This window comes from Dipodomys merriami, unplaced genomic scaffold (genome assembly GCF_024711535.1).
Source record: "Dipodomys merriami isolate MVZ:Mamm:240054 unplaced genomic scaffold, mDipMer1.0.p SCAF_33, whole genome shotgun sequence".
Classification (NCBI taxonomy): Eukaryota; Metazoa; Chordata; class Mammalia; order Rodentia; family Heteromyidae; genus Dipodomys; species Dipodomys merriami.
Window position 1 is genome coordinate 715,746 of NW_027204826.1, and position 71,269 is coordinate 787,014.

General features: G+C 48.2%; 1 protein-coding gene across 1 annotated transcript; it reads left to right on the top strand.

Annotated features, from left to right (window-relative positions):
• The first annotated feature begins 7,082 nt into the window (after nt 1-7,082).
• Minar1 (membrane integral NOTCH2 associated receptor 1) lies at nt 7,083-29,817 on the top strand. Its single transcript, XM_070042684.1, has 4 exons — nt 7,083-7,160; nt 20,315-22,590; nt 24,013-24,267; nt 29,006-29,817. Exons 2-4 carry the CDS (start codon nt 20,341-20,343, stop codon nt 29,201-29,203), a joined length of 2,703 nt encoding a protein of 900 aa, XP_069898785.1. The 5' UTR covers nt 7,083-7,160; nt 20,315-20,340; the 3' UTR covers nt 29,204-29,817.
• Nucleotides 29,818-71,269: the final 41,452 nt, after the last annotated feature.

Sequence of the window (71,269 nt, forward strand, 5' to 3'; positions counted from 1 at the left end):
GTGTGTGTGTGTGTGTGTGTGTGTGTGTGTGTGTGTGTGTGTGTGTGTGTTGGGGAGGAAACTTTAAGAGATTCATTGTGCAAATAAAAGGAAAACAAAATGGAATCCAAAAGGTGAGAGAATCTAATATCACATAAAAGCCACAACCAACCAACCAACCTACAACAAAAAATAAATAAAAATAAAATAAGATGTTTAGATTTAAGCTGTCTTTGTTTGTTTGTTTTTTCTTTTCTTTTTTTATTGTGAAAATACTGTACAGAGGGGTTACAATTACATGGGCAAGATAATGAGTACATTTCTTATCAAGCATTGTAGCCTCCTCCTTTGTTTCCCCTTCCTATCCCTTCCCATCCTCCCCCCCCGCCCCCCCCACCCAATCCTCCCTGCTTCCCCCCCCCCCCCCCGTTTGTTTGTTTTTATACCAGTTCTGGGATTGAACTCAGGACCACACAGCTCTCACTCAGCTTTTCAGTCCAAGGCTGGTGCTCTACCACTCAAGCCACACCTCCACTTCTGATTTTTCAATCATTTTTTGGAGATAAGCTTCATAGACTTTTCTTCCTGGGGTTGGCTTTGAACCGCCATGCTCAGCTCCTAGCCTCTTGAATAGCCAGGCTTACAGGAATGAGCCACCAGCCCCTGCTGAGCCAAGAGATGCTTCTAGGCCTCAAGGTGTCCTGTGGTTCCACTTCCCCCAATACCATCAGAGCAATGGCTATTTCAGTAGCAACCTGGAGGCATGCCCACTTGTGCTAGTCCTAAATATGTGTTTGTTGTTGTATTGTTCATCTCAGGGATCTAGAGAACTTATGAGGTAAGGGGAGAATGCCCAGAGGAGGCTTGAATTCCAGACGTTCCAGGGACATTATGAGCTGGCCAAAGGGCAGCATGGGGGGCACCGAAATCCATCAAGAGCAAAGACAGCCTTTCCATAAGTACCTTTCTCCACCAGAGTTTCCTTTCATTGAATTTTTCTTCTCTCTCCCTCCCTCCCCCCGCCCTGGGCAATATTTAAAATGCTGAATCGCAATGAAGTTCCCTATTGTAGGAAGAGTCAGCTGAGCATTTGAGAACCCTACCTCTCAAAATTACCTTGGGAAGATCATGCTCCTTTGAGGGCCAAGGCAAGACTGGTTTGGGAACTGCCCAGATTTAAACACCAAAAGCCAAGACAAAGACATTCCTGAGTCTCCCAGGCTGGGGTGAACAGTGGTTTTTGTGTTGGGCTTTATAGTTATTTCTGGGAACTTAAGAAGAGATGAGATTCTGGTGAGGCTCCCTCTTCCCCTGACTACTGAGGCTTGAATGAGGTCTCAGGCTCTTGCTTGGGTTTTTATTTTGTTTTGTTTTGTGCTCATGGCTGGTTCTCTACCACTTGAGACAAACTCCCAGCTTGACTTTTTGCTGGTTAATTGGAGATGAGTCTCTGGGATTTTTTTAATTCCTGGGATGGCTCCAGGCTGTGATTCTCTGACCTCAGCCTCCTCAGTCACTAGGATTTTAGGCGTGAGCCACTGGTGGCCGGCTGGGAGCAGTAATGCTTCCAAGGACACCTCTGTGTGGCAGCCCCTGTCCCCATGTGTTTTTGTTTGGGATCTATCCATGGTCAAACCCCACAAAACTTCATCCTTTATGCTTTCCGGGTTGCTTGGATATTCTTGGGATGCCTATTGAGGATAAAGAGATGTTTCTCAAAAAGACACAAATTTCTACTTTCGTCTTTCCACTAAAGTGATTCCATCTGTTATAGTGTCTAAAAGGAGGAGTCATGGTTTATCCTTCACGACGTGTATGGCCTTTTAACCCAACCACAACGCTGAAACCTCTTCTCATGCCGTGGTAGCAAACCCCTCACCAGATGAAACAAAACAGTGTAAGACATGGACAAGCTGCCTCTCCCCTTCCTGCTGCCTTCTTCTCTCCCTCATGGGTTCACTGCGAAGCTCCATTCATTCAGAGGTAAAAGCCAGCAGCCAGAGTCAGGTGCTGGTACTCATGCCTGTAATCCTAGCTTCTTAGGAGGCTGAGATTTGAGGATCATGGGTTCAAGGCAAGCCCAGGAGGAAAAGTCTGGGAGACTCTTATTTCCAAGAAAAGCTGGAAGTGGAGCTGTGGCTCAAGTAGTAGAGCGCTGGTCTTGAGCAAAAGAAACTCAGGGACAGCACCCAGGCCCCGAGTTCAAGCCCCAAGACTGGAAAAAACAAAAAAAAACTCCTCCCAAAACCCAAATATACCAATGACAACAAAAATACCTAGCAGCCAGGATATTAAGGGATGTTTCCTCCATACACCACACATTCTGGCATCCTTCCCCCCTCCAATTATATTATATTATTTATGCTTTCCTAGTGTTTATTACCATATATTAGTTGCACGAGGGGAGATGTACCTGTGAAACTTCCATAATGTATTCCATTTACTCTCATCTCCTCGGTCACCCTCCCTTCCCCTCTTCCATTCCACTGGGTCTCACCTCCTCTATCAACCATTCTCCTTTCTCCTCTTCCAGAAAACAGTTTCCCCAGGCTTTATTGTTTTATTGTCCTCTGTGCCAGTGGTCGCCACTCACCCGCTTTGTTAGCCCAGCCCCTCCCTGCACAGGCCCACCAACTCCAGCTTTATTCTGAGCTGTGTGTGGACACCTGCTTCTCCTTCCATCTGACCACCTTTTATTTTATTTTATTTTTTTGTGCCAGTCCTAGAGCTTTAAACTCAGGGCCCGGGCACTGTCCCTGAGCTTCTTTTAGCCCAAGGCGAGCACTGGACCACTTGAGCCACAGCTCCACTTCCAGCTTTTTATTTTTATTTTTTTGTTAGTTTAGTGGAGATAAGAGTCTCATGGGCTTTCCTGCCTTGGCTGACTTCAAACCTGGGTCCTCAGATTGGTTCCTTCTGAGTAGCTGAGATGATCGGCACCCAGTTGGAGTCATTATATTTAAAGTAGCTTTCTTTTAGACAGCAGAGAATTTGGGTTTGGCTGTTTGTTGTTTGTTTCTAATCTGAAAAGCTTTTGTTGTTGTTGTTGTTGGTCATGGGGCTTCAACTCTGGGCCTGATGGCCATCCCTCAGCTCTTGAGCTCAAGGCTAGTGCTCTACCACGTGAGCTACAACACCACTTCCAGTTTCCTGGTGGTTTATTGGAGATAAGAGTCTTATGGACTTTCCTGCCTGGGCTGGCTTTGAATCGCAATCCTCAGAGCTCAACCTTCTGAGTAGCTAGGATTACAGGCGTGAGCCACTAGTGCCCAGCAAACTTGGCTTTTTCTATACTAACTTTTTAGATCATTATATTATGCAATTAGCATGGTTTTATCTATCTGTCTATCATCTATATTGTCTGAATATCTTTCTGCTTGCCTGCATATGTATGTATGTATGTATGTATGTATGTATGTATGTATCTATCTATCTATCTATCTATCTGCCTATTTATCTATCATCTGTCTACCTATCATCTATATTTGTCTTTTTAAATGTCTTTCTACCTGCTTGCATCCATTCTACATCTATCTGTCCATCTGTCATCTCTTTACTCTCTTATTGCATATATGTGCATGCAACTGCATTTATACGTCTGTACCTATGAAGTAGTTGGTTTGAATTCAGGGCTCTGACACTCTAGACATGCACTCTACTGCTCCAGTCACCAAGCCCTCAGCTCTTTTCACTTTTGTTGTTTTTTTCAGAGAAGGTCTTGTGTTTGCCAGAGTTCTCAAGTGTGAGAGTTGCTGAGGTCTCGAGGCAGGACCCGATATGGCCGCCCCATGCAGCAGATGAGGAAACATGAGTCCAGACTGCACAACCTCTTGCCCAAATAGCAGAAGCAGACACAAAGAGCTGGGCACAGACCCCAAGCCTCCTTCCCCCTTGCTCAGTGCCTTACCCTCATGCACTGCCTAGCATGTCCTATCCACCGAGGAAGGAGCAGCAGCACAACCTTGTGGGGTGCAGAGCTCAGCTACAACATGTCTCTGAGATCCATCTCAGCCTTCCTCTCTTGTCTGAAATTCCCAGACTTTCCCAGGGTTTCCAGCCTCCAGCAGCCAACATCTGACACTGGTCCTCTCTGCTTGAGTAGGAAGTGGATTGATTTGAAGAATATCAGAGGTGGACTGAGTCAGCAGTAAAGTGAGAAAACCAGGCTGGGGAATGGATACTTGTTTAACTACACTGGAAGGCAGCTTGAAGAGTCTTCCAGTCTCCAGTGACAGCTGCAGCATTCCTAGGCATTTATCCAAAAGATTACAAATCAGGACACAGTAAAGCCACCAGCACATCCATGTTCATTGCTGCACTAGTCACCATAGCCAAGTCATAGAGTCAGCCCAGACACCCCTCCCTGGATGAATGGGTCAAGAAGATGTGATCAATATACATATATGTATATATAATATATATATATATATATATATGTGTGTGCAATGGAATTTCACTCACCCATTAGAAAGAATGATATTAAATTATCTGCAAAGAGATGGAGGGATCTGGAAAAATTCTGTTAAGTAAGTCAGGCCCAGAGAGAGAAAGATTCATGTTTTCTCTCATATGTGGAAGCTAGAACTAATTTATCAATGTGCAAGCAAACACATATGAGGTTGTATGCAAGCACACACAAATGCATTAATGCAAATATGGCATCTTCAGGGCAGAATTCAAATAGTGTCATTCCTTAATAGCAAAAACAAACCCATAATCCAACATAATACGTGCCAGGAAGCTGGTACTTATTGGGGGGGGGAGGGAGGAGAGGGGAAAGGGGTAGATGTATGAAGAGAGGAAAAGTAGAGTCATAATATTTAATTAATGTTCTATAAAATTAAGAAAATTGAAGGGAAGGGTTGGGTTGGGATGGGGGAGAATCATGGAAGAGGTGACATTGATTGAGATACATTGTACTCATAAACAGATTTGTTAAAGTGACCCTTTTGTAAAAATGCAATTAAAAATTTGTGTCCAGGCTCCGGTGACTCATGCCTGTCATCCTAGCAACTCAGGAGGCTGAAATCTGAGGATCAAAGTTCACACCCAGCCTGGAAAGGCAAGTCTATAAGACTTTTATCTACAATGAACCACTACAAAGCTGGAAGTGGAGGCGTGGCTCAAGTGGTAGAGCGCTAGCCTCAAGCAAAAACAAAACTGGAGGGACAAAAACAAAACCAAAGTCCTGGGTTCAAACCCCGGGATTGGTGTATGCACTCACACACACACACACACACACACACACACACACACACACACACACACAATGACCTTTAACTGTGACCATACAGGCTTACCTGGGCATTCATCACTCCTTCAGTAAGAAACATTTATACCATGTACACATTGTGAATCCAGTAAGGAACCCGAAGCAAACTTCATCCCTATTTTCCTGGTTTCTGATAGTCCTCTCCCTAAGGCTGGTTTTGAACAGGTGTTGCTGCAAGGTAATAAACGCAGCCAATTGTAAAAGTTGGGTGGGGAGGAGCTCTGGCAGAATATCGTTGTCAGCAAGGCCCAAAGGAAGCATTATTTAAAGTATCCATGAATTAGCAGGTTCACTTTTAGAGTAGGTTGCCAGCCACAGCCTGCCACAGCCAGGAAATGCCATGGAGATCCGAGTCCCTTAGGCTGGCCTCTCAGACCACAGCTTGGAGCTGGCATTTTGGTTTTATGGTAGAAGAAAAGCCAAGTTTTGGAGCCTGAAGGAGAGGGCTCTGCCCCCAAAGAAGGTAGGCTGTCCTGGGATTTTGCCCTCCTTTAGAAACAAGACTGTGAATCTGAAGAGTATGAGAGGGTGTGTGTGTGTGTGTGTGTGTGTGTGTGTGTGTGTGTGTGTGTGTGTGTGTGTGTGTGTGTGTGTGTGTGTGTGTGTGTGTGTGTGTGTGTGTGTGTGTGTGTGTGCCGCTGTGAGTGTGACTTCCCCAGCCTGGTCACTGGCTGGATGTGTAACTGTACTGCCCCTGCCTGGGTGGCTTGGTGGCCTTATGGTTGGCATAGATCCATTCCATTGGACTTTGGGAAAACCCAGCCCCAGTAGGGTTGGGTTTGGAGGGTTGAGGGGCGGATGGTGGGGTGACAGATCATCTCTCCAATTTTGGTGACCAATGAGGTGAACACCAGCCTTGCCGGGCTCTGCGGAGTCCAAGGCTGGGGAAGGACGTCTGGGCTGTGTCCCTGGGGCGCGGCGGCCGTGGGGACAGTCACCTTCCCGCGTGGAGAAATGAGGGGGGAAGTGGGGGGGGGGAAGCGGACCCCGGGGGCGGCTCCTCCCCAGCCTCCCTCCCGCACGGAATCTCAGCTCACCCCGGCCCCCGCGCAGCCCGGAGCAGCGACGCAAAGACCGGGGGACACGGCCCTCCTTCCCGGGGGCTCTGGCGGCGCCTGCATCCGCACCCGCTGTTCCCCCAGTGCGGGCATCCCAATGCGGGTATCCCGGGGCGGGCACCCTACTGCGGGCATCCCCAGGATGGGCTCCCCGCACCCGTCTCCGTCCCCGGGGCGCGCGCCGCCGCCTCCCGCGCCCCCCCTCCCCGCGCGCCCCGGGTGGAAGGCGATGGCGAAGCCGCGCCTGGCTCCCCGCCGCCGGGTCCCCGGCCCGCGCCGCCCGCAGCCTCCCAGCCGGTGACGCGGTGGCGTCGCCGAGACACAAAGACCTCACGGGTCCGGCCAAGCGGGGCGCCCCCCGCGCCCCCCGTCCCGGCTTCCATCTCCTCCTCGGCGGGGAGGGCGGGCGTCCCCACCCCATTCCGCCCGGGAGCAGAGCCCACAGCCCGCACCCCGAGCCTCCCAGGCGGAGGCTCAGCCCCGGAGCCCCGCGAGGCGGCCCGGGAGGCAACTCCGGCGGCTCCCGGAGGCCCGCGAGGGGGCCGGGGCAGCGCGTGTGCCGCGTGCGTGTGCAAAGTGAGTGTGTACGCGCGCGCGTGCAGTGTGCGCCCGCCGCGCGCGCGCCGTGTCCAGCCCGGGGCTGCGGGGCCCTGCGGCCGCGGGGAGGCGGGAGGCGGGAGGCGGGGAGCCGCGGGCCGAGCCGGCCCCGCGGCGCTGCGGGGCGCGCGCGTGCGCGTGCGCGGGCCGGGCCGGGTGGGCCGGTGCCGAGGGGTTGGCGGACCACAGCTGATGGAGAGATGAGGCGCTGGGAGGAGAGAAGCGATCGGGAGCGATCATGCACGCAGTTTGGGGTAAGTTTTCCTGTTTGAGTTTCACTATTATTATTATTTATTAATCTTCAGAAAACGGGCGTTCTGGGGGTTAACCCCGGCGATCTCTGGGTGCAAAAACATCCGGCCCATCAGAGGCTCAAAGTACAGCTGGGAAGCTGGACAGAGCCCGCAAAGGCGGCCCTCAGGGTACCTGGTTGTTCCATTGAGACTTCCAGTCATTGAAATGGGAGCCACTCCAAGGAGGAGAAGGAGGAGAGAGGAGGAGGAGGAGGAGAGAGGAAGTTCAACTTCGCCTGCCAAACAACCCCAAACAACCCCACCGCAGCCAGGCCGGGCTGGGCAGGAACCCTGTGCAGTCACTCACAAACCACAGCTCCTGTCTGCAGCCTCAGCCGCCAGCTCTCCAAAAAGCCAGCACTCTTGGAGGGCTACCTCACCACCAAAGAATTAATTTGTCCCTCTGTGGGGGACAAGTGTAGGGGGGGGGGTGGGCGCAGGCCGCGCCCGTGGAGGCATTTACATAGCAAAACTCTTTGGCAGCCTCCAGCTCAGCATTGTTTTGGGGAGGTGCTGGCAACATCAACAGCACTGTGCCCACAGCCCATTGCTGATCTTCGAGCACTTTCAGGGAATTAAATCATCTTTGGCAAAGAACTAGGGTCTATTCAGACTGTACCCCAGTTTCTCTTGGGGTTGGGGGATTTCATTGGGAGGTGGCAGGACCTTGTAGCTTGTCCTTGTCCCCGGGATTCGGGGGCCTTCATTGCTGGCTTTCTGTGTGGCATAAAGAATTTCCAGAAGGAGTTAGGTACAGTGTATGAGACCAGCTATGCATATTCTCTTCCACCAAAACAAACTACCACTGTCAGTAATTCCTTGTGGAATGTCCATGGCCAATGTAGGTGACCATTAGCTTTCCTGGAGCCTTATGGAAAGACAGAAGCCCGCAGGGCCTGCTTTGGCACTAAGATGTGTTTTCCAGTGAGCTGCTGGCTGGCCAGAGGCTGGTGGAGATGTTGGACGTGATATTTCAGGGACTGTTGATAAGGAGAGGTAGGTTGGGGAGTACTGAGTGTCGGGGATTTGTACAAAACCTAATGAGTTTTTCTTCTTGCCTAGAATGGGGGAGGGGGAGAAAAGGGTGTGGAGGTTAAATCTATAGGAAGCAAATTTAAAGATTCTTTTAGGTACCTGAAGCCTGGAGGGAGACTTCTAAATGTCTAGGAAATAAAATCTGGTTTTTATTGTGTGTGTGAGAGAGACTGGTGTAAATCTGGGGCTCTGTGTGTGTGTGTGTGTGTGTGTGTGTGAGTGTGTGTGTGTGCAAAGAAATGGCAGTTGCCACGGGAAAGGGGAGATCAAACAGTTCATTAGCATTTCTGATGAATGTGAGGAAGGGTTTGTGGTTAGCCCTTAATCCTTGGGGAAGAGACGAAGGCCTTTTTCTGTCGTTGGAGTTAGGTTCCTTTTGAATTTTACTTGTACTGTAGCATTGTTTTCTGGCCAATTCTAGAGGCAAATGAATGTACTTTTTCTAGCATGTAAAAGCTGTTGTACTTACTGCTTTGCCCGTATTCACTCTTAAACACTTCTGCTTTGGAAAAAGCCTGGCTCCTCCGTCTCTCTCCATGGCAAGCAGCACTGGGCTGGGGGGCGGGGGAGGGGGCGGTTCTCACTCCCAAATGAGCTCTTTCTCAAACCTCCACACACATAAAGCAGAAGGCAGAAGGTGAGATTACAGCAGAGCTGGGCTTTGATGAGCAGGAGAAAGCAGGGGGGAAGGCCCTGTCGGCGGTTCCTGCCAAAGGCGAATGTGTTGTTCTCACACCGACTGGCAAAGGTTCCAGATTCCTCTGTGACTCTGGGGCTCATCCCCATAGACTAGCTTTTCCCATGGACACACCAATATTTACTTGGAGGTGGTGTGTGCGCTTATCCTGTAGGTTTAGTATACATTGGTAGAAAGAAAAGAAGAGACAAGGAAAGAAAGACCTGCTGAGTTGAAGACCAACAGATATAGTCAGCTTTGCATCTCAGACAGGCTTTTAATTCACTGTTTGACCTTGGTAAATTACTTATTTTTACATGTCTGTTTTTTTCTTTCTTCCTCTTCTTCTTCTTCTTTCTCATTGTCCTCCTCCTCCTCCTCCTCCTCCTCCTCCTCCTCCTCCTCCTCCTCCTCCTCCTCCTTTTCCTCCTCCTCCTCCTTTTCCTCCTCCTCTTCTTCCTTCTGTTCCTCCTTCTCCTCCTGCTCTTCTTCTCCTTCCTTTTCCTCTTCCTTCTGCTCTTTTTCTTCTCCTTCCTCTTCCTCCTCCTCTTCTTCCTTCTCCTGCTCCTCCTCCATTTCCTCTTTTCCTCTTCCTCCTTTTCTTCTCCTCCTCCTTTTCTTCTCCTCTTCCTTTTCTTCTTTCTTCCTTCCTTCCTTCCTTCCTTCCTTTCTTCCTTCCTTCCTTCCTTCCTTTCTTTCTTTCTTTCTTTCTTTCTTTCTTTCTTTCTTTCTTTCTTTCTTTCTTTCTTTCTTTCTTTCTTTCTTTCTTTCTTTCTTTCTTTCTTTCTTTCTTTCTTGATGCCAGTCCTGGAGCTTGAACTCAGGGCCTGAGTGCTGTCCCTAAGTTATGTTTTATATTATTATTTGCTCAAGGATAGCACTCTTGAGCCACAACTTGAGCCACCACTTGAGCCACAACTCCACTTCTGGCTTTTTTGGTGAATTGGAGATTAGGGAATTTCCTGCCCAGGCTGGCTTTGAACTGAGATCTTCAGATCTCAGTCATCCTAGTAGCTAGGATGACAGGTATGAGCTACCAGTGTCCAGCGGTTTTCTTATATATAAAACCTTGAATCATCTCTGTCTCTATCTCTGTCTCTCTTTCTGTCTGCCTCTTTCTCTGATGGTATTGGCACTTGAACTTGGGGTGTTGTCCCTCAACTCTTTTACTCAGGGCTAGCACACTACTACTTGAACAGCACTTCTAATTCTTGCATTTTGTAATTTATTGGAGATAAAAGTCTCACCTATGGACTTTCCATGTCTGGGCTGGCTTCAAAGCACTATCTTCTGAACTCAGCCCCCTGAGTAGCTGGGATGACAGGCATGAGCCACTGGTGCTGGGCTCACTCTCTCTCTTCCTTTAGAAGAGTAGAAACCTCTGAAGTCTGGTTATACCTACATGCTAAGTGGATGAAACCGTGGCCTGTTTGTTCCCCAGCACTCTGTGGTACCCCTGAAAGCTCCTTGGAGTACAGTTTGAAAATGACTGGAAGCCACTAGCTCTGTGTGATCAGCATTGACAGCACCTATTACCTATGTCCAACCTTCCCAATGGCTAGCAGAATACTACACAGGATCACATGACCCTGCATCCACTGAGTCCAGCACTGTGCATGCATGCAAGCAGGTGCATGGAAAACGCTTGCTCAGGAGACGAGGAAGGGAGAGAGGGGTGAAGGTATAGAGGCTGAGCCATGCCTGCATGACGGTGTATCCAGTGCGGTGTGATGCTTAGGAGAGCTGAGAGTTTGATTTATATATTGCTCCATCTCCGGTGCCTAGAGTAAATATCACTGGACAAAGGGAGACTCCAAATTCATTATAAAGAAAACCTTGTTAGGTGCTGGTGGCTTGCACCAGTCATCCTAGCTACTCTGGAGGCTGAGATCTGAGGATCCTAGTTTGAAGCCAGGTTAGGCAGACAAATCTGTGAATCTTATCTCCAGTGACCATCAGGTGGAAGTGGAGGTGTGGCTCCAGCAGTAGAGTTCCAGTCTTGAGCAAAAAAGACAAAGTGAGCATGCAGGGCTTAAATTCAAGGCTCAGCCGCTGCTGTACCCCCTCCCCCTAGCACACACAAGAAAACAGTTAAAATAAAGTTAACAGTTGGGCATTGGTGGTTCATGCTGGTCATTCTAGCTACTCTGGAGGCTGAGATCTGAGGATTGTTGTTTGAAGCCAGCAAGGAAAAGTTTATGAGACTCTTATCTCCAATTATCACCAAAAAGCTGGAAGTGGGGCCTTGGTTCAAGTGGTAAGTACACTGTCCTTGGGCAAAAAAAGCTCAAGGACAGTGCCCAGGCCCTGATTCAAGCCCTAGGACTGGCATACACAAAAAGTAATAATAATAATAAACTTAACACTGGAAATGGATTATTCTACAAAGCATTGGGCAATACAGGTGCAATGCTTACTGGTGCTACATAAAGATTTTGGAACTCTCTCTCTCTCTGCGTTTTCCTGCATATTTGTAATTAGATGTGGCCATGTCACTTTTTCTTTTTTGGCCAAGAAACGTGCATGAAAGGTTTACTTTTGAAATTGATTTAATTTTCCTGGTTCTGGGGCTTGAACCCAGGGCCTTGTGCTCCTGCCCTTCTTCCCTTAGGGCGGAGTCTCTACCGCTTGAGCCGCGCTTCCACTTGGGAATATTTGCTGGTTCACTGGAGGTGAGGTCTCACAGGCTTCTCCGTTAGACTGCCTCCGGCCTCCGGCCTCCGTGCCTTGGGCCTCCGGCCCAGCCCCGTGCGCACCGGCGCCCGCCCTGCACCCAAACTTCCAAGAATTCCAGGCTTTTCTCTGCCTCAGTGGCAGTCAGAGTCCACTGGGAGCCCGGCCTGCCGGACACGGCGTGGACGGAGCCGGGGTGGGGTGGGGGGGACCCGACCGGACCTTGCCCCGGGGACTGCACTTGTCGTTTTGGTTGGACCCAGATAGGCCCTTTGAGGAGGAAGCGCGACTTGGATGCTGAGAATGCGTGGGGGTGCGCGGGGATGCGGGCTGGATGGACGTTCACCGGGCAGGGAGACCATGCACAGAGGCTGCTTTGTGAGCCTGGAGTTAACACCCCCAAACAGACCCCAGCGTGCCCCATCCTGCGTCCAGCCCCCCACCCCCGCCCTGACCGCGTCCCATCCCAACCCACCCTGGACTACGCCAGGCTCCCACCCAAGACCACGCCCAGTTCCCACCCAAGACCACGCCCCACTCTCATAACAGGCTCCGCCCCACCCTCACCCAAGACCACGCCCCACCCTCATACAGGCCCCACCCTCATACAGGCCCCACCCTCATACAGGCCCCGCCCCGCCCTCACCCAAGACCACGCCCCATCCTCCTGCAGGCCACACTCCTCCACAACCGGGCCCTGCTCTCAGCCAAGACCACGCCCATCCTTACGTAGGCCACGCCCTTCACTATCAAGCCCTGCTCTCACCCAAGGCCACGCCCACTCCTCAAGCAGGACACGCCCCTCCCTCACAACCATGCCCCGCCCTCACCCAAGGCTATGCTTCTCAGGCAGGCCACGTCCCTGGGGGCACTCATGACCACGCCCCTATAGTGACCACCTTCTCTCACTCAAGACTGCACCCATGTCTGTCCACCTTCCACCCGCTCACCACCCCTGTCCACCTTCCACCCGCTCACCACCTGTGTCCACCCTCCACCTGTTCACTACCTAGGTCCACCCTGAGCTCGTTGCCCACCCAGCCCTGCCCCACACCCACCCCATCTCTCCACTCCAGACCCTCACTACTTACTCTACCGCAGCCCACAGCCAATATCCATCCACACCCACTCATGGCCAATGCCCTGTCCCCACCTCACATTGGCCTGTTCCCAATACCATCCTTCTAGCACTGACTGAACACAACCATGGATGGTTTGTCTGGTGCCCTACTGTTTCCCCATGCTCTCAGCCAATGAGAGCAGAGCTCCCATGGCAGACTGATCTAGTGCCCGGGCCCACAAGGACACACGGGGCACAGGCTGCCAGCCAGTCGGTGCCAGCCTCTGCCTTGATTGCCTGCCATTTGCCGGCCCGTCTTCCGGTTGTGCATCTGTGTTTGGGGAGTAATTTTAGCCTCCAGTGGTGGCCATGGTGTGATCACCACATTGTGATGACCACTGGAATTCTGAGAGAGAAGTTTATGAATGATGAGTAGAATGTAAATTTTAGAGCTTATTTGAGGAGGCATCTACTGAGTAGCAGAAACAAAAGATCTCCTCAGAGGCACACACACAGACTGAGGAGGTGGAGTGGATCTGGAGCCTTGTGGCAGCGGCCCGCAGTGACTGAGACCAGGCTAGAGAAAGCAGGTGATGGGAATGGTGGTTATGGAGTTGGGGTGAGCACCAAGGTACTTTGTGTGTGATGGGGTACACAGTGGCTGTGTGTTGTGGGTAGATGGTGGGGGTGTGGTGGTTTGGGCCGTGGCTGTGGATTGTGGGTAGATGGTGGGTATATGTGGGGCAGAGAGTAGCTGTGGATTATGGGTGGTTCATGGGGAGGTTGTGAGTGGACAGTGGGTATCTGTGGTGTGGACAGTAACACTGGGGTGTGAGCAGGTCATGGCTGTGTGGTTTGTGGGCAGATAGTAGCTGCGGGCATAGTGGGCACTGGATGTGGCTTGTGGGCAGGTAGTGAGCATGTGGTTAGAAACATGGGGGCACAGGGTGTGGCTCTGGGCTGTGAGTAGGTAAGGAGTAGGTGTATGGTTGTGCGGCTCTGGCTTGTGTGGCTGGGCTTGGTCGTGGCTTGTGCGTAAGCAGGCAGTGGGTGTGTGGCTGGGTGGCTGTGGCAGCCATGGACCTCGAATGGTCTGGGCAGTGGCTGCCCCTGGGCTGTGGTCCCTGACCCCTGTCACCTGTTGTTTATCAGGCTGTTTCGGGTGTGACTCTCATTGAACAATGGCCTATGGAATTGGGGGGTGGCATCCTCACCATCCTGGCATTGTCACCATCTTGGTGAGGCGGGCGCAGCTTCTGGCACGGGTTGGGCAGTGGTGTGGGGCAGGTGTGGTAAACCATGGCGACTGCAGGCAGGGCAGTCTGTCTGTCCTGGGGAAGGTGGGAAAGAAACCCATGTTTCTTATATCGTGTGTGTGTGTGTGTGTGTGTGTGTGTGTGTGTGTGTGTGTGTGTGTGTGTGTGTGTGTGTGTGTGTGTGTGTGTGTGTGTGTGTGTGTGTGTGTGTGTGTGGACAGGGCCACCAGAGACCTGGAGTGAAGGCGTGACGCTCGTGTCCAGGCTGCATGCCATGCAAGGAGGCTGCAGACAGATCTTCCATCCCCAGGAACCACTGAAAGAACTCAGAGCTCATCAGTGAGGCACATGGGCCTGTGCCCATCCTGAGTCTTCCAGAACCCTTGAAGTGCAGAGACCCCTGGACTCAGTTTAGCAGAGCCGGAGCCATGGTGGAGGTGGATGGGCACATCTCCCGTCTCACTGGTTCAGACTGCCTGTGGGGAAGGAAGCTCTGAGTGTGATGTTGCTTCTGGAGCAAAACTTCCCTCCATGGCCCTAATGCCACTCATCTCCCAGAAGCATGCAGGGAGCCTCGGCCAAGTCCTGCGGGCAGCAGCTGGAGCCACCGAGAAGGGAAGAATTGTCCTTCAGCCAGACATCAGTGGCTCACACCTGTCATCCTAGCTCCTCTGGAGATTGAGATGTGAGGATCAAGGTTCAAAGCCAGCCCAGACAGGAAAGTCTGTGAGGCTTATCTCCAGTTAACCAGCGAAAAGCCAGAAGAGGAGCTGTGGCTCAAGTGATAGAGCACTAACCTTGAGCAAAAAAGCTAAGAGACAGCTCCCAGGCCCTGAGTTCAAGCCCCAACACACACACACACACACACACACACACACACACACACTCACACTCACACATGCACACACATATATGCACATAAACACATGCATGCGTGTACACACTTGAGGATTCAAGTCCTTGCACGTGAAGTCATTGTGTCTGGCTTTCCATATTTTTCTTCAAATCTTGGGGACTTAACAGAATAAATTTTGGGGTTATAATTCATGAGGGCTCTTCCTTCCTTCCTTTCTTTCTCTTCCTTCCTTCCTTTCTTTCTCTTCCTTCTTTCCTTCCTTCTTTTCTTTCTTTCTTTCTTTCTTTCTTTCTTTCTTTCTTTCTTTCTTTCTTTCTTTTCTTCCTTCCTTCCCTCCCTCTTTTCTTCCTTCCTTCCTTCCTTTCTTTCTTTCTTTCTTTCTTTCTTTCTTTCTTTCTTTCTTTCTTTCTTTCTTTCTTTTCTTCCTTCCTTTCCTTTTTTCGTGTGTGTGTGTGTGTGTGTGTGTGTGTGTGTGTGTTTGTATGCTGGTACTGGGGCTTGAACTCAGGGCCCTGGCAATGTCCCTTAGTATTTTTGCACAAGGCTGGAGCTTTACCACTTGAGCCATGGCTCCACTTGTGACTTTTTTGTGGTTCATTGGAGATAATAAGAATCACATGGATTTTCCCATCTGGGTTGGCTTTGAACCTGGATCCTCAGATCTCAGCCTCCTGGGTAGCTGGGGTTTCAGGCTTGAGCCACAGGTGTCCGGCAATGAGGGCTCTTACTAACATCAGTCCCCTCATCTCCTGCTAAACGAATGAAAGGCTCCAGTGTGGGGTGGCAGGCAGACGTGGGTCTGTTTGTGGGTGGAGGTGAAGGACTCATTTCAGGAGAGACCCATAGGCCTTTTGGTGATGTCCATCTGAGGCAAGAGAAAGCAAAGAGCAGAGGGAGGAGGCAGGCCTCATTCCGAAGCTGGAGCATGTGAGGGGAAAGGCTCCAGAGGAGATAAAATCCTTTGGTGTCTCCATTTCTTAAATTATCTTTTTTTTCCCCCCCTTCTCCTCTTTATTGTGCAAATTCTGGAGGTTTGAACTCAGGGCCTGAGTATAGTCCCTGAGCTCTTTTGTTTCAGGTTAGCACTCTTAACACTTTGAGTGGTTCATTGGAGACGACAGCCTCATGGGCTTTCTTGCCTGGGCTGGCTTTGAACTGCGATCCTCAGATCCCAGCCTCCTGAGTAGCTGGGATGACAGGTGTGAGCCCACCATAAGCCTAGCTTATTATTATATTTTAGGTCTGACTTTCACATATGAAAGAAAATATTCAGTCTTTAACTCTCTGAGCCTGATTTACTCAACGTAATTTTTTTTTCCAGGTCCATCCAGTTCTCAAAAAGAGATACAAGATTATTTTTCCTGATGGATGAACAATACATACACACACACACACACACACACACATACATACATACATACATACATACATACATACATACATATATACATAATCTCACATTTTGTTAAGCCACTCATTGTAGGGGATCTGGGATGCTTCCACAGAACTTGGCTGTTATGAATAGTGCCGGTGTCTTGGTTGAGTTCTATCTTGCAGTCTTTGAGTAAATGCCCAACAAATGGCATCGCTGGATAATCAGTTGCTCTGTTTTTAATTTGTGCCTGTTCTAGAGCTTGAACTCAGTGCCTGAGCGCTGTCCCTGAGCTTTCCACTCGAGCCATAACTCCACTTCCAGCTGTTTAGTGGTTCATTGGAGCTAAGAATCTCATGGACTTTCCTGCCTGGGCTGGCTTTGAACTGCGATCCTCAGATCTCAGCCTCCTGAGTAGTGGGGATGACAGGCATGTGCCCCTAGTACTGGCAGTGTTTCACTTTAACAGGGCCCAGGGAGAGGCCCACGAGGACCCTTGCTTCCCATGCTGGAAGTTTTATTACTATCTTTCTTCTGTTTTATCCTTTCAGGGTCTCGTTTGCAATCTGAGTCCCTCTTTCACAGTGACGGTCTCTACTCCCTGTTATTGGAAGAAGCACTATATCTAGCTCCCCGCTTCACTCTGTAACTCCCAGACGCTCACCTGCTTCTGGAATCTTCTTGCTCTCTTGCAATCTTAGCTATGCTTGTTAAGATTTTTTTTTTAAAGCATTTCTATTGGGCACTGGTGGCTCACACCTGTCATCCTAGTTACGCAGCAGATTGAGATCTAAGGATCCATGTTCAAAGCCAGACTCTGATCTCTCTTGAAGCATTCAAACGCTGGGAGTGGAGCTGTGGCTCAAGTGGCAGAGCCCCACCCTTAAGTGAAAAAGCTAAGGCACAGCCCCCAGGCCTTGAGTTCAAGTCCCAATACTGGCACATGGAGGGAGGGAGAGAAAGAGACAGTGACAGATGGGGGGGGGGAAGAGAGAGACAGAGAGGGGATGGAGGGAGAGAGACAGAGACTGAGGCAGAACTAGAGAGGGAGGGAGAGGGACAGAGAGAAGGGGGAGAGTGGGAAGGAAGGGGGGAAGGAGAGGGAGAAGGGGGAGGGCTCTCCTTCAGTTTAAAGTTTTATCAGAGATGATGCAATGTTTATCAGAGAATTTAGATTCCTAGATTGATCCCTTAATTCCACTGAACCCACATTTTTTATGATATCACAGAAGCCACCTCCATCTTGGAAAGAAAGGGGGGAAGGTAAGATAAGATGAAACCCCAGAACCAGGCGAACCCCAGTCTGGAGCAGCATGCTTCCCAGGTGGCTGGAGGGGAGCATGATGGCTCAGAGTCTGCTGTGTGTGAACGCTAGGTGCATCATGGAGGAGGGGCAGGGTTTAGGGGGAATATTTGATGACTGAGTTTTGCAATGCCAGCTCCCAGCTCCATGATTCTAGCATTTGTCCTCAGCATTTTTACCCCGCTGGGTTGTGCGTGGCAGAAAGGGAAGATTCAACATTTAAAGGAATTGGTAGAAATGCAGTGGCAGACAACTTATCTTTTTGTTCAGTGATTCAAGAAGCAATCCTAGAAATTATAGCCCTACCTTGTGTCTCTTCTGCTGTGTGTGTGTGTGTGTGTGTGTGTGTGAGAGAGAGAGAGAGAGAGAGAGAGAGAACTAGGAATCAAACTTAGGGCCTGGGAGCTGTCCCTGAGTTTTCTTGCTCAAGGCTGGTGCTCTACCACTTCAGCCACAACTCTACTTCTAGCTTTTTTTTTTTTTATTTTGCTGGTTCATTGGAGATAAGAGTCTCTCAGACTTTCCTGCCCAGGCTGGCTTTGAACCATGATCCTCAGATCTCAGCCTCCTGAGTTGCTAGGATGACAGGTGTGAGCTCTAGTGCTCGGCTCTTGCTCCATTTTGATGAACATCCACACTTGAACATTAAAGGGGCAGAAGGTGGAGAGAGGGTAGGCATTCATGTTAACCTTCTAGAATGGGTGTTGTGGAGAAGAGGAGGCCTGTGCCATGGGGCAGAGGGGAGACAGAGTCCTGTAGTCTGTTTCCTCCCCTCCCAAAGCTACAGGCTGGTTCATTAGCACCCTCCATTGATCAGGAATTAGAAGAGCTGGGCTTGGCAGAAGCCTTTTGTGTGCCAGTCCTGGGGCTTGAACTCAGGGCCTGGGTACTGTCTCTGAGCTTTTGTGCTCAAGGCTTGAGCTCTACCACTTGAGACACAGCGCCACTTCCAGTTTTCTGGTGTTTCATAAGAGTCTCTAGGATTTCTCTGCTCTGGCTGGCTTTGAACCACAATCCTCCAGATCTCAGTCTCCTGAATAGCTAGGATGACGGGCCTGGGCCACAGATGCCCAGCTCTAACGTCAGTTTTGTTTGTATTTCAGTTATGTACTTTAGGAGATGCTAAGCCTTGGGTTTCCCACATGGGTTTATTTGTATTTATTTATTTGATCTGGGATTAATCATTCTTCATGCAGGCAAATCAAGAATGGGAGTGGAGAGACAGTCTCCTGGGGAAGCGATGTTCTGGGCTGTCCTGGGAGTCCATGGTCGGGTGAAGTGTGAGGTTAGTCCAGCAGTCTTGGCTGTAGCCAGGCGCTGGTAGCTCATGACTGTAATCCTAGTTACTTGTGGCTTATCTCCAATTAACCAGCCAAAAATCAGAGTAGAGGTATGGCAGCACACCAGCCTTGAGTGAATAAAAGCCAAGAGACAGCATCCAGGCCCTGAGTTCAACCCCTAGTACACACACACACACACACACACACACACACACACACACACACACACACACACGAGTTGTATTCTTCATTATATGTCAATTTCATATGAAAAGAAAAGCTAAACTGTTGCCACTTGGATCATGACATGCATGATGAGATGTGGAGGGGAGGGAAATGCACAGATGTCTGTAATTTACTTCAAAAAAATAAGATGGCTTGCTGATCCACAGATATAGGATCAGGCAAATATAGTAAAATGTTCATGGTGCAATCCAGTTGGTGGATTGTGTGATTATTCTCTTTCTTCTGTGTTTAAAAATTTGCAGGCTAGCTGGGTAGATCACGCCTGTTGTCCTAGCTATTCAGGAGGCTGAGATCTGAGGATCATAGTTCAAGGCCAGCTTAGACAAGGAAGACCTCAAGACCACTGAAGAACCAGAAGTGAGGCTGTGGTAAAAGTGGCAGAGAGACAGCTTCGAACAACAACAACAACAACAACAAAAAGCTAAGAAAGGCCCTGAGTTCAAGCCCCAGTACACGCACACACACACACACACACACACACACACACACACACACACACACACACACACACACACACACACACACACACACAAATCCACAATTAGCCAGATGCCAGTGGCTCATGCCTGTACTCTTAGCTATTCAGGAGGCTGAGATCTGAGGATTGCAGTTCAAAGCCAGCCTAGGCAGGAAAGTCTGTGAGACTTATCTCCAATAAACTACTCAGAAAAAGCCATAAGTGGCACTGTTGCTCAAGTGGTAGTGTAATAGCCCTGAGGTGAAGCGCTCAGGGACGGTGCCCAAGCCCCGAGTTCAAGCCCCAGGAACAACAGAAGAAAAATTACAGGCTAAAATGTGAGGGAAGAGAGATTTAACATCAGAAGCCAGGTGGTTGGTGGCTCACATTTGTAATTCTTGCTCTTTGGGAGGCTGAGAATCAGAGGGTCTTGATTCAAGGCCAGCCAGGAGAGAAACATTTGCATGACCCCCTTTTTTAAGGCAGAGCAGAGCTCAGTGGCACACACCTGTCGTCCTAAGCTACGTGGAAGGCGGAGATTGGGAAACTTGGTTTCTAGCCCAATATAGGTAGAAACATCAAGAACTACCTGTACTGGGATTTGACCTCAGGGCCTGGGCATTATCCCTGAGTGTTTTGTTTTTAAATAATTTCTCAAGGCTGGCACTCTATTACTTGATCCACAGCCCATTTCCTGCCTCTGTGTGTGTGTGTGTGTGTGTGTGTGTGTGTGTGTGCGCGTGTGTGTGTGTTTGGAAAGGAGAGTCTCAAAGACTCCCCTGCCTGGGGCGGGGTTCAATCCCTGGTCCTCAGATCTCAGCCTTTGGTGTAGGTGTAATTGCTGGGCTTCCTCGCGTGTGTCTAACGTCTCCCTTCCCATCTTTTGCCCTGGTCCCTGCAGTAGCCAGCTAGGAGTCTCAGAGGATCATGGAGGCCACCCAGGAAACATCCCTCTTCCTGGAGAAGATTCTGGAAGAGCTGGACCACAAGCAGGGCAAGGTCTCGTACCAGGAGCTGTGCGCGTCGCTGTGCGCGCGGCTGGACCTGGCGCAGCTGGCGCGCCTGCGCAGCGCGCTGTTCTACACGGCCTGCCTGGACCCCGGCTTCCCCGCCTCGCTGTTCAAGGACAAGATGAACTGCGCGGGCAGCGGCCAGCAGGCCAAGAAGCTGGCCGTGGCCGCGGACATCGTGGCCATCTTCAACCTGGCCCAGGTCGGGGCGGTGGCCGGGGAGAAGCTGCCGGCCGGGGGCCAGAAGGCGCGCAAGAAGGGGGCGTCTTTCGAGTCGTGCAGGCCGGACCCGGGGCCCTGCAACGCGGCCCAGCGTGAACCCCTCAACTGCGAGCTCAGCGAGAGGCCCTTCAGCCGGGGCTACCCCACGCGGCCCGCCTCTAAGTGCCAGAAGGCCGACTGCCCGCAGTTCGTCCCCGCCTCGGAGCCCAACTTCTTGTTGGGGTTAAGGAAGGAAGCCAAGCACCGCGCGGCCTCGCTGGACCGGCTGCAGGCCGCGGCCCCCTACGCCGTGGCCGGCCCGCCGCCGCCGTGCGAGATGCAGAGGACCTGCTTCCCCATGAACCTCGACAGCGAGCCCGTCTCCGACCAGGACTCCCTGCCGCTCGGCCAGGCCCTCAAAGACGCCTTCGGCTCCCGCGACGAGCCGTTCCTGGGGCAGAAGAGGAACATCTTCAAAGAGGAGTTCCACACTCTGCTGGCCGCCGCGTCCCCGGCCCGGGCCCGGCCCGCCGGCAAAGCGGACAGGGACCGCGGGGACGCGCAGCGGCGAAAGGAGCCGCACAAAGCGCCTTTCTTTAATCACAGCTTCGAGATGCCCTACCACAGCCAGTACCTGAGCCCCGGGTACTCCCCGGCCCCCGACAGGCGGCGGGCCAAGCACGAGAGCCTGGATGACCTCCAGGCCTCCACCTACTTCGGGCCCACCACCCCGGTGATGGGCGCCCCGGATGCCAGGCGCTGCCCGGGGAGGCCCAGCAAACAGACCCCGTGGCCGGCCAAGAGCTGGAGCCTCAACACGGAGGAGGTCCCCGACTTCGAGCGCTCGTTTCTCCACAGGCAGCCCTCGGAGGAGGAGAAGCTCCACTTCCCCACTTCTGGGAGCCAGACCCCCAACTTCTCAGCTCCCGAGAGGCGCCCCGCTTTCCTGGTGCCCAAGGAGCCCCCGCCGATCCTGCCCGTGGGCTACGCGGCCAAGCCTGGCGGGCTCAAAGCCAAGGAGAAGCCGCCCGCCCTGGACCTGGAGCCGCGGGAAGCGGGCAAGAAGTTCAAGGAGAAATCGCTCGGCGGGGTGGGCGCCCAGCTCAGCTCGGACACCAGCAGCGTGGGGACCCAGACCGAGCAGCACCCGCCCGAGCCCAAGAAACTTCCGGACCTATGCGACTCCGCGCAGGGCAAGTACGGCGACCCGCTGGCCAGGAAGCACTCGGACGACGACTCGGAAATCGTCAGCGACGACATCAGTGACATTTTCCGGTTCCTCGACGACTCGGGGCTGGTCCAGTCGTCCTGCTACAACAGCACGGGCTCTCTGTCCCAGTTGCACAAGTCCGACTGCGACAGCTCCCCCGAGAACCGCCTGGCCAAGATCACCAGCGAGGTTCCCGGGAGCAAAGGGGAAAAGAGCAACCGGCCCGAAAACACGACGCACCCCTCGGAGGAGGAGCTGAAAACCAGCGTGTGCAAACTGGTGCTGAGGATCGGTGAAATTGAACGCAAGCTTGAATCGCTGTCGGGTGTCCGCGACGAAATCTCCCAGGTTCTGGGCAAGTTAAACAAACTGGACCAGAAGATCCAGCAGCCGGAGAAGGTGCTGAGCGTGCAGGTGGACCTGAACTCTCTGACCAGCGAGGTCCCCTCGGACGACAGCACCTCGCCCAGGGGTTTTCGGGGCCACAGCGGCGCCCACGGGCCCAAGCTGGAGAACGACCCCGACTGGTGCTGCTCGGACGCCAGTGGCAGCCACAGTGAGAGTTTACGGGTCAAGGCCTTAAAGAAAAGCCTCTTCACCCGGCCCTCGTCGCGGTCCCTAACGGAGGAGAACAGCGCCACCGAGTCCAAGATCGCCAGCATCGCCAACTCGCCCCGGGACTGGCGCACCATCGCCTACGCCGGCCGCCCTGGCGCGGGCGAGCTGCAGGACGCAGGCCCCGGCGAGGACAAAAAGGTGATTGGGCTCCGTGTGTCCCGCCCTCGCTGATTGGCCACCGGCCCGGCCAATCGCCTGCGCTGCTTCAGAGTCTATGGTGGAAGGCAGGCAGGAGAGAGACCCCAGCCCGTGGGGCAGGCTGGGTGCAGTGTACTGACCGCACAGCCGGGCTGGGCACAGTGGCCAGTCCACATGGCCCTCTCCCATCTCCTTCTTTCTTCTCCCCTCCCTTCGTTCCCTTCCTTCCCTCCCTTTCTTAACTCTCCTCCTCTCCCTTCCTGTCCTCTTCTCTCCTACCTTCCCCAATCTTCCCCCTCTACCTCTTCCTTTGCCATCTTTTTTATTCTCCCTCTCCTTTGTGTGTGTGTGTGTGTGTTGCTACTGGGCCTTGAGCTCTTGCTTGGCTTATTCACTCAAGACTAGCGCTCTACCACTTGAGCCACAGCTCCACTTCCGGTTTTCTGGTGGTTCACTGGAGATGAGAGTCTCACAGACTTTCCTGCCCAGGCTGGCCTTGAACTGTGATCCTCAGATCTCAGCCCCCCCCACCCCCAGTAGCTGGGATGACAGGCGTAAGCTACCCATGCCCTCCTGTTCCTTTCTAAAAGTATGACGTGGGGTTTTTTTTTTTGTTTTGTTTTGTTTTGGTTTATTTTGGTTTTTGCATTCTAAGGTAAGTAAATGGTAAGAAAAGAAGATGAATTAAGAAGCAAATCATCAGCCCATGGAGGAGACACAGCAGCTGTCAGTTCGGCATGGCGTGAGCTGCTCTGGACAGTCATTCCTGGCCTCACCCCCCAGTCCTGCAGTCCGGGCATGCTGTGGTCCCCAGATGCCACCCCCCACTTGTCCCCAGGGGTGGCATGGGGGTAGAGGGCACACAGCTTTCAGGAGCCAGTGATGGCACCATGTTCTCTACACAGAACCCAGCAGACCTTTCAGTGTGGGGTGTGGGGCTCTGTCCATCCCTCAGGACCCCCCCCCCCCCTCACCCAGGGCCTCCAAGAACTGGACTTCCCAGAGGGGGTGACATCGCTGTGGGGTATTCCACTTGGGGTGCTCCAAGCCAGAGGAGGGAGGCTGGTCAGAAGAGAGAACACCTGGAGACTAGGCCCAAAGGATGGTTCAGGCGCCAGTGCTCACGCCTACAATCCCAGCTACTCAGGAAGCCAAGATCCAAGGATTGTGGTTCAAAGCCAGCCTGGGCAGGAAAGTCCATGTGACTCTTATCTCCAATGAACCACCCCCCAAAAGCTGGAAGTGAAGCTGTGGCTCAAAGTGGTAGAACACTAGCCTTGAGCAGAAGAACTCAGACATAGTGCCCAGGCCCTGAGTTCAAGCCCTAGTAGTTACTTCCCAACTTAATACTATGAGCCCCAATACTAAGAGCCCCAGTTGCCTCTGTATGGCCCTTCTGGAATTTTCTATGCCCTTCTGCAGGCAGACAGACAGTATGACATCCCTCCACAGCACCGGCTGCCCAAACAGCCCAAGGACAGCTTCCTGGTGGAGCAGGTGTTCAGCCCTCACCCCTACCCCGCCTCGCTCAAGGCCCACCTGAAGAACAACCCGCTGTACACAGACATGCGTCTGACCGAGCTGGCCGAGGTGAAGCGGGGCCAGCCGTCCTGGACCCTCGAGGAGTATGCTCGGAATGCTGGCGACAAGGGCAAGCTGGCAGCCTTGGACCTGCAGGTGAGCCCTGTGGGACCCGGGCCCTGGGCTGGGTTGGGGCGGGGGGGATAGAGGGACCGGCTGAGCCAGCCATGTGATGCATAGGAATGTCTTGAGGATGGCTTAGAGTCACCCTGCCTTTAGCAAGGGGACTCGTGTGGTTTTGTTTTTTTTTTATTTATCTATTTTTGTAGGGCTTGAACTCAGGACCTGGGCGCTGTCCCTTAGCTCTTTCTCTCAAGGTGAGTGCTCTACCACTTTGAACCACAGCTCCACTTCTGGTTTTCTGCTGGTTCACTGGAGCCTCACAAACTTTCCTGATCTCAAACCTGGATCCTCAGATCTCAGCCTCCTGAGTAGCTAGGATAAGAGGCGTGGCCAGTGGCTCCCAGCTTAGATTACAAATCTTTTGCCCATAAAACTTGAGTATAAGGATTGGATGCCATGCAGGGTGTGTGGAGCATGGGTCTGGGGTGGCCTGGGGGAAGAGCGGGTCTAGAAAGATCTCTGGGACGGTGCTGTGGCTGTGAGGCCTGCCCATTGCCACTGTCATCGTTGATTTACAGAGAGCTGGGTTGTAGCTGCGCTTTGGGCTTGGGCCTCAAGACCCAGTTCCACTCGCTGGACATCTTTGTGTGTCTTTATCATCAGAAGCCTGCTCTCACCTGTGGTCAGGAAGGCAAGGCAGTGCCATTCCAGGCCCTTCTAGAATGCCCACGAGCCCGAAGCACGGATATCTAGGGCTGCCTCCAGTGTGACTCAGTTTACATTGTCACACCTTCCCTGGGAAGCAGAGGGCTTGTGAGGTGCTGGGGAGAGTTGGGGTTCCGATAGTCCTAGAGTAGAATCCAGGCCTCTGAGAGATTACAGCTGTTCCTGATCCTGCTTGAATGCCAGTCCCTTCGCCTGGGAGATGGACCTTCAGTGTTGAACTTAGTAGCATTTGATGTGAAGTAGATATTTGCTGGTCATCTTTTTGTGTGTATGTACCAGTCATGGGGCTTGAACTCAGGGCCTGGGCACTGTCCCGGAGCTCTTTTGCTCAAGGCTGGCCACCATTTGAGCAATAGCTCCACTTCCGGTTTTCTGGTTGTTCATTGGAGATCAGCATCTCTCAGGCTTTCCTGCTGGGCTGGCTTTGAACCGCCTCTTGAGTCTCTGGGATGACAGGCAGGAGCTGCCGGCACCTGGCTTCTGGCTCTTATTGCACACATTGTGTCCCCAGGTGACACAGAACAGTGTCCTTCTGTCCCATGTCTTTCCCTCACTTTCCTGAAGGCTGGACAAAGAGTTGAGTCTCCCTGGGGTACCTCTACCCCAGCCCGCCATGCACCTGCACTCCAAGTACCACGCCACAAGCTGTGGCTATGAGACCATGGCCAGCCACCAGCCAGAAAACACCCAGAGGCACAGCAGAATGACAAACACTTCTTGGGGACCACAGAAAGTGACCTTCAGTGAGGGCGAAGTTCAGGGAGGAGAAGGGAGGGAAGTTCTGGGGATTTTTGCCTCTTGAAATCTGAGCGATCAGAGTGGGCCAATGTGCATAAGCACAGAGCCAAATAATACAGACATACAATGAAGAAAGAGGAGATATTTGTGCATTGCAGCTTTAGGGACCCATGGCGTGAAGGGCAGAGTCTGGAGGAACTCGAGTTCACTGCAGTCCATGGGTGTTGGGGGCAGAGCAGAAGCGTGGAGGCTGGAAGGCCTCACGTGTTTCCATTGTGTTTCCAGGTCTGGTGTCAGGTTGCTCCTGGCCTCTGCAGGCTCTTCTGTGGGTCCTTTCGTGTTGTTCACCCTAGCCAGGTCCACAGGAAACTGGCATCATAGGCCTAGGCCTGGTTTTATCCTAGGTAGTTTAGAAGGCTTAATGTTCACGGGGGTCCCTGGAAATTTCACGATTACCTCTGTGCTATGAGAGATTGCAGTTATTGAAAAAAACAACAACAACCTAATGAAAAATTTGTTTCTTCCCCAGGCCAACTCCATGCAGAGGGTAGACATGCAAAGCGTTTGATTCCCCCTTAGCTGAGCCAGGGAATGAGGCACAAAGTCTCCACACACCGTGGGCCTGGGCACAGAGAGAAGCGCATTCCTGCAGAATTGCCCCAAGCCTGCCTTCAAGGCTCAGGCTGTGGGGAGGCCCATGGGCCCAGCCCACTCTGTGTGGGTGCAACATGCCCCCCCCACCCCTGCCCCAGACCAGTCTTTCAGCAAACCAGGCCCATCTTGAGTTCCTCCCTTCCTTACCAAGTGTTTAACTACTAAAGGTCTTTTCCACCAAGGAGGGCACAGCAGCAGCATGGAGGGGCTCACTGCACACATGAGTGTGTGTGCATGCACAAATGTATGTGGGCTTGTGTACAGGTGCATGCATTCTACGCATGCATTTGTGTGAGTTCATGTGCACACACATGTGAGTATACATGTGTGTCTATGCATGTGTGCAAAATATGTGGTTTTGTGTGGATTGTGTATGTGTGTACACTTGCATGCATGCCTTGTGCATATATAATTTTGTGTGCAGAAACATGTTTTTGTGCATGTCAGTGCATTTGTGTGTGAGGGCATGTGTATACACATGTGTGCATGTGTTTATGTGTATGCATGCAAAATATGTCATTTGAGGCATGTGGGTATACACACATGTACATATACACACATGTGTACATCTGTATGTACATAAATGCAGGTTTGCATGTACCCACATGTGTGCAGCCTACATGTATGATCATGTGTGCCAGTACACACACGGGTGCATGTGTGTCCACACATGCATATGTAGTCCATGTACATGTTGTGGGTGTACATTTGTTTGTGCATGTATGCAGGTGTGTGAGTGTGTGCCTTCCTGCGCATTGTGTTTCTGTGTGCCCATGTAGTCTATATGTATATGGTATTTGTATACATGCATGTGTGTATGTGTGCTTGTCCATGTCTGTGCAGTCTATATGTGTTGTGGGTGTGCCTGATGCATATGCAGTTTTACATGGACATTGTGTATTTGTGTGTGCATACATGTGTGTGTGTGCCTGTGTGCAGAGGCTGCTGCATACATGGGACAAAAACAGATCTAGATAGGCAGGTGGAAAATTACTGGTCCAGATTAGAAAGCATAATACAGTTGAAGTTACTGTTATTAATGCTATTATTATTTGTGCCAGTACTAGTGTTTGAACTCAGGGCCTTGGGCACCATCCCTTAGCTTTTTCTGCTGAAGATGGACACTCTACTACCTGAGCCACACCTCTACTTCTGGCTCTTGGGTGCTTCATTGGAAATTGGTGTCTTCTGAACTTAACTGCCAGGGCTGGCTTTGAACCGTGATCCTCAGAACTCAGCCTCCGGAGTAGCTAGGATGACAGGTGCGAGCTAGCAGTGTCTGGGTTGAAGTTAGAGGGTTTGCTTTATTGTGTTTTGATGGTCCTGGGCTTTGAACTCAGGGCCTTGCACTTGTCTTGTAGGTGCTCTGCTGTGTAAGTCATGCCTCCAGCTCCGTTTTTGGTTCTTTCAAAAATAGCCTTGTTTTTGTGCCCTGACTGTATCGGACAACCCTCCTATTTGTGCTTCTCTGTGTCATTGTGGATGGCAGGAGCACCCCACGATGCCCAGCTGTTTTTCCTATAGCTGAGGTAACTGGTAGGCGCCACTGCTCCAGTCCATTGATTGAGATGGAGTCATGCAAACTTTCTGGGGCTCAAACTGGCCTCAAGCTGTTCTCCTCCAGCCTTTGTGCCTCCCTGGTAATGAGGATTGCCAGCTTCAGGCATCATGTCCAGCTAGAGTCTGTTTCTTGGTCCTCTCAGTGTATGAGACATTTAACACTCTTGTGTTTGTGGACATTAAACAATCCAAGAAAAGCCTCCCATGTGAACGTTTGGTTTATGTTTTGGATGTTGTCGTCTTCCCTTGGAATTGCAGGGAGCTATTGCTTTTTATGTGACAGATTATTAAACATTTGCCATAAAGCAAGAACACCATCTTCGTGAAAATAGATTATAGAACCATCAGCACAGACTGGGATTCATGGACTGTGTGAGTTAAATATGATATTTCTCTGACAGACAGTGAATTCATCTCTGTGAGACTGGGAGCTAGATGTGAGAAGAGATTGTCTCCTTATAGAAGGGGGTTCCAAATCAGAATCGTGGCTGTGATTGGCCCGGGTTGAGGTCAAGTCTGCCATATGCCAGTAAGACTTGACTTTGAGCCGTGATCTGACCTGCTCACACAAAGCTTTTGAAGTGGAAAATTATATATATATATATATATTTTTTTTTTCTTTTTGTCTGCCATGGGGTTTGAATTTGGGGTCTGGGCACTGTCCCTGAGCTTCTTTTGCTCAAAGCTAGTGCTTTACGGCTTGAGCCACAGCACCACTTCTGGTTTTTCTGCCTGGGCGAGCCTTGAACCGCAGTCCTCAGCTCTCAGCCTCCTGAGTGGCTAGGAGTTCAGCTGGGCTGAGGCTCGTGTTCATCTCCATGCATATTCGGTGTTCAGCAGACACTTCTCTCAGGGGAGAGGGTGGCCTGGGCAGGGAGAGGGGCGGTCCCCATGGCCCTGCTGCCGGCAGTCCAGTCCTGCTTGTGGAGTCCATGGGGAAGTGTGTTCTCCATAACTGCTCCTCTTCCTGTGCCGTGGGGCCGCCGCTCTGCATCGCCGGCCCAGGGGCACAGTCCCCTTGGTCCTGGCCTTTGCCTTGCCTCTCTGACATCTTCGCTTTGCTCTTTTCTTTTGGATTTTTATTTCTTCTTAGACCCAAGAGTCGTTAAATCCAAACAACCTGGAATATTGGATGGAGGACATCTACACCCCGGGCTACGACTCATTACTGAAGCGGAAGGAAGCTGAGTTCCGACGCGCCAAGGTGTGCAAGATCGCTGCCCTCATCGCGGCCGCCGCCTGCACCGTGGTGCTGGTCATCGTTGTGCCCATCTGCACGATGAAGTCCTGAGCCTGGCCCATGTGAACACCCCCCCACACCGTGTGTGCACACCCCCGCCTTGTGTGCACACCCCCACCCTGTGTGCACACCCCCGCCTTGTGTGCACACCCCCACCGTGTGCACACCCCGCCCTGTGTACACACCCCCACCATGTGCACACCCCCACCGTGTTTGCACACCCCCACCGTGTGCACACCCCCACCGTGTGCACACCCCACCCTGTGTGCACACCCCTGCCCTGTGTGCACACCCCTGCCCTGTGTGCACACCCCCACCGTGTGCACACCCTACCATGTGTGCACACCCCTGCTCCATGTGCACACCCCCACCGTGTGTGCACACCCCTGCTCCACGTGCACACCTTGCCCTGTGTGCATACCGCAGCCCCGGGTGCACCCCCCTACCGTGTGTGCACACCCCCATGTGCACATCCCACCCTGTATTCCCACCCCTGCCCCATGTGGACACACCCTCATCCCTTGTGGACCCCCCCTACCCCCGCCCCGTGTGCACACCCTGCCCCAAAGCTATGGTTTGTGGGCAGAGAAACTGAACTCAGAGGCTCAAGGTGACTCTAGAACCATTATATTCTAGAGAGAAACCCACCCACCTGTCAGCTTAGACTTAAAGAAGCTCAGATACATTTTTTGGGTGGAAGTGCAATATACATATATACATATACATATATATATATATATATATATATATATATATGCATGTATGTATGTATGTGTCTTTCTTACCAAAAGAATGTTTTAAACAATTACATATTCTTAAGCAAAAAAAAAAAAAAGGATGGATTAGGTTCTTTCCATTCTGACAATGCTTTCCAGTGCAAATTACGTGGTACTGGAGGCACCCAAGAGCCCCACTTTAGTGGGACTGAAGGCAAGGAGAGCTGGGGGGGAGGGGGAAGGGTTGGGGCTCTGTTTTCCTTAAAGCTCTGACTCCCAGGAGGCCTGGGATCAGGGCTCCTGGCCCCTCTTGCCCCCCTGTCAAGACCATGAGGAGTGCCTGCCTCATGGCAAATCGCCCTGGGAATATTAGGGCCACCCTGACAGGCAAGGGGTGAGTGTGGTTTATTTATTTCATTTTGTTTTGTTTTGTTTTCTGTTTTGTAAGACCAGGTATTGAAATTTGGAAACTTTCCTGTCGCCCAGCTTAGGCTGTGTGAAAGTCGACCTGCTGCTGTGGGTCAGCTCAGATGTGAATTCTGGGGTCCCCCACACAGGGGACCTGGACTCCATGCCTCGAGTATCATTATTTTTTCCTTCTGTCTCCTGGTGGCACCAGACACTCTGGAACTCAACATTGTGCCTTGAAGAACAGAGAAGGGCAGTGGAACTCTGACCTGACTCGAAACTGTGGCTCCTGTCCATTTTCATTTTAAGCCATCTTTTCCCAATGGCTTCAAAAAGTATTTGAAAGCTTGTAATAATTTTGACAAAGGCAGGATCTTCTCAATTCACCACCACACTACAGAGTGTTGAACAATTGTCAGCAGTGCCAAAAAAAAAAAAAATATATATATATATATAACTATCTATTTAACCATCTATCTATTGCTATGTCTAAGTAAATATCAACTTTTTTGTTTGTGGTCTTGTGTGTTTAAGGAACTGGCATCTAGCTAAAGAAGGAGCTATGGGACTAGCCTCGGAGCTTGATTGGTTTTGCCTGCCTAATGGTGCTTTGATAAACACTGGTGGGAAAGAATCCATGTCAACATCTGCTGCTCATGTCTGGCAACAGGTTGGGGGTGGAGGGTTGGGAAATAAAAGAGCCTGACCACAAAAGACCACAACCATAGATTTCACGTGGTAACAAGGCAGGACCAACATCAATCTAGAGCATTCGCTCTAGAAGTTCAGATGAATTCCACCTGTGGAATTTGGGAAGCATCTTGATTTTTTTTTTAAATTTAAATAGGAGTCTAACATCCATGCTAAGCAATTCCAAATATTGCTTAGCTGGCGGGGTCTCATTTTGTTCCCTATTAAAGGGGAAGAGTGTGTCAGAGTATTTTGTGACAGGAACAACTCTAAGCTTTAAAGAATGTTGGTTTGGCTGGGCGCTGGCAGCTCACACCTGTAATCCCAGCAATTTAGGAGATTGAGATCTGAGGATCAAGGTTTCAAACCTTGGGCAGAAAAGGCATGAGATTCTGATCTCCAATTAATCACCAGAAAAAGGAAAAAAAATAGAGCCAGAAGTGTGGCTCAAGTGGTAGAGTCCCAGCCTTGAGCAGAAAAGGTTCAGGGACAGACAGTGCCCAGACCCAGAGTTCGAGCCCCAGTCCACACATACATACACACACACACATACACACACACACACATACACACACACACACACACATACACACACACACACACCTTGGTTTTTTTAGAGGTCCCTATGCTGTTTCTGTTGTCAGGTTTAAGTGTGGATTTTCAACTAGGTGCTAGAAATGGAGTTCTCAGTGAAGACCATTTATAATTGAAAAAAGAAGCTTCAAGTTTCTATATTTTTGCGTGTGGATAGAATTGGAGTCTTCCAGTGCTCCATCTTTGGACTGAGCACTTTAAGCTTCTCTCTTTCACCTCAGAGAAGATGCCAGATGCCAGCCTTGGGTGTTGCTGTCCTTCCTTCCTCTCCGCCCCCCGCCCCTTCCACAGGAAGATTCTAGAACATGTTGGAATCTTACCATCCTTTCCTTCAGAGTGAGATCACAGGGGCTGAATCAAAGCACTTTCCCATGGTCCTCCGGTGAGCCTGGTTTCTGACAGGCCTGACCTGGGCCGTGTGCCCAAGTGTGTGTGTGTGTGTGTGTGTGTGTGTGTGTGTGTGTGTGTGTGTGTGTGTGTGTGTGTGTGTGTGACCTGGGCCGTGTGTGTGCCCAAGTGTGTGTGTGTGTGTGTGTGTGTGTGTGTGTGTGACCTGGGCCGTGTGCCCAAGTGTGTATGTGTGTGTGTGTGTGTGAGACCTGGGCCGTGTGCCCAAGTGTGTGTGTGTGTGTGTGTGTGTGTGTGTGTGTGTTCCTGGATACACCATTCAAACATGGCAGTGAAAGGACTCTAGAATTTTCTTCTACCTTTTTCATTCCCAGGAGAGGTCACAAGAGCAATTCAGTCTTAGGTACTTGAACATCACACTAGTATTGTTATTATGGACTGTAGGCATCAGGCCTGGTAACAGATCACCCTGCCGATCGGTCTGCAGAGAGAAGCTGCTAGGAACCATCTGTCTCTTTCCCTCCCTCCCTCCCTCCCTCCCTCCCTCCCTCCCTTCCTTCCTTCCTTCCTTTCTTCCTTCCTTCCTTCCTTCCTTCCTTCTTGTTTTTTTCTCTCTGTTTCCATACAAAAAGATTTTCCTATTTCTGTGTCTAATAGGGACAATGGATTAAATTTGATTTCATTTTTTTTTCTCTTGCATTTCAACAAACAAAAAGCAAACCCAAGCCAGTGGCGGTGGCTCACGCCTGTCATAGTTTCCCCGGGGAGCTGAGAGCTGAGGATCACAGGTCAAAAGTCACCCCGGGAAGGAAAGTCCTGGAGACTCTTACCTCCAATTAAGCACCCCCCCTCCCCTCCCCCCGCAAAAAAAAAAAAAGCCAGAAATGGAGCAGTGTCTCAAGTAGAGTGCTAGCCTTGAATAAAAGAAGCTCAGAGACAGTGCCCAGGGTCTGAGTTCAAACCCTAGGATAGAAAAAAAAAAAAAAGCCAACATTATTACTGGAGAGTTTTTTGGTTTTGTTTTGTTTTTTTGTTTTAAAATCAGATGATTCCATTCAGAATCATTTCATCCTCTTTACCAGTCTGAATTTATGTGGAATACAACATCATAGAGAAACAAAACTCAAAACACAATAAGCAGCCATCTTTCCAGTTCACATACTTCAGACATTTAGTGCACGTCGTCCCTCTGTTAAAAGACTAATGCGACAAAGTGAACCATGATGGCGTTGTTCATTTCTGGGTGTCTTCCAGCACATTGCTACACGGCTGGTCCCTGCGAGGTGGGTTGAGGGAAATTGCTGAAATCCCTGTTCCAACTATCCACACTGTTTCCCCCCCTCCCCCCACCTGCATCAGAACCCAATTAGCCAGTTGCTTTGTTTATGGTAGCACCTACTTGTTTGTTTGCTTTTTTGAGTCTTTAAACAACCACTCTCCACCCACCCACCCACCCAACCCTCTGGCAACAGTGAATGATTCCATTTATCTGTATTAAAATGTGTACATGTTGACCTTCAGCATGCTTCCTTTTATAACATCAACCTGCAAGAATCTTGTGGTGAATGGAGTGAACACCAAAACCAGCATCTCTACTTGTAAGTGGAAATGTGCATTTAAAGGCAGCAAAGATAGGAATAATGGAATAATTGGTGTCCCCCAGGGAGAAGGGAATTAGCTATTGTTTAGTAGCTAGGAGAAATGCACCACGCGGCCCTTTGATGCCTTAGGAACATGAGTTGAGACTGGGCCAGACTGCATGTGTAGGCCTACAGGATAGCAGGTGCTTGGAAGCAGAGGCTTTTCTATGATTCCTTGGGAGCACTAAGTCCTACCTTGGTGCTGGATCTAGGTTATATAATGCCAATAACTAAGCACATTTTTAGTTCTTTTTTTTTTTTTTTTCCAAATGGCTTGTGTAAAATTTGGTTGGTATACAATGGCTGATTTGAAGTGATCATGTAAAAATCTGCCTCTTCAACTATACATACAAATAAAGGAAAACTATAAAGGAGCTCGTGGTGATGTTTTAGTGTGTGGATAGAGTTTGCTTTTGTATATCCACGGTAAGTGTCCAGCTTGATGCTTTCTCTGTTTTGTTTTTAAATTTAAGTCATCTTATTTAATATTTGCAGTTTATAAGTTTTTAATTAATTGACAGTGTCTTTATGATTCATTTAGGGTGTTATACTTTTAAAAGTTAAATTGACATCTTTTTATTTCCTTCAACTCATACAAATAGGTTTCGTGTTCAGAGGTCATATTTGTACTTTTTTTCTTTCTTTTTTATTTATATATTTTTATTAAAAAATTATTAAAAATAATGCATCCATTGATGAGTGTAGAGTACCTTGATCAGTGTCACCTCTTTTATCTTTTCCCCCTCTCCATTTATCCCCACCCCAAGTTGTCTGACTCCATCTTCACATCTGCACAGAGAATAGGAGAACTGCATTCCCTCCCTTTTCCTCTCTACCTCTCCCCCCACCCCATCCCCTCCCATTCCTCCATCCCCCAAGCAGCCGTGTGCCTGCTCCCTAGTGTTCCTTTCCTCAAACAGTTGGTGAGCTGTTTCAAGCAGTTACACTATTGGACTCCTCCTCTGAGTATACCATGCTATGGCTTTCATAATTACTACTTTTTTTTTTTTTTTTTTTTGGTGTTTTTCTTTTGCCAGAGCTGGGGCCTGAGCACTGTGTTGTCTTGAGCTTTAGTGCTCAAGGCTTAGTGCTATACTATTTTGAGCCACAGTTTCACTTCCAGATTTTTTTTTTCTGTTTTTTTGGAGATGAGAGTCTCACAGATTTCCCTGCCTGGGCTGGCTTTGAACCATGATCCTCAGATTTCAGCCTCCTGAGTAGCTAGGATGACAGGTGTGAGTCACCAGCATCCAACTTATTATTACTTTTTTGATTCTCAAATCTATGCCCAGGCCAGCCTAGGCTGTGAACCAACTTGTGCTCCCCATGTACCTGGGGTGACAGAAAAGCTGCCATGTCCATGTTTGATTGGTTGAGATGGGGTCTCACAAGCGTTTTCCCTTGAGCTGGTCTCAAACTCTGATCCTCCCAACTTGACTTCCCAGGAAGCTAGGACTACAGGTGTGCATCACCACGTCTGATCTGCAGGAATTTTCTGTACATGAAGGAAATTGGTATCTTCCACTCTGTGAGCTATGCTGTTTACTGGCTCGTGACCACTTTTTGATGAATGGAAGTTTTTGACTTTAATATAAGAATTGTATTATCATTATTATTTTTTTTCTATTGTGCTAGGCTTTTAAAAAGCCGGGTGCTGGTGGCTCATGCCTGCCATCCTAGCTACTCAGGAGGCTGAGATCTGAGGATCTCAGATTGAAGCCATCCTGGGCAGGAAAGTCCATGAGACTCTTATCTCCAATTAACCAGCAAAAAGCCAGAAGTGGAGCTTTGGCTCATGTGGTAGAGTGCTAGCCTTGAGTAAAAAAGCTCAGGGACAGCACCCAGGCCCTGAGTTCAAGCCCTAGGACCAGCAACACCCCCCCCCCCCAAAAAAAAAAGAAGAGAAGAGAAAGGGAAGAAAGAAAGAAAAGGAAAAAGAGACTTTTAGGAACTGGGGACCGGTGGCTCACGCCTTTAATCCTAGCTACTCAGGAGGCTGAGAAGTGAGGATCATGGTTCAAAGCAAGCCCAGGCAGGGAAGTCTGTGAGACTCTTATCTCCAGTTAACTACCAAAAAGCTAGATGTAGAGTTTAGAACTGTGGTTCAAGTGGTAAAGTTCTAGCCAATGAGGAAAAGTGTCAGATACTGAATTTAAGTCCTGGTCTTAGACTAAAAAAAAAAAAGAGAAAGAGGTAGAAGTGGAGCTTCGGCTCAAGTGTAGAATGTTAACCTTGAGCAAAGAAGCTCACAGATAGCACCCATACTTTGAGTTCAAGCTCCAGGTCTGGCACACACACACAAACAACAAAACTCAAAAACAAACAATTCATATCTTGCATGTAAAAAAATCAGAAAGAGATCTTTGCCAAGATCTAGGATGGTGTTAGAAAATTGTACAACGATAGATGTAAGAATACTTTTTAGTTTTAAAAAAATGTTATCAATCCAGACCCACCAATCTAAAGCTCAGATCAACCTAGCTTTAGATGGAATTTTTCTCAGGGCTCTGAAAAAGTGAATTAAGAAAATAATATCTGAGATACCTTGTAGGGAAGGGGACCCTCAACACACAATATGTTATGGAAAGGCAATTGTAATGTGTCACTAATTTAAGGACCAGCCAAAGTGAAGTTACTCTTGCGTTTTGAATGTGCTTTTTGAAAAAAGAAAACAAGTAAATAAAACTCACAAAACATTTTCTAGGTCTCTGAAATTTAGTCTCTGTAGTATTGGGAGTCTGAATTACTGAGATTTTGCTCCTCCTCAATTGCAATTTTTTTTTTGTCAGTTATGGGGCTTGAACTCAGGACCTGGGTGCTGTCCCTGAGCTTTTTGCTCAAAGCTAGTGCTCTACCACTTTGAGCCACAGCTCCAGTTCTGGTTTTCTGGTAGTTCTTTGGAGATAAGAGTCTCACGGATTTTCCTGCCTGGACTGGCTTTGAATTGAGATCCTCAGACCTCAGCCTCCTGAGTAGCTGGGATGACAGACGTGAGCCACAGGTGCCCAAATTATTTTATTTATTTATTTATTTATTGTCCAAATGGCATGTTTCCAAATAGACATCTAACATACTTTGATCAAATTTACCCACTCTGATATATTCCCTAATGCCCTTCCCCCTTTTGAAAACAATTCTAGTGGGCTTTATTATTCTGGATATATATATATATATATATATATATATATATATATATATATATATATATATATATATATATAACTTTTATTATTATTAAGGTGTTGTACAATTACCATTTCCTAAGTCAGGTAATAAGCACATTTCTTTTGTGGATAATGTCACCCCTTCCTTTGTTTTTCCCCAGTTTCCCCCTTACTCAATCTTTTTTTTTTCTTTGTTTTTGTGCTGGTCCTAAGGCTTGAACTCAGGGCCTGGACGCTTCCCCTGAGCTGCTTTTGTTCAAGGCCTAGTACTCTGTCACTTAAGCCACAGCTCCACTTTTGACTTTTCTGGTTGAGTCTCACAGACATTCCTGCCCAGGCTGGCTTTGAATCTTAAGTAGCTAGGATTTACAGGCCCAGCTCCATGATTCCCGTTTGCGACACGTGTGTGAAGCATTGGGAACACAATGACCTCCCCTTCATCTTCTCTCACCACCGGCTCTCCCTTCACAGGTCCCTCCCTCCCACAAAATAGTCCATCTGTTTTACACTCATGTCGATTCATATTTTTAGGTGTGGATTCTGCACGTGAGAAAGAAAGGTGTGATATATCTTCCTCTGTCTGGGTTATTTCACTTAATATGATCCATTTTCACCTATTTTCCTGCAAGAGAAATGCGTCCTTTGTTGCGGAGTAATATTCTATTATGTATATGTAGCACAATTTCTTTATCATCTCATCTGTAGGTGTATACCTAGACTGATTCCATAGCTTGGCTATCGTGAATGGTGCTATTATACACCCAGCTGTGTGGGTTTATTATATCCCAACTTACATTCCTTTGGATAAAAGGTCCAGAACTGGCACTGAAGGATCACAGTCAATTCTTTTTTCCTTTCCTTTCCTTTCCTTTCTTTCCTTTCCTTTCCTTTCCTTTCCTTTCTCCCTTCCTTCCTTTTTTTTTTGTCATGGGGCTTGAACTCTGGGCCTGGGCACTGTCCCTGAGCTCTTCAGCTCAAGGCAAGCACTCTACCACTTGAGCCACAGTGCTACTTCTGGTTTTCTGGTGGTTCATTGGAAATAAGAGTATAACACACTTTCCTGCCTGGGCTGGCTTTGAACTGTGATCCTCAGATCTCAGCCTCTTGAGCAGCTAGGATGACAGTCAATTCTATCGTGTGGATTTTGTGTTGTTGTTGTTTTGAGAAACCTCTATACTGATCTCCATAGACAATAATTGACACTCTACCCACAATGCCTGAGCGTTGTTTCCCTCCTGTATCTTTGCCAGGCTTTGTTGTTTGTTTTCTTCATGAGTTCCATTTTGACTGGGTGAAATGGAATCTCAGTGTAATTTGGATATACCCAGAAATAAAAATTCCCAAATAAGATAACATATCTGGGAGTGGGGCCTGGTGATCTGCCTTTCACAGACCCCCTCAGGGGAGTTGGAAGCACACTCGGGAATGGAAAGCAGGAGGCAGAGACTCTGCAGAAAGCTGAGAACCTGGCTGGGCCTTACAGCTCCTGTCCCAGGCGGTGGCATCTGCAGATGGAGGCGTTGCTCTTTCGTGAGCTAGCATGAGACCTGGCTTTGCCATGTGGGGTCAGTTTGTTATGGGAATGAAAATGGAGGGGGGTAGAGATAGAAAATAACATGATTTTCCTAGGTGGGGGCAGTGCAAGAGTTTTCAAAGACTGAAAAAGAAGCAAGAATCAAAAGAAGTCAGGAGTGTGTAGAACGTGCACAGGTGACTAAAGATGTAGATGTAAAAAACACTCATATATATATATATGTCTATATATTATATACACATAGACATTGTATATTTACAACATATATATTATACATATTCTACATCCCATATATAACCTCGTGTGTGTGTGTGTGTGTGTGTGTGTGTGTGTGTGTAGCACATTTCCTTGGTCCATTTGTTCATTGAGGGGCATAAAACAATGGAATTTCACTCATCAATTAGAGAGAATGATATTTGTACCATGGAATTTCACTCATCAATTAGAGAGAATGATATTTGTACCATTTGCAAAAATATGCAAAGTCTTGGGAAAAAATTATGTTAGGTGGGGGAAGTTCAGTCCAGAGAGATAAAGATCCATATTTCCCTTTATATGTGGAAACTAGATTTAGCTTACGAACTCATCAGTGAATATGATGGGTGGTATGCAAGTGTGTACAAATGTATTAACCGAAGTACAGCAGATTCAAGGGAGATCTCATGTCATGTGATTCCTTAGAAAGGCAAAGTCAGAGTTCAGCAAAATAAATACCAGGATGCAGGTCCTCAACAGGGGTGGGATCAAGGGGAAAGGGGTGGACTGGTGAGGAGAAGAGATGGACAAGAATACAATGGCTAGGATACAAAGTATGTCCTACCAAATGAAGACGAGGGTGTGGTGGGGAGGGAGGGACAGGTGAAAATGTGGAAAGAGGTGACACGAATCAAGATATATTGTATTCAAGCCGGGCGCTGGTGGCTCACGCCTGTAATCCTAGCTACTCAGGAGGCTGAGGTCTGAGGATCGCGGTTCAAAGCCAGCCCAGGCAGGAGAGACTGTGAGACTCCTATCTCCAATAAACCACCAGAAAACCGGAAGTGGCGCTGTAGCTCAAGTGGTAGAGCGCTCACCTTGAGCTGAAGAGCTGAGGGACAACGCCCAGGCCCAGAGTTCAAGCCTCACGACCGACCAAAAAAAAAAAAAAAAAAAAAAAAAGATATATTGTATTCATAAACTGCTTTGTTAAATGTCCTTTGTACAACTACTTAAAGAATTTTTTTTAATCCCCTAAAATGGAGACTGTCATTTGCCTCTGATGACACGTTTAACTCAAGACAGCTTTGTCATGGTGAAACAAAATATTCTTCTTCTTACAAAATGTACAGGGTAGACGATCACTCCTGACTTAGGGACTGTTTAAATCAAATGTACAGAAATTGGGAACATGTAGCCTTTAAAAAAATTAAAACAGAAGCTTTACTAAATCAAAGTCTTTCCTCCTCTATCCTAAACATTCTAAGAAAAATAGATTTAATCTTCAGGATGACCATTTTACATTATTAAAATATTTGATCATGACAAGTCCTTACATTTGTGGTCCCCTTGAAAGTTTTCACAGTCAAGTGGAGAAATGGGGTCTCTTTGGCTATGCTTTGTAGAAGCACAAAGGAGCGGAAGAAAATATGATATTTCATTGTTTATTTACAGACATAAAACTTCTCTGAAAGAACTACCAAGAGATGGAGTTTGAAAATGGGATTTAGAGTGGGAAGAAGTGTTTTTTTTTAAAGAAGTATTTTTACTACATATGATCTTATGCTTTTTTCCCCAGCTTCCTTTCTTCCTTTCTCTCTTTACTTCCTTTCTTCCCTCTCTCTCTCCTTCCCTCCTTCCCTCCTTCCTTCCTTCCTTCCTTCCTTCCTTCCTTCCTTCCTTCCTTCCTTTCTTCCTTCCTTCCTTCTATTTTTGGTGCAGTCCTAGGGCTTGAACTCAGGGCCTGGGCACTCATCTTGAGCTTCTGTGTTCAAGGCTGGCACTCTATCACTTCAGCCACAGCTCCACTTCTAGTTTTTTTTGGGGGGGGTTCCACTTGTGGGGCCTGAACTCTGGGTCTGGGCGCTGTCCCTCAGCTCTTCAGCTCAAGGCTAGCGCTCTACCACTTGAGCCACAGCACCACTTCTGGCTTTTTTCTTTTTGCTTATGTGGTGCTGAGGAATCGAACCCAGGGCCTCATGCATGCAAGGCACACACTCTACCACTGAGCCACCTTCCCAGCCCCTCCACTTCTAGTTTTTGACTGGTTAATTGGAGATAAGAGTCTCATTGAAGCCTGCCCAGGCTGGCTTCAAACCATGATCCTCAGATCTCAGCCTCCTGAGTAGCTGGCATGACAGTTAGGAACCAATGACACCCAGCTCTTCTTTTATTTTGTATTATCTATAAGTAGATGTACCAAGGAATTTCAACACACCTAGCCAGTTTATGTGCACAATATATCTTGATCAATAACACCTCTTTCTTCATTCTCCCGTCTCTCTTGACCCTACCCATCCCCCTCAACTCACCTGGCTCATTTCACATATGTATGTTGTGTATTATGACTAGAAAGTTTAACATGTATGCATGAACTAGACCCCCCCCCCACAAATCTCTTAAAGAAAACAGAGTGTTTCAGTGTATCCTCAGGAACCAAGAGAAATAAGAATTGCTATTCTCATTTTATAAAGAATCACTGCACGTATGTAGGGAAAAACTTCAACCTTGGCCTTCTCTTATTATTATTATTATTACTAGTACTATTACTATTATTATTTCTTTAATATGATTTCTGCACATCTGTCTCTGGACAGATGTGAGCTTCCAGACTCACCTAGATCTGACCTTAGACATCATCAGATGCTGAAAACCACTTTCACATCTCAGAACAAAACCTGGGCAATGTCTCTGCTCCATCATTTCCACCATCAGCTTGCCAAGAGAAAAGCAGGGTCATATCTGATTCGTATGCAATGCTCACTTTCCTTGAACTTACCTTTCTGTTATCTGTGGAGGATCACAGCACACCACGAAGTCTCACTGTCTTATGAGATCGACAACTGCCTTTTGCTTTGAAGAGTTCTTGTAACAGGCCTAAAAATAACACAGCCTGAACGTGGAGTTTTCTCCTCCGGGCTGGTGTGAAGGGCACCTCTGTGTGGGCTGGCTCTGGGGCCGGCCTCCACCTACCTCTGTAGCAGGGGCTGAGAGGAGAGTGCCCTTAACTCACCTTCCATGTACAGAAATGAGGCTCCTCAGAGTTTAGTTACTTACAATAGGGGCTGTGGAGGAGGGAGAAAGAAGGGAAAAAAGAAATTTACATCAGCTAGGCACAGTAGCTCATATCTGTAATCCTAGTTACTCAGGAGGCTGAGGTCTGAGGATCATGGTTCAAAGCCAGCCTGGGCAGAAAAGTTCATGAGACTCTTATTGACAATGAACAGCAAGAAGTCAGAAGTGGAGCTGTGACTCAAGTGGTAGAGCACCAGCCTTGAGAAAAAGCTCAGGGACAAAGCTCAGGTACTGAGTTCAAGTCCCAGGATTGGCACAAAGCAACACCAACAGAAAGAACTTCATGTTGTCAGTTGAGCTCAACCAAAATCAGCCACAGGTGGAGAAAGTCTCTGAGACTCAGTTGACTCTGGTGGTAGAGCACTAGCCTTGAGCAAAAGAGCTTAGGGACAGCGCCCAGGCCCTGAGCTCAAGCCCAGGACTGACCCCCCCCCCCCCCGCCCCACTACACACACAATCAGACCTGTTATCTGTGGATCCCCAATCCTGCCTGCTCTGTTTGGGAAAAAAGGAGGGTCTTCAAGTCTGGTTGTTTATGTGGATGCTGCTCACTGCTTACCTGAACCAGGGGGGAAGTTGGGGGGTGGGGGAAGGGGAGACAGGGAGGCTGGGGCTTGCCTCACTCACGGAGGAAGATGGGTGAAGAGGAGAGCCCAAAGGAGCCAGTGTGGGGGCCCTGCAGATAGACAGGGGATTGGCGTGGTGGGAGGTGCTGGGGCCGGGCTGATGGGGCAGGCTTGCCGGCCTGGCAGCCACTATCTATATCAGAGAAGCCCAGAGCCCAGGCCGGGAGCTACGTGCATGCCAGAAAGAACCCGGAGGATGGCTGGCTCACTCTTATTCCTCCCTGGCCAGGGTCAATGAGACTCTGCAAGCATAGGTAAAGCAAGTGTGGGCACACATGAGTGTGTTATGTGTGTGCACAAGAGGATGCTGAGTGTACAAAGTATGTATGAATTGGTGCACATGTGTGTGGCTGTCAGCACAGACAAGGTGTGTAGATGTGAATATATATATATATATAAATCAATGAGTGTGCACATGTGTGATTTGAATCTGTGTGTGTACATGACGTGCATGCGTGTGTGCACACCTGCAAAGCAACTTGGAACCCAGAAGTGTGCTTGGGTGTGTCTGGAACGAAGAGTGAGCATTTCCTGTCTCTCATAAACTCACCTGAGGGCTGTGTGGGTGGACCAGCCCCTGGGGCAGCTGCGCAGAGGGTCTTGGGTCTGCGCCTCGTGGGGCTGTTGGCAGGAGGGCATCTCTGTGCTGTCTGCAGGGAGCTCACCCCTTGTAGGGCTCATAGATACCTGCTGACCTGCCTGGCCCCTAGTGTGGGGTCCTGGCTCACAATGCCCTGTGTCTCATGGGTCTGAGTCTACACTGAGCAATTCAGGGGTGTGTGTGTGTGTGTGTGTGTATTAGTCCAGGAGCTTGAACTCAGGATGTAGGTGCTATCCTTGAGCTTTTATTTTTGCTCAAGGCTAGGGCTCTACCACTTGAGCCACAGCTCCACTTCCAGCTTTTGTGCTGGTGGAGATAAGAGTCTCATGGAGTTTCCTGCTTGGTTGGCTTTGAACTGCCATCATCTTCAGATCTCAGCCTCCTGAGTAGCTGAATGACAGGCGTGAGCCACCGGAACCTGGTTTATGAAACTTCATTTTTTAAATAATGGAAATAGTGAGAGAGAGAAGAGAGAGAGAGGAGAGAGAGAGAGAAGAGACAGAGACAGAGACAGAGATGATGCATGTTGTTTGCAGTACTGTACAAGAAATGTAAATCATCTGAACAGGTACCATGCTCATGGAGTTCCTGTGTTTATTACACACTGATATATTTTATGTATTCTTTATTTTTTGCGGGGGGGAGGGGGTCCAAGAAGGGGACAAACTTAGTACCTGATGCTTTTGCTCATTGGCTGGCATTCTACCAATAGGGCCATGCCTCCAACCCTTTGTGTGTGTGTGTGTGTGTGTGTGTGTGTGTGTGTGTGTGTGTGTGTGTGTGTTTAAATTCTTCATTCTATGGATGGTTGGGAAATGTGCACAGGGTGTCAGAGGCTATGCTAGGTCCTGGCAAAGAAGACAGAACTCAGCACTATCTTTCTACCGTGGGGAGTCTCAGGGGAGATGCATGGAGCAGGGTGCTGTCACCTGGTAGACAAAGACACCCTAAGGTGTCCCTGGGCTGGGCAGGTGACAAGGACTCTCAAGGAGAAACAGAGGCACCGCCATGAAACAAGGTGGAGCATCTGAGATTTCTGCTGGGCCCAGGACAAAGTTCTCTTTACCAATCCATTGAGCTTTAGAAAGCCAAAAATGAGTTAGACGCTGGTGGCTCACGCCTGTCATCCTAGCTACTCAGGAGGCTGAGATCTGAGGATTGTGGTTCAAAGCCAGCTCAGGCAGACTCTTATCTCCAATGAACCACTAAAAACCACCAGAAGTGGCTCAAGTGGTAGAGCGCCAGCTTTGAACACAAAGAAATTTAGGGACAGAGCCCAGGCCCTGAGTTCAAGCCCTACAACTGACAAAAACAAACAAACATCCTGAAGTAAAGCTGTGGTTCAAGTGGTAGATCACTAGGTTTGAGTGAAAAAACTCAGGGACATCACCCAGGCCCTGAGTTCAAGCTCTAGAAAACACGCACACACAGTAAGAATGTGAGGAGTGGAGAAGTCATATTCTATTCTAGGGTCATTCTGGCCCCTTCCCACCTCCTCCCCAGGCTTTCCTCATTCTGAGACTGAGCCCAGCTTTTCACATTCTCAAAGACAGAGCTGTGCACAACGGAATCAGTGCGCATTCTCCTTTGGCACAAGGACCTCTTTGGTTTATCTCCCTTTCCCTCCTCTCCTCCAGCTGACAAATGGGAATACACAGACAGACACAAGCGCGGAGCGCCGGCCATTCCTCACAGCGGTTCATCTTGGCTGTGACCTCCATGATGAGCTGAAGTGGTTTGAGCCAGTCAGCACCCGATCAGTCCTTGGGAGGGGTCCCCATTTCCACAAGAACTCAGGTAGGGGTTGGGGCGCTCAAGCCGCACTCACAGTCTGCTTGTGGGTGTGGGCATGCTCACCTCACTGAGCACTCCAGGGCCGGGGGCCGGGAGGGGAGAGTTGTTGCTTGGGATGGGTTGTAGCTGGTATGGCACAAGCCCCTCTATGAGAGATGGGATTTCTTTATTTCCACCATTGATCTTACTATCTACAGACAGACGACACACCTTGTGTGGGGGGGTCCTTTTTAGGTCTGAGAATGAGAGTCTAACTCAGTACCTGATGCTTTTGTTCAATGGCTAGGGCTCTACCAATGGAGCCATGTCTCCAGCCCCAAAGGGTTGGTTATTCTTTTCCCCTCCTCTCCCCCTCCCATCTCCCCTCCCCTCCCATCTTCCATCCCCTCCCCTCCCATCTTCCATCCTCCCATCTTCCTTCCCCTCCCCTCCCCTCCTCTCCCCTCCTCTCCTCTCTTCTCTTCTCTTCTCTTCTCTTCTCTTCTCTTCTCTTCTCTTCTCTTCTCTTCTCTTCTCTTCTCTTCTCTCTTCTTTGACAGCTCATAAGGAGCCTAAGTTTGTGTTTCCAATGCTTTAATGTTAACTCCTGTGTCCTAATTAACTGGAGAACTCTAGCCTCCCATGGGCTCTGCCCATGTCCTTATCAGACAGCCACAGATTTGTTCTCAAGGGTATAAAAGTGTCTAGGGCTTATCATTTGACTGTCTATTTGTGGGGGTGGGGTGAGGGGGGTGAAGGCAGTGCTGGTCTTGGGACCTGAACTCAGTGCCTGAGCACTGTCCCTGAGATTTTTTTTTTTTTTTGCTCAAGGCCAACACTCTACTTCAGCCACAGCTCCATTTCTGGCTTTGAGGAGTTTATTGGAGATAAGAGTCTCACAGACTTTTCTGTCCTGGCTGGCTTTGGACCCCGATCCTCAGATCTCAGCCTCCTGACAGGCATGAACATTAGTGCTTGCTCCCTTCCCCCTTTTTAAATGCCAGTATTGGGGCTTGCTCTCATGACTTTTGGCTCTTGCTTGGATTTCTCACTCAAGGCTGGTGCTCTACCACTTGAACCACACTCCCACTTTTGACTTTTTGTTCATTAGTTGGAGGTTAGAGTCTCATGGACTTTCCTTCCCACCCTGGCTTCAAACCACGATCCTCAGATTACAGCTTCCCGAGTAACTTACTGCATTGCTTGTTTTTAGAGAGACAACATCCAGTTGTTCTCTAGACATGAGCCAACGCTTTTGAGCTTGGATGACAAGATTTGTGCGGAGCTGCTTCATAAAGACCAGCACCTTCTCTTTGAGGAGGGTTCAGAAACAGTGAGCCTAGGTATGTTTGAGAAGGTTGAGCAATCCCCTGTATCATTACACTGACCAGTTGTCAATTTGCACAGCAAACCAACCTAGAGGAACCTAGAGGAATTTCCTGCATACTCAGCAAATGTTTAATTCTGAGACACACCAGATCGCAGTGAATTTCAATGAGCTGCCCAAGTTCTTTTCTTTTCTTTTCTTTTTGGTCCGGTCGTGGGGCCTGAACTCTGGGCCTGGGCTCTGTCCCTCAGCTCTTCAGCTCAAGGTAGCGCTCTACCACTTGAGCCACAGTGCCACTTCTGGCTTTTTTTCTTTTTTGCTTATGTGGTGCTGAGGAATCGAACCCAGAGCCTCATGCATGCAAGGCAAGCGCTCTACCACTGAGCCTCCTTCCCAGCCCCTGCCCAAGTTCTTTTCATTTGTGTCTATTGGGTATCTGTGTGTGTGTGTGTGTGTGTGTGTGTGTGTGTGTGTGTGTGTGGTGAGTGTGTGTGTGTGTGTGTGTGTGTGTAATTCCTGGGCTGGAATTTGGAACTTGACAATTGGTTGTTGTAATCCTTCTTGTGACAGGATGTGAGCTCTTGTGTTCAAAGATCTGTAACTTAAAAAAACACCAATAAACATGTCACTGGACAGAACACAGGCTTCTTGGAGCACTAGGTTTGCACATTCATACCTCTAGCATGTCCAAATGCCAGTCAAAAGAAACATCTTATTTTCCCATGATACTTTTATTCAGAAAATCATGCCAGAAATTATTCTGTTATTCAGGAAATCAAGAGAAGAAAGAATTAGAATCATAAATATGGACTAGATTGACCTTTGAGGATCTTTTCAGTTCCCAAACACTGGAATTGTCTAAAAATTCAGCAGTTTGGCTAGATAGGAAGGGACTACCTCCATCGACCCACCCACCCATCCATCCATCCATCCATCCATCCACCCACCCACCCACACATCCATCCACTCACCCACCCACCCACCCATCCATCCATCCATCCACCCATCAACCCATCCATCTACCCACCCATCCATCCATCTATCCACCCACCCATCCACCTATTCATCCATCCACCCATCCATTCATCCATTCATTCAGCAATCAGATACCCTTCAATTGGTCTTTGCAAAGATTTGGATTGCACCTGGCCTTCAAGAGGTCCCTCTGACTGGTGGAAGAGAAGGGTAAAATCTCTCTAGTGGAGTGTCTAATTGGCTCTTCCTGTGTCACCTTGTGGAAGTTCCATTATCAGATCTCCTGAAATTACGCTGGCTACCCTGGGGGGAGGGCACTCCATTTCGGCTGGAAGTACAGGTAAGCAGGTGAATGGTGAATAGTATCCTATGGAGAGAACTAGAGCACTTCCGGGTGTGGAGGAAAAGACGACAGATGGGAGGAATCCACAGAGGGCTCACCTGGGGTCAGTGGACGGTGCACAGGATGACGGCTCTGCACTGGGCACTGAGGTTGGCATGTAGGCACAGCACAAACACCCCCAGCCCCCACTCCAAGGGGTTCGCAGCTCCCTTAGTCTTGTTTGCTGTTTTTTTTTTTCCTTGTTGGTTATGGGACTTGATCTTGGGGCCTGTGCACTGTCTCTGAGCTCTTTTGCTCAAGGCCAGCATTCTAGTACTTGAGCCACAGCACCATTTCCAGTTTTCTGGTGGTTCACTGGCAATAAGAGCCTCATGGATTTTCCTCCTCAGGCTGGCTTCAAACCGTGATCCTCCAGATCTCAGCCACCTGAGTAGGTGGGATTACAGGTGTGAGCACCCTGCACCCAGCTTAGTTCTATTTGGATATAGCCAAAGAACTGGGTCACTTCAGTGCAAGAACTTGGTTCATGCTGAAGATGCTTGCAGGACAGTTGCCTGGTCATACCTTGAGGGCCTCTGAGAGCATCCTTCTGAGCAGGAATTGAATTCAGAGCCCTGGAAGATCTGAGGCATGTCCTGGTTAGAATACAAGGCCCGGATGGAAGGTGGTGGGAAATCAGGCTGTGCTAGCAGGGCCGGGCTGTGTGTGTGAAGAAAGACTTGTACACTGGGCCAAGGAGTTTGGGTATTGCTGGTGAGACAGTGGGTATTATCATGAGTCCTCTGGTGGTAAAGAATGACCAGGATAGTTGGGGAAAAAATACCTTCAGGGCCTGGTCCCCTGTGTTTTCAAATAATAGCAGTAACTGAATTTGTGAGCATCTGTGTGGAATCACAGAACCACGGGCTCCTGTGGTTGGGAAGACATCTCCAATCAAACACGTTGTACAAAGCCTGCTCAGGCCTCGTCCAGGGTGGGGTCTCCCATTCCAGGAAGGATCTGGCTTCTCTGCATGGATGCATCGCAAGCAAGAGAACCAAGTCAGAAGAAGTTCCTCTCATCCTCAACCATTCTGAATGCTAGAAAGCCTCCCCTTAGAGGAAGTCAGAGCTCACGGCCCAGTACCATGACATCCCTGTCCCCCAGATCCAGAATTTTCTGTGGTTCCTTGTGGGGGGCACAGAGGGGCCCACACTTCTCTTCTGACTCAGCCACTGTCTGGGACCCACTGGGCTTGCAGCTCTGTGACAGGAAGCTGAGTGATGTGGATCAGCAGCAGACAATGCCTGCCAGTGCTTCAGTGCAGTGTGAGGCGGAGCCGGCTGGGCAGCAGCTCTGTGCCAGGACCCCTGTGAGTCCTCGTCTAAAGAGTTAAAGAATAAAGCAGAGAACAATGGAGGATGACTGCAAAGAACCTGATTCAAAAGAGAAGAACCTAGCTTGAAGGTGATTGCTACCTCTGTCTGCCACCACAGCGGCCTCTCCTATTAGCCATCTACCTTCCTCTCTTCTTCTGGTGGCAGTGTGTCTCTGTGTCTCTCCATGCCACTCTCTGTCTCTGTCTCTGTGTCTGGGGATTGTTAGCCCCTAGGAGGGCACTGCTTGGTGGCCCCTATTAAAACAAGGTGTTGTGGCAGGTGATGTTTTATTGGTTGGGATCATACAGCATTCTGATTGGTTGTTAATTCCTAATCAGATCATTTCTATGCAGCAAAGTTATCAAAACAAAACAGGGGCTTGAGAGGGGCAGTGGAAAACATGTCTCTTTTGCACCTGATTTCTGGCTTGCCAGGCCAAAATGCTGCCTTTGGCATCCGGATCCTAACTCATTCATTACAGAACAAGTTCCAGCAACAAATGAGGCAGGTAACACTTGAGGCTCACCTGTGGGGAAAATGGGATCTGGGTTCCTGTGTATGTCAGCCGTGGTTAGATGGCCGCGGTGGGCCCAAACATTTTGACTGGACATTACTGGGAGTGCATGAGCAAGGGGGTTTCAGGATGAGGGGAATATTTGACTCTGCAGACCCAGTGAATCTGTAGATCTACCAAAAACTCAAAGTAGAGCCATGGCTCAAGTGGTAGAGCATCAGCCTTGATTAAAAAAGCTCAGGGACAGTGCCCAGACCCTGAGTTCAAGCCCCAGGACCAACACACACACACGCACACACACACACACAGACACACACACACACACACACACACACAGATCTTCTGAGATCTCATCCTTGCACATAGCATTTTACCTCTTCTGTGGCATTGAACTTCCTGCCTTTAAATGGAGCCACAGCACCACAAAACTCAATTTCTGTTTTCCAAAGAGGAACTCAGAGAAGTGAGACTTTCTCAGGATTGCGCCCAGAAAATGACATAAATGGAAATCTACCAAACTGACTTGAAGACTAGGATCTGTTGTTGGATTCTCTACTGTGACTTATCCTAAATGAGCAATTGGTACCTTCAATACTATATCCTTTTTATTTGTGCTGGTCCTGGGGCTTCAATTCAGAGCCTGGGCATGATTCCTGAGCTTTTCTTAAAATTCAAGTCTGGCATGCTACCATTTGAACCATAGCTCTATTTCTGGCTGGAGATAAGAGTCTCACGGACTTTTTTGCCTAGGTTGAGTTTGACCCACGATCCTCAGATCTCAGCCTCCTGAGTAGCTGGGATGACAGGTGTGAGCTATCAGCTCCTGGAAATCCTATATCCTTTACACAAGGAATCCTACCTGATTCCAAAAGGAGTATTGCAAAACAGGGTTTTTTGTTTTGTTTTCCTTTCTGAATTCCTTCATCCCATAAAAAACTGGCAATGACTGGGGCAATCACCTCTCCATAGATAAGAAAGCCAAGCTGTGGAGTGAGTTGATCTCAGGTCTGTCTGTGGATGTCAGAACACTGGTCTGTCTGCTCCCAGAGTGCATGTTCCCATCTTGTCACAGAAAGTAGAAGCGTCCCCACACACTGGACCCACCGCACCACCAAATATGCTGAGGGAGGCAGAGTCTCAGCATTGCACTCCACAGCTCCTTCTGCAAGAGCTGGCTACAGGACTTTAGCTTTTTCAGCATCAAACCTAGACCAATGCTTACTACTTTTGAATGTACATGTGTCAACCACACTGAGTAGAATAACACCATTTAGGAGCTCGTGAACACTGAGTATTGATTAGTTCCTTCTCTGGGCATTTCTCCTTGCCTGGGGGTGTGCACACAGGACTTCTCAGGGCTGTGGCGATGGGGTATCTAGGGGTGTGCACACAGGACTGTTCAGGGCAGTGATGATGGGGTGTCTAGGGGTGTGCACACGGATGCTCAGGGCTGTGGTGGTGTGGCCTCCAAGTCCCTGCACCCCTGAGAGGGGATAGGGGAGCAGGCTTTGCCCTGATGGCTAGCCAGGCTCTTGTCTGATCTCAGATTTTCCTGTCCTTATGCAGATCATCCATCTGCAATGCAGACCTTCTTCTACTCAGATTCCTCAGCAGGTGGTGTCCATGGAAGGCGCCCGCTGAGCTGGGCTACATGGTGATGTTGGGCCTGGGGGCGGGAGGCTGGAGCAGGTCGGGCCATGGAAGATGAACAAACTCCCCTTCTCTGCACTCCAGGGTCAGAGGTACAAAGTGAGGGCCCTTGCTTAGTGTGGCATGAGACCAGTGGTCACGTGGGGATCTGCAGCCAGGCACTGCACTGAACACAAATGCTCTGTGACCTTGAGCAGCCCCCTCCTCCCTCCAGGCCTCGAGAATCTCCTTGCAAACAAGTCACAGCCAAAGCATCAAGGTGAGGTGGCTGGAGAATGAGCCAGTTCCATGGGATTCTTGCATTCCATGATGCTGTGATAGAATTACACAGGGGTCTCATGCATTCATCAAGAATGATATGCAGTATCATATACTACATTCTTTTAAAAAAAATTTTTTTTTGGTGCCAGTCCTAGGGCTTGAACTCAAGCCCCAAGCCTGTCCCTGAGCTCTTTTGCTCAAGGTTGATATTCTGCCACTTGGAGCTACGGCTTCACTTCCTGCTTTTTGGTGGTTCATTGGACATAAGAGTCTCATGGACTTTCCTGCTTGGGCTGGCTTCTACCCACAATCCTCAGATCTCAGCCTCTCAAGTAGCTAGGACGACAGGCGTGAGCTACAGCATCACATACATTTTGGAGACTCAGATTTGTAGCAATCAGAGAGAGAAATACCATAATCCCACCTTGTCCTCCAAAGCCAGAGGTACCAACGTGTATAATTATGCAAAATCCATCAGCAATACCTGGATGGTAGGTATCTTTTACCAGTCTCACTGGTGTGAAGACTGAGGAGACTTTGAAGCACACAAAGAACAAAGAACAGGCCATACCCACATTTCTTAAATTCAGAGACATGCTTCTTTTGTCCTCTTCTAAATTAGATTTTCATAATCACAAGACTACAGATTTTAATAAAATACCCAAAGGTGGCAGGGAAGAATAAAAATAGGAGGCGAGCATGGTTCACTCATGCAGTGAGTGAACCAACGAAGTAATTGCTTACAGCAGCCAATTTATGAGATGACAGAAAAGAAAATTGATTTATAACCGGTCTGGGGAAGGTAAAGCCTGCTGCCTACATTTTTGAATTAATGTTTTAATTATATATAAAATTCTTAATCACACATGTAATCTTTAAATACACAGGCAATATAGGAATACAATCTTCTTTTTAAAAAAATAAAAACACTTGGGCTGGGAAGGTGGCTCAGTGGTAGAGCACTTGCCTTGCATGCATGAGACCTTGGGTTCAATTCCTCAGCACCCCATAAGAAGAAAAAGCCAGAAGTGGAGCTGTGGCTCAAGTGGTAGAGTGCTAGCTTTGAGCTGAAGAGCTGAGGGACAGTTCCCAGGCCCAGAGTTCAGGCCCCACGACCGACCAAAACAAAATAAAATAAAATAAAAAGACTTCATTGAAAAGAGAAGTCATAGAAAACCGGAAGTGGCGCTGTGGCTCAAGTGGTAGAGTGCTTAGCCTTGAGCTGAAGAGCTGAGGGACAGCGCCCAGGCTCAGAGTTCAGGCCCCACGACTGACCAAAAAAAAAAAAAAATCATAATGAAAAGAGAAGTCATCTCTGAGCAACCCAACTATCCTGAGCTCCTGTACATATCCTTGGAGATGATTTTTCTTAAACTTATGTATATGTATATGAAAGTATATATGTGCATATATCCATAAAATGTTATATTGTTTAGTAGTACATCAATTGCTATTGGCCTGTTTGTTTGCCAGTACTAGGGCTGGAAAACTCAGGTTCCCTTTCTCTCATTTGCCTTTTTCTGCCCAAGGCTGGTGTTCTACCACTTGAACCACCACTTCTAGCTGTTTGCTTGTTAATTGTGGATAAGAGTCTTGCAGACTTTCCTGCCAGACTGGCTGTGATCCTCAGAACTCAGTTTCCAGAGTAGCTAGGATGATAGGAGTGAGCCTATTTTTTCTCTCTCTATTTGGTTTTAGACAATGTTTTTCCAGTTGAGTGTAGGTTCTTTCCAGCAGGATATTTACACACCACAACTCTTGGGTTCCTGAACACCCCACACTGTTTCTTACAGCCTGCACAGCTTGGTTGGATCTAAGATATTTTTGCATCTTGTCTGTCTAAAATTCTTGAAAATACTTCTTTGCTGGGGTTGGAGTGTGGCTAAGTGTCAGGTACCAAGTTCAAGTCCTGGTCTCAGACCAAAAAACAAAAACTTCTTTACTATTACATCCCTTGGTTTTTGTTCCTCTTGGGGAATCTCTTGGTTATCCAGTTTTCTTACTGTTGCAAATATTTTCATCTCATCTTGAAGTCTTGAGGATATTTTCTTTGTCTTTCACTAGTTTTTAATGTCTTGGAATTGAATTGTTCCAGGTGAATTTTTCACTCTGTGCAATATTGTGTACCCTATCCAGTGTACATATTTGTTTTACTCACACCTATAGTTCCTTGGATTACGGTTTTGAAGATGATTCTTCTGGGGTTTATGCTGTCTGTTCTATGGACTTCCTTCTGCCTGCGTTTTTTTCTCTCTTTCTCCCTCTCTCTCTCCCCTTCGCCTCTTCCTTCCTTCCTTCCTATCTTCCTTCCTTCCTTCCTTCATTCCTCTCTCTCTCTCTCTCTCTCTCTCTCTCTCTCTCTCTCTCTCTCTCTCTCTCTCTCTCTCTCTCTCTCTCTCTCTCTCTCTCTCTGTCCTGGGATTTGAACTTAGAACCTGGGTGTTGTCCCTGAACTTTGTCACTTAGGCTAGCACTCTACCACTTGAGCCACAGCGCCATTTCTGGTTTTCTGGTGGTTCATTGGAGATCAGAGTCTCTTGAAGTTTCCTGCCTGGGCTGGCTTTGAACCACTATCCTCAGATCTCAGCCTCCTGAGTAGGTAGCTAGGATGATAGGCATGAGCCACCAGCACCTAGCTGGCTTTAATTTTGTTTGTCTTTGTTTTTTTTTTTTTAAATAATCAGTTATTTTGTTCCTAGTTCAATGAGTCTTGTCTGCTTGGAGGATGCCTGGCTTCCTCAGTGGGAGGCCTGGTGTGGGAGCAGGGTGGGGTCTGGAGAGGCTGGGGAGCATCTTCTCCTTTGCCCTGTTAAGGTGGGCTTCTGCCTAATCTCTCCTCCCTCTTTACTACCACCTCTCTGAGGGCTTCCTCATCTCAGTGTCCTTGATGGCTCCCCAGCAGCAACATGGCTCCCAGGCTCCTCTTCTGTTCCGCTTCCTTTGCCCTGTTCCTTCTAGTTGGTTCCATGAGCCAACAGGTCCCAGGAGTGTGATGAGTTTGGCACTGAGGGCTATATGTCTGTGTCTGTGTGCACAAGCATGTTGCACTAACATACATGTGTGTGCCCATGTGTGTATGCACACACAAACATGTGGAAGTGTATACTCATGTGCTTGTACATGCATGCCCATACATATCGCACACATGCATATTCAAATGTGAATACCTGCATGCATGTGTATCTATGTGTGCATGTATTGCATGCAGGTGGTGTGTCCATATATGTGCATATGCTTGTGTGTATATGTTTATGTATATGTGTGTCTCTGTGTATATGTGCATGCCTAGGTACACATGTGTGTGTGTGCATTTGTGGGTACATATGCATGTGCATGTGTGCATATATAGTGCATGTGTGGATATGTGCTTGTACGTGTGTATGCACATGTTTGTAGATGTATGTCTGTGCATTAGTTGCACATGTGTATGTGTGCCTATATATGTGCACTGTGCACGTGTCTGGATGTGTCTATGTGTGTGTATGTGCTTGTATGTGTGTACATGTGTCTATATACATGTGTGTGTCTGTGGTGGAGAATCCAACACAGCTGTCTGTGCACTAGGCAAGGGCTTTGTCAAGTCACCCTTCCTAGGTGAATATTTGTTTTTTGTCTGTGCCACCCCTCCTGCCCTCTGCACACTCCTCCTTGGTTCACAGACGCTGTCCCCTCCCTGCTGTCTGTCCAGCGCCGGGCCCTGGGCACTACTGGGATGGACAGTCATCCCTGTGATTATGGACAATTTGACAGCCACAGCAGAGTCTGCTTTCCCAACACACTGACTGCACAGATCACCGGTGGGTTTACTGGGCTCAGGTTACTATTTCTGTGAGTGTAGATTGGGTGGGTGGGTGGGTGGTTTGTTGATTGTTGTTGTTCTGTGAGTCAACTTGTCTATTCTGCACCCACACTGCCTTGTTTTCAGTACTAAGGCATAGTGGTTTGAAACTATAGACCGCAAAGGCAAGAAAATTATTAGACTCCAGACTCCAAGACAAAAAAATAAGAGAATATGTGAGGGTAAGAAAATTAGACAACTAAGAGATTCCTTAAGAGAAATAAAAACAAAGCAATGCAACAACAAAGAAGTATTTCCAAGAAACTCCAAGGAAAACCAGAGAAACAAAGACATTTGATCCAGCCAAGTTATCAAGGCTGAAAGAAAACAGTGTTGAGCATGAAAAAAATCCAAGGAAGTGGCGCACAGATATGCTGGAAGCAGCAAGGGGAGAAATGTCTAAAACTAGCTAGGCACCAGTGTCACACACTTGTAATCATAGCTACTCAAGTGACTGAGATCTGAGGATCATGGTTCAAAGCCAGCCTGGGCAAGAAAGCCCATGAGACTCTTACCTCCAGTGAACCATCAAAAAAAAAAAAAAAAAAAAAAAAAAAAAAAAAAAGCTGTGGCTCAATAGTAGAGTGCTAGCATTGAGCAAAAACAAAACTCAGAGATAGTGCCCAGGCCCTGTGTTCAAGGTCCAGGACCAGTGTGTGTGCGTGCATGCACACACACACACACACACACACACACACACACACACACACACACACACACACACACATACACACCTCTAAAACTAAATGAAATAAATGGAAAGAGAGAAAATAAATTAGCAGAACTATGTTTTCAAAAGAATAACATAACCATATGATAGGTGATGGAGAGATAATACAAAATTACATCTACATAGTCTTCATCTAGGTAAACAAAAATATAAACAAATCCCAAGCTCTTCTTAGCATGTCTGGTTTACAGCGCAATATGATGTGGGAAATTTAAATCTACTTTGTATTTATCTCTGTGCTCTTCTCTCTCAAACTTGTCCTGGCTCATGCTGTCGACGAAATATTTCATAACCATTTTTAAGGCAGCTTCGCATTTTAATTAAAAATCCTTCTGAGGGCGTCTGTTAAATAACAAGTGGTTGATAAGTCTAAGTAAGGATTATTAATTAAGAATTCATTGAAAATGAAGATTAATAGAGAAAGAAATTACAGTATGAAGTCTTGCCACCCACGATACCTCTCTATTTAGATAGATTTTGTTTTAAGAAAGTATTATTCTTTTTTTTCTCACTCACTTTTGAGATGTTACTCTTAGACAGGATGTCATTTGCTAGTCTTTTTTTTTTTTTTTTTTTGGTTGGTCGTGAGGCTTGAATTCTGGGCTTGGGTGCTCTCCCTGCATTCTTCAGCTCAAGGAGAGCATTCTACTACTTGAGCCACAGTGCCACTTCCAGTTTTCTAGTGGTTTATTGGAGATACAAGTCTCATGGATTTTCCTGTCCAGGCTGGCTTTGAACCGTGACCTCAGATCTCAGCCTCCTGAGTAGCTAGGATGACAGGCGTGAGCCACCGGTGCCTGGCTCTGCTAGTCTTATAACTAATGTTTTCAACAGTCTCCTAATTCATTACTAGTTTTTGTTATTAACGTTTCAAGATGGTGAAATGATGGTATGGAAAACATATTAATTCCTGGCTCTATCAATGCTGGCATGAACCTCATGTTTCAGGATTGGATTAAATTGAAGTCCTCACACATTACCTTTTCTCCTCGTGGCTAGAGTATGCTGAGTCTTCCTCCTGCTTAACTGACTAAGCTGCACCAGGAATCATTCTATGAACCTACTACATTATTCTGGTCTTTCTGACTTCTCTACTTTCACTGATTATTCTCATCTCTAATGTTCTTTCAGGCACTGTAAAGTAGAAATTTCTGGAAAGGGAAGAGAGGAAAGGAGCATTCTCACTTCTGTACCAGTAAGAGCTCAGAGTGCAATCTCTAAATGTAAGTAGTCTGGATTGAGAGACAGACAGATGGATGATTAGATGGAGTAGGCCGATCAATGGATCGGCAGCTAGATTAGCCGCAGAGGACTGGCTTACACATGGAGGAGTATATTCACTTGGCTCATGACAAGCTGTCACCCATCCAGCTGCTTACATATCAGACATTTATTTCTCACAGTTCTACAGCATCCAAGTCCACAGTCAAGGTGCTGGCCTTGCTTGGTTTTTTTTTTTTTAACTCTTAAATGATCTCTGTCTCTGACACAGTGTGTGGAGGGGAAGACATGGTGGAGGGAGCAGAGGAGGAGCAAGGACATTCTTTACTGGTCTTATTTCTCAAGAAAGCAACTTGGGAAGTTACAATTTCAACACAGAAGCTTCTGATCGATCAGTGTTTGGGAGACTGGGGATCATAAAGTTCACCTTATCATTAACACAACTAGGAGATTGTTGGCACTCTGAATCCAATGCTTTTGCCAGAAGATTACAAGAGTAGGCAGCTGGGAGGGGGGCATTAAGTCCAGACTGGGACACAAGGCTGCAGGCTGGGTTCATGCAGGCTGACCACCGCCATCCCTACTTTGAAGACCTACTCTGAAGAAGGACCCAGGAGGCAGAGCAATTGCACTCTGAGCGGCTCTCTAGACCTCGCAAGAAGGAGCCCACCCTCGCCAGACACCACACACAACCTGCGCATTCAACCTACAAGTGTGAGTTTGCAAAGAGAAGCCGACAGGCTGCAAAGCCCCCAGAGACTTTGAATCATCTCCAGAGATCTTTCTAGACTTCTTGTAGCAAGCATCACCCATGGCCTCCATTTTGTGTTCTAATGTTTGCATATACAAGATGTGTTACTGCTCGCAAGATGTCCTGCTGCTGAGACTAGAAATATAGAAAAAAGCTAAAGTTTGGGCAGGTGTGCTTCTGGGGTTTTTCCTTAGCCTGTCTCTAACTACTTTGCAACCTCTATCCTAACACCATTTTTCTATTTCTTTTTGTTTTCTTTTTTTTAAAGGTTAGACATCCTACTTTTTTTTTTTTTTTTTTTGTATGTGCCAGTCCTGGGCTTGGGCTTGAACGCAGGGACCTGGGTGCTGTCCCTGAGCTTTATGTGTGCAAGGCTGCCACTCTTCCACTGGAACTCCACTTCTGGCTTTTTGGTGGTTCCTTGGAGATCAAAGTCTCATGGACTTTGCTGCCCAGAACTGGCTTTGAACTATGATCCTCAGATTTCATACTCTGTAGTCACTAGGATTACAGGTGTGAGCACCAGCGCCCAGCTCCTCCTACCTTTTGACATGCCCTTTCCTTACTTCATGGCTACAGTATCTTCTGTCTTCTTTGAAAATGTTCACAGTACAGAATGGCAGCTTCCCTTCCAGATCCCATACATATGTGTGTGTGTGTGTGTGTGTGTGTGTGTGTGTGTGTGTGTGTGTGTGTGTTTGAGATTTATTAATTATATTAACTGTGTTATTCATGTTAGTATATGAACATTGATATAAATGTATCAATTGGTTAATATAATTAGTTAGATTTAAGGATATATTTAAATATAACACACACACATATATCTTGTCATTCTCTTCCATTCTTCTTTAGTGTGGTTTGTTTTGCCTCTGTGTCTAATGCTAGAATGCTTCCTCCACTAGTTTTCCACCATTGTCCACTCCTTAGAAATGGTGTAAGACAAATCTGGTCAAAGTTCAATGTGCTGTGCTGGGACTTGAACTCAAGGTCTGGGTGCTGTTGCTGAGCTTTTTTGCACAAGGCTAGCATTTTACAACTTGACCCATAGCTCCACTTCCAGCTTTTTGGTGATTAATTGGAGATAAGAGTCTCATGGACTTGCCTGCGTTGGCCAGCTTTGAACCATGATCCTCACATCTCAGCCTCAGTAGCTAGGATGACAGGAATGAATCACTAGTGCCAGGCTCTCAGCTGGCCATTTTTCATGTTGAAATCCTCCAGGATTTGAGTGTTGGTCTCTTTCCCTTTGTATTTTTATACTTATGTTTTCTTAAAACTTCTTTGAAGCTGGGCAGCAGTGGCTCATACCTATCATCCTCGCTAGTCAGGAGGCTGAGATCTGAGGATCGCAGTTCAAAGCCAACCCAGGTAAGAAAATCTCTTACATCCAAAGAACCACCAGAAATCCAGAAGTGGTGCTGTAGCTTAGAGTGGTAGAGCGGTACCCTTGAGCAGAAAGAGCTCAGGGACAACACTCAGGCCCTGAGTTCAGGCCCCATAACCGACAAAATGAAAAATGAAAAACACTTGAGAGAGGACCAGATCTCTATCTCACATCACCTTGCAGGAAGGAAGAGCCCATTCCCACCCCACAGCTGATATTCACACTTCTGGATAAGGTGTAATGGAGGAATGTGCAGATAGTTACATACAGCTTTAGAGAACCAGGGGCTTTTGACAAGGCAAAGCCTGGAACCTCTGCTAAGATAGATTCCCAGCTTCGCTTCCAATAGCAGGGACTGGACACATAATCAAGTCATTTTCTGTCCAGATTTCCACTGGCAGCTGGCCAGATGTTTGTCATCTGTAGCATACTTCTTGGTTTTCCAGCCTACCACCCTGGCAGCCTCCCACAGGTCCAGTCTCTGCTCCGGATTGAGCAGGAGTCACTGGGAAGGTGAAGAGGAGAATTCTCACTTCCAGTTCGATGAACCTCAGAAACCCATTAAGTGACTGATGGTTTGGGGAGGAAGTTAGATGCCATCCACTTTGTTCAGAACTGCTTCGAGCCAGGATATATTACGGCTTCATGCACGAAACCATTCCATTGGAAATGTTTAGCTGTGGGAATTTATCTACACACACTGAGGGTGACCAATGTCATGAGATGCATGAGAAGTCCCTATGGTTGCAAGCACGGTCACCCCTCCTAGCAGAATGATCCCTTACCAGACCACTCTGACATAGCCTGTAAGCGAGGAACAACAAGAACTCAGGAGCAATAACTGAGAATAAAACACAATGATTATACAATCAGGACTGAATGATAGTGCAACCCAGGAGGCTGAGATTCCGAAGGTTCACAATTTGAAGGCAGAAAACTCCATGAGACTCCATCTTTAAAATAATCAGCAAAAAGTCAGGCTGGAGGTGTGGCTCAAGTGGTCAAGCAAGAAAGTTAAGATGCAAGCATGAGGTCCTGAGTTCAAAGCTAGCCTGGGTAGAAAAGTCCATGAGACTCTTATCACAACTTAACCACACTCAAGTTATGGCTCAAGCTTTAGCCTTAAGAAGTTGAAAAGGAGCCAGGAGGCCCTGAGTTCAAGTCCCAGTATCGGCACTAAATACAGTCATATGTAAATAGTCAGAGTTATTGTAGGCAAATGTGTAAAAGCAGATCGTGTTCAAGATCCTGCCCGCTTCAGAGTAGGGATTAAATAGAAACTATTATCTTGCAAATATGTAAGTTGCAAGGGGAGGGGGGTATTCTTATTTAAGCAAATGATTTTGCACCAAATGTAAAGTTTTTGAGGTCACTCACAGAATGATGATGTGTCTCCTAATTTCATGACAAGAAGAAAAAGAAAAAAGGAGCTTTGTGGAGGTAAGGCAAAGTTTCAGGGCTAAAAATAAGCAGGGAACTGCATGCAAATGAAAGCAGCCTTGTATTTACATCTATTAAATCAGGGAGAGGTTTATTTATTTATTTGGTCAGTTGTAGGACTTGAACTCTAGGCCTGGGCGCTGTCCCTCAGCTCTTCAGTTCAATGTGAGCTCTCTACCACTTGAGCCACAGTACCACTTCCGATTTTTCTGATGGTTTATTGGAGATTAGAGTCTAATGGACTTTCCTGCTCAGGCTGGCTTTGAACCTCAGTCCTCAGATCTCAGCCTCCTAAGTAGCTAGGACTACAGGTGTGAGCTACCGGCACTGGTAGGGAGAGGTTTTGATCTTTCCTTCCTTCCTTCCTTCCTTCCCTCCTTCTTTCTTTCTTTCTTTCTTTCTTTTTTTTTAATTTAATTTAATTTTATTTGTGAACATACTGTACAGAGGAGTTACAATTACATGGGCAGGACAATGCGTACACTTCTCACCAAGCATTGCAGCCTCCTCCTTTGTTCACCCCTCACATCCCCTCCCAGCCTTCCCCCCTTTCTTTCTTTCTTTCTTTCTTTCTTTCTTTCTTTCTTTCTTTCTTTCTTTCTTTCTTTCTTTCTTTCTTTCTTTCTTTCTTTCATATTCCATTATGGCAAGGTTTTACTGAAACAGGTACACTTACGCATTGCTAAAGAGACTATGAATTGAAAAATAAAAACAATTTGACAACATGTCTCTAAAGCCATTAAAGTGCTTCACTTCTTGACCCAAAAACTTCTCTCCAAGAATTTTTTCCTTAGAAACAATAGAAAGAATCTTTAAAGTGTTTTTGTTCATGTGTATTTACTGCACACAGGGATTTCTCTGCACCATTTCCATACATGCAGGTGGTGACTTTGATTGGAGTCACTCCACTACTGATCTTTTCCCATGCTCTCCTTCACTCCTAGTGTGTGTGTGTGTGTGTGTGTGTGTGTGTGTGTGTGTGTGCATGTGTGCGTGCGTGCTTGAAATGAGACTTGAACTCAAGGCCTGGGTGCTATCCCTTAGCTTTTTTGCTCAAGGCTGGTCCTCTACCACTTGAGCCAAACTTCCACTTCTGGACTTTTGATGGTTGATTGAAAATATGGTTGCACAGACTTTTCTGTGTGGGTTGCTTTGAACTGAGAGCCTCAAATCTCAGCCTTCTGAGTAAGTAGTATTACATGTATGAGCTACTGGAGCCTGACTTAGTTCCTTTATTTTTAAACATATTTACCAGGTTCATTACACCATCTGCATACAGGCACACAAAATTCAATTTTATTCACCTCTCATCATCCACATCCCTCTCCCCTCAACCTTCCAGTCTGACATTTTCATTTATAGCTATAGATATGAAATATATAACTATAGATATAGATATAATCTATAGATATATAAATAGAGATATCTATTTATCTAGATATCTATCTAGACTACATATATAAAGATAGAGGTAGATATAACATTTATATATAAAACATATGTGTAGATTCGGCATATGAGGGAAAGCTAGTGTAAATTTCAAGATGGCAGCAGCTGAGCATTTAAACAAATGTGGGCCCTTTTGCGTCCAACATCCTGTATGGCAGAGCGAGTCACCCAATCCGCATCTGCTTCTAGTCTCTCCCTGCGTCCAGTCCCAGGCTGCAGTGAGGAATGGAGGGGGGCTTTTCTCCCCTCTGGGGAACAGGCCTTTGAAACATCCAGGGAATGTCTGCCCAGGAAACTGGCTCCTTCTCCAGTTTCCTCTCATGCAAACACCACAGAGATCCAGCCCCTTTGGAGCACCAATGCATGTGGCTCTCTTAGAAGGCCCCACCCAGCACCTGAGGGCAATGGGAAGTCCCCAGGCTCTGAGGTCACTTCCTCCTCCTCTGAGGTCACTTCCTCTTCCTCTGATGTAATGCCTCCTTTGGACAGTTCCTAGACTGTGAGGTCACTTCCGCTTCTGCTGTGGTCCTGCCCCTTCCTGCCCTTCCCTATGGAACCAAGTTCTCCCTGTACACCTACATCTAGTGCAGGCTGTGTGCCTGAGCCACGTGGCAGTCTCCTTTCCCCAACCTCACACCCAGCTTCACATCCGGTCTGCTGCTCCCTCCCTCCGGTGGCCCATTAAAATCCTCATTTCAAAAACAACAACAACAAGAAGATGAAAAGGAGCAAGCTCACAACTGCAGGAACATTATGGGGCACTAGCCAGGCCTATGCCAGCCTCCAGGGGGCCGTCCTGGCTCTAAGCAGCCCCAGCCAGGGGTCTGCAGGGAAGAAAAGCAGTGGTTGAAAGGAAAAGTGATCCAAAAGTCCACGTGGACAAAAGTCACATAGAGGAGAAAGATTTATTGCCAGCAGAGCTGACAAGTCCAAGTTCTCATAAGGGAGAGCAGAAAATGGTGCCAACCCACTCCTTGGAGAATCCTTTTATACACTCAGGGGCTGGAGTGGCAGGTGCCGCACCTACCCCTCAGGTGCTGCCATTGAGGGCAGAGATTAGATCTGTGAGGGGCATCTGCTGACTTAACATTTCCCCCTTTTTTGGTTTAATATGTACAGTGCCAGGCAGGGAATATGGGCGAAGGTCTTTTCTTCTGGAACTATTTCCTGCTGAGAGGGAGTGAGGTAGTTAATGGGGGGGGGGCAGGTACTGTACACAAAGTTGACCGAGGTCATGATGATTATGAAGATGTTACTTGTCCAGAGCGGGGTCCTCTGCTTCCTTGATAACTGGAGGAAGACTGGGTCCAATCTTTGTTATCTATGGAGACGGGGGTCCAGTTCGCTCAGAGGTATATGGTTTATCAGGCAGGTTGTAAGGTCCGCTCCTGCATGGGGAGCAGACTCCACCCTCCTCAGAGCAAAGTCTCCACCCAGTACCTGCGTTACCTAGACAACTGGCACACCTGGAAGAGGTCACATCTGCATCCGCTGAGGTCACATCTGAATTTGATGTGGCCACACCTTTCTCCGCCTATACCCTAGATAAGGCCTAGCCCAGGCCCAGACTCTCTCTCTCTCTGCTCTTTTCTAGCTCTCTCTCTGTTCTTTTCTAGCTCTTCTCTCTCTCTTTCCCAGGCCTTTCCCCACCGCGTGGTGGACCAAGATGGCCTGGTGCCAGCCGGAACGATGAATAAACCTACCCCTTACCTGAATACCACGTGCGTGCTGCTGTTCTTTCTCGGCTACCTCTTTTTAAAAACCTAACATAAATGGTGCCGTGACTCGGATAAAGGGCTTAAAGTCAAGATAGGTGGGATTCCTCTCTGTTTTTTTTTTCCTCTTTTTTCTTTTTTTGTTTGTTCTTCCCTTTTTGCTCTGAGGAATACCCACAGTTCTGACGGCCTTTTGTGAACTGCAATGGTAAATGGCCAGAAGTCTATTTACTTTCAGGTTCTCTTTGCTCTCTCTCTGCTAGTCATGTCCAACTTTCCCTATCTCTTTCCCTTTCTTTTCTACATTTTGGCTTTGTTAGGTTTTTAAAAAGAGGTGGCCGAGTAAGAACTGCATTAGCACGCACGTGGTATTCAGGTAAGGGGTAGGTTTATTCAGTAGACCTGCTGGGACCAGGCACGGGTGGCACTCCACGTGGCTGGGAAAGGCCTGGGAATGAGAGAGAGCTGGAAAAGAGAGGAAAGAGAGAGGAAAGAGCTAGAGTAGAGAGAAAGCAGAGAGCTAGAAAAGAGCAGCAAGAGAGCAGAGAGAGAGCAGAGAAAGCTAGAAAAGAAGAGCAAGAGAGCAGAGAGAGAAAAGAAGAGCAAGAGTGTGTCTGGGCCTGAGCTAGGCCTTATCTAGGGTATGGGCAGAGAAAGGTGTGGCCACATCAAATTCAGATGTGACCTCAGCGGATGCAGATGTGACCTCTTCCAGGTGTCCCAGTTGCCTAGGTAACGCAGGTACTGGGTGGAGACTTTGCTGCGAGGAGGGTGGAGTCTGCTGGCCATCCAGGAGCAGACCTTACATTCCAGCCTTTTAATAATCATGAAATGGGGCTCGGATTCTTTCTGGCTACTTCCTGCTGACAAGGGGCGTCGACAATAGGGGTAAAAGGCTGGAATTTGGTCCCCTCCCAGAGAAGGCACCATTTATGTTAGGTTTTTAAAAAGAGGTGGCCGAGTAAGAACTGCACCAGCACGCATGTGGTATTGAGGTAAGGGGTAGGTTTATTCAGTAGACCTGCTGGACCAGGCAAGGTTGGCACTCCACGTGGCTGGGAAAGGCCTGGGAATGAGAGAGAGCTGGGAAAGAGAGGAAAGAGAGAGGAAAGTGCTAGAGAGAGAGCAGAGATAGACAGATAGAGCTAGAAAAGAACAGCAAGAGAGCAGAGAGGAACAAAGAGCAGCAAGAATAGAAGAGAGAGAGAGAGCCTGGGCCTGCGCTAGGCCTTATCTAGGGTATTGGGGGGGGAAGGTGTGGCCACATCAGGTTAAGATGTGACCTTAGCAGATGCAGATGTGACCTCTTCCAGGTGTCCCAGTTGCCTAGGTAACACAGGTACTGGGTGGAGACTTTGCTGTGAGGAGGGTGGAGTCTGCTAGCCATCCAGGAGCGGACCTTACAGTTTTGAGTTTTGCCTTTTTTGTTTTGTGTTGTGTATTCTGGTACTGACTACATGATTCTAAAATATTGGTCATATCTGTGCTAAGATTCTCACATCTAAGAAGTTTTGTCATTCCAGAATACTTGATGGTCAATTCTTGATAAGAACCAGATAAGCTCTACTTATTCTACTTGATCTCCTTGTTGCTTTAATTGGAAATAATAAAGGCTTTTGTGGCAAAGATTTCAGTTCAAAGCCAACCCAGGCTGAAAAATCCCTAAGACTCCATCTCCCAACTAACCTGCAAAGAGCCAGGCTGGAAGCATGGCTCAAGACTCTTATCTCTAACCAGCCAAACATTGAAAGTGCTATTGTAACTCAAAGTGGTCCAGTGCTAGCCTTGAGCAGAAGTGCTCAGGGACTGTGCCCAGGCCTTGAGTTCAAACCTCCTTGAATACCAACTGGGACAAACCATCCCAGCAACAAGCACCTAGACTCAGCCAGTCTGGGGAACAAGGGAACATGGAGAGGAGTAAGAGGAGATGATGTCACATCAGCTACTTTTGCCTGCCTTTCAAAATTAACCAGAGCTGGGAGGTCAGTAGAAGTAAGAAGCCTGCCCATCCAATGGCTATACCTCTACCTATTAACTGAACAGGAATTTATATTCTTGCCTTTGTCACCTGACTTCTCTACCTGGTTGCCAGATGTCAGAAGTAGCTAGGGACATTTCTATCAACATTTTCAGCCCCAAGTCCTTCCTCTTGCCATTTATTTGCTCTCTAGTATTTTTTTTCCCAGCCCCTCCAATGCTCATGAAACTTCTCCAGACTTCATCTAAGGACTCATGCCACCAAGGGACAGCTGCTGCTCACTGCCTTCTCTGGGAAGGGACCAAATTCCAGCCTTTTACCCCTATTGTCGATGCCCCTTGTCAGCAGGAAGTAGCCGGAGAGAATCCCTGCCCTATTCCATGATTATTAAAAGACTGGAATGTAAAGTCCGCTCCTGGATGGCCAGCAGACTCCACCCTCCTCGCAGCAAAGTCTCCACCCAGTACCTGCATTACCTAGGCAACTGGGACACCTGGAAGAGGTCACATCTGCATCCGCTGAGGTCACATCTGAATTTGATGTGGCCACACCTTTCTCTGCCCATACCCTAGATAAGGCCTAGCCCAGGCCCAGAGGCCCTCTCTCAACTCTCTCTCTGCTCTTTTCTAGCTCTCTCTGCTCTCTCTCTGTTCTTTTCTAGCTCTTCTCTCTCTCTTTCCCAGCTCTCTTTCCCAGGCCTTTCCCCACCATGTGGAGGACCAAGATGGCCTGGTGCCAGCCGGAACGATGAATAAACCTACCCCTTACCTGAATACCACGTGTGTGCTGCTGTTCTTTCTAGGCTACCTCTTTTTAAAAACCTAACACAGGTGAGATTTGATGTGGCAGAGATGAATTCCCTGCAGACAGCCCTGAACCTGCATGGCTGTGGGAGTAGAGAGAATTACTGGGTAGGGTCCTTCCCACTTAGCAGAAAGCTTGGTGGACCTAGGTGCCCGTGGCAGGTAATTTTTTGAAATGTACATTAGGGCCCCAGCCTTGCTGGAGGGCTTGGAGGACAAGATGGAGGGCTTAGGGCTGTTGATCCACATAGTTCCAGAGGAAAGTGTGCGGGTGCTGAAGGAGGGGGGGCGGGGGGGGCAGGTAAAGGAGAGTCCAAAGCCTGAACTAGGAGACACAAAGGTGGGTGGCCATACATGACTTCAAAAGGACTTAATATTTTTTGACAAGATCCTTAAGCAGAAAAGAGTCAAAGATAAAAGCTTTACCCAATCTAGATGCAGGTCAAAGGACAGTTTGGTCAGAGTTTGCTTAAGGGAGCGATTGGCAAGTTCCACCTTCTCTGAGGACTAGGGGTGATAGGGAATATGAAAAGATGAGGAGATATTTAGAGACTTAGCCAATCGCTGGGTCACGGAGGAGACAAATTCCAGGCCATTGTCCGTCTAGATGGAAGCAGACAGGCCTACGTGGGGAAGTATTTCCCGTAAGAGATACTGAGACACAGAGGAGGCTCTCTTGGTGGTGGTGGGAAACGCCTCCATCCATCCTGTGAAGGTGTCTACCAGCACCAGCAGGTACTTGTATTTGTGGATGGTTGGCATATAGTAAAATCAATTTGCCAATCCACTCCTGGGAGGTTACTTCGAGCCTGATGGGTTGGAAAAGGAGGTGGCCACACATTGGTTTTGGGTTTGCCTTTTGGCATATGTCACAGGATGGTGACAGATGCGTGGGAAAGTGTGTCAGGTGGGGTTAGGGGGAAGGCTCTGTTTTAGGAACTTCCATAAGGCCCCTGTGTGGGGGTGGAAAAGATGGTGGAGATAGTTAAGGACATCTTACCTAGTGGGAGGGGCAGAATCCTCTGTTATTGGTAGTGTTCATGCCCATTGTTTTGAGGATAGTGCAGCCCATTTGGCAGTGTCATCAGCCAGGTTGTTTCCTTTAGTTACAACTGAGTCATCTGACTGCTGGTCCCCGCAGAGAACGATGCCAATGGCTCAAGGGAGAAATGAGGCTTTTAAGAACTCAGTAACCATTTATTACTGAGGTCCCCTTGGTTGTTAACAGGCCTGTTCCTTCCAAATAGCTGCAGGACAATGGATCGTAAGGAAAGCCTATTTAGAGTCCCTATATACTGTCAGGGAATGTCCGGAAGCCAGGTGGAAGGCGACTAACTCAGTCTGTTGATAGGTGGTCTGGAGAGGCAGGGGGCCAGACTCCACAACACCAGAGATTGACACAATAACATATCCAGCCACCCCTGAGCCTTCCCAGAGGAAGGAGCTGCCACCAGTAAACCAGGTAAACTGGGAGTCCTTTAACAGCCCTTCACTAATGTGGGATGGGTGAGGTAGCAGGTCCTCCAGAGTCTCCACACAGGAGTATTGCTAGCGAGGTCTTTGTATCTGGAATGGGTAATAGGGAGAAGGAGTTTAGTGGAGGGCAGGGCTGGAAGGTCAGGGCGGGATCCTCTACCAGCAACATCTGAAGGGAGAGAATATGGGAGGGAGGCATAGTTTGTAGGCCCTTATAGGTTAGTAACTCAGAGAGGTGATGGTGGGAGAGGATGGTAAGGGCTGCACCAAAGGTTAGCTTCTTTGACTCCTGTATTAAGACAGAAGAGGTGACTAGGGTGGAGGTAAGGAGCCCAGCTGCTAATGGTAGGGGCTAGGCATCTTGGCAAATAAGCAACCAGCTCAAACGAAGGTTCAATCTGCTGACCTAAAACTCCCAATGCAAACCCCTGGTTCTCAGTTACTTACAGAAAGAATGGGTGTGTACGATCCAGCAGCCTGAGAGCAGGGGCCTATAATAAGGCCAGTTGGAGCTTCCTAAAGGAGGGTATATTTGGGTTGTGCAGGAAAGTGTACGGGGTCCCTCAGGGAGATGTGACTCAGAGGGTAGTGCTCAGCAATAGAGGGGTTGATGTTAGAATTTCCCAACCACCCCTTTTCTGCACACCGAACTGCCTTGAGACCCATGCATGCAGAGCACAATGGATTAGCATGCTCAAATCCTGGCTGCTGCCATCCAGTCTTTTTTTTTGTGTGTTGGTGGTGGGGCTTGAACTCTGGGGGTGGGCTTGTAGCCTATGTGTAGCACCTGGTGCACCAGACGTAAGGAAGCTGGAAGTTGTCTTGGGAATTCTCTTTGGACTGCTAGCTTTGCCTCCCGGTTTGCTTGTGAATTGCTGACCATGATGGCGTCCAGTCCGGTCTCCTCCAAGAAAAGGCACCCAACAGTTGTGAGTAGCCCAGACCTTGGGGTCTACCTCAGAGGGTGGAAAAGGGAGATCCGATGAGTCACTAAGTGAGCCTACTAAACCCGTCAACAAGGAGATTGTGGGGGAGGCCAAATCAATATCACTTGTGACAAAAGGTCACTCTTGAAACAAGATAAATGACAGGGGAGTGTTTTGGGGGGGACTTGTAAGGTTTTCCCTCCACCCCAACTATGGAGGTTTCGGCTAGGTAAGTCTGGCCACGGAACTCAATGAGCACCGAATACATAGCACCTGTGTCCACCAAAAGCGAGATGATCTTACCTGCAACCATGATTGTCACCCTGGGCTCCAGTGTGGTGATGGGTTTGGTCGAGGCCAGGAGTCCAGGTCCTCCTCAGTCTTCTCCATCATCCAGTCCCAGAGTGCCAGGAGGGGTGATGGGGCCTTAATAGATGGCCACCTTCCCTGAGAGGACAATGGACAGGCCAGAGCCCAGTGTCCTGAGCCATTACACCTGGGGAATGGCTAGGTTGGCTTTCCTGGCTGTTGGATGGATAGGAGGCATTTGGTCAGGAGGAGACCAACTCCGTGGTCTGCTTAGGACCACAGGTTAGGTCTCGGGATACTGGTTAACCCCTCTGCCCCCCCACTCCTTGGCCATGGGGGGGGGGCAAATCCACCAGGAAACCTATCCTAGGTTTCAGCCCCACTATGACAGGAAAAGTGATCCAAAAGACCACGCAGACAAAAGTCACATAGAGGAGAAAGATTTATTGCCAGCAGAGTGGGCCAAAATGGTGCCAACTAGCTTCTCAGAGGACCCTTTTATACAGTCAGGGGCTGGAGGTGGGAGGTGCCCCGCAGGCACTGCCATTGAGGGCAGAGATTAGGTCTGAGGGAGGTGTTTGCTAACTTAAAATGATGGCGGTGCCGAGGCCTTCCAGTGAACCCCGGGCTATGCCCACCGGCGCTCTGGTGGGCTCCAGACCTTTGAGGCCCCCCAAAATGCATTTAGCTTCAGCCATGGCTCCACCTCCTGAACAGCTGAGTACCTAACAGCTGGAATATTCCTGAGCTTTACTTTCTTTAAAAAACAAAACCCATTTTAAATTCTTTAGACAAAGTCTTCCTATGTTGCTAGGCTGGCCTCAAACTTGTGGTTTTCCTATTGCAGCTTCTCAAATGCTGGGAGCTGGGGTATGCATCCTCATGCTGGTCCCTGTCCACACAGCAAGGTCTTGCTTTTCTGGAATTCCCTCCCTCCTAGTCAACCTTCCCTCCCTCCCTCTTTCATTCCCTCCCTTCCTTGCTGAGACTTGAATTCAGTGCTTGGGCGCTGTCCCTTAGTTTATTTTGCTCAAAGCTAACACTCTACCATTTATGTCACAGCTCTCTTCCTGCCTTTTTGATGGTTAATTGGAGATAAGAGTCACAGAGGCTTTCCTGCCCAGGCAGGCTTTGAACTGTGATCCTCAGATCTCAGAGTAGCTGCATTGACAGGCATGAGTCATAGCACCCAGTGCGCATGAACATTTTTATACTTTGACTTGCATGAGTAGGTATTTTGTTTTATTACCCCAACACACATGCACACATCTTTTGTACCCAGCACACTCAGGCATACTTTTATACCCCATGATGAATGCACATGCTTTTATGCCCTGTGGTGCACGTGCAGTTTTTGTACTCACTACATGCATGTGCAGCTTTATAATCCCTCCCTCAGACACACATGCACACATTAAAATAACCCCAACGTGCATGAGCATGTTTATACCCCAACAGGCATGTGCACATCTAATTCCTCCCCAACATGCATGTGCACATTTTATACCCCACCCAAATACACATGTGCACATTTTATATACTCCAACACACATGTGCACATTTATCACCCCCCAGCATGCATGCACACATTTCATTCCTCCCCAACACACGTTATTTCCCTCCCCCACATACATTTTATACCCTGCCCAAATGCGCTTGTGCACCTTTTATATCCCTCCCCCCCAAAGCGCATGCGCACATTTTTATACCTGGTCCAATAGGCTCACAGTATTTTAGAAAGCTCTTTTGTTGTCTTATTTTTTCCATGGTATGTTGGGTACACAGGGTCCTGGAAGGGAAGCTGCATGCTTGTTTCAATTATTCTTGTTCTCCCTTCTTAACAGCTACAACAAAATATCAACAGCAAAGATAATAGGAAAAGTCACTGTACTACCCAGAGAAGAAAAAAATAAAATAAAATATGCTTCCTATGAAAAGGAAAATCAACTGGCTCAGGCTTTTCTTTTACAGCATTAATTTCCAAAAGATAATGAAGCTTGGTAGAACTGTAGTTTGGGGGAAAAACATCTCTTAATTTAAATATGTTAACTTGCCAGCCTGTAGTTCCAGCTCAGGAGACTGAGATCCAAGGATGAAGATTTGAAGTTCATGAGTCTCTTCTGGCCAGCAGAAAGCTGGAAGTGGAGGTGTGGCTTTCCTTAAGGAAAAAAAAAACAAGTGAGACCTCAAAGCCTTGAGTTCAAGCCTTAATACCAGCACCAAAAAATTTAATGATATGTAAGATACATAAATAAATATGCTAATTTTAAATTAGAAGACAATAACATAATAGATGATCACA

Coding starts and splice junctions, on each gene's coding strand:
- Minar1 (XM_070042684.1), top strand. CDS start 20,341: ATGGAGGCCACCCAGGAAACATCCCTCTTCCTGGAGAAGATTCTGGAA. Junction 22,591..24,012: donor GCCCCGGCGAGGACAAAAAG/GTGATTGGGCTC, acceptor GCCCTTCTGCAG/GCAGACAGACAGTATGACAT. Junction 24,268..29,005: donor TGGCAGCCTTGGACCTGCAG/GTGAGCCCTGTG, acceptor ATTTCTTCTTAG/ACCCAAGAGTCGTTAAATCC.